The sequence below is a fragment of the Pantherophis guttatus genome, chromosome 4, assembly GCF_059756535.1.
Source record: "Pantherophis guttatus breed Tessera chromosome 4, ASM5975653v1, whole genome shotgun sequence".
Taxonomy (NCBI): Eukaryota; Metazoa; Chordata; class Lepidosauria; order Squamata; family Colubridae; genus Pantherophis; species Pantherophis guttatus.
This window is the reverse complement of record NC_142066.1, coordinates 23169410-23230357: the sequence shown is the minus strand read 5'-3', so window position 1 is coordinate 23230357 and position 60948 is coordinate 23169410. Positions and strand designations below refer to the sequence as shown.

Sequence of the window (60948 nt, the reverse complement as noted above, 5' to 3'; positions counted from 1 at the left end):
AGAAGCTACTTCAGTTTTGACTGGATGGTGGGAAATGGAAGGATTTATACTCCTTTGCAATACAAATGACCAGCTGTCTCCAAGGAGTATAAATGCTTCCATTCTCCATCATCCAGTCAGAGTTGAAGAAGCTTCTTGGATGAGAAGCAGGGGTGAAATCCAGCAGGTTCTGACAGGTTCTGGAGAACTGGTAGCGGAAATTTTGAATAGTTCGGATAACCAGCAAATACCACCTCTGCTGGCCCCAGAGTAGGGTGGGAATGGAGATTTTGCAATATCCTTCCCCCAGGAGTAGGATGGGAATGAGGCTTTTGCAGTATCCTTCCCCTGCCATGCCCACAAAGCCACGCCACGCCCACAAAGCCACGCCCACAGAACAGGTAGTAAAAAAATTAGGATTTCACCACTGATGAGAAGCGAAACACCTTCAAAAGAAAACTCAGAAAGTCCTCTTGCCACTTGAAAAAGCACCTTTGGGACATGGGTGACTTAGAAATGCTGGTAACTGAAGCCCATAGGTTACAAAGGGGCCATAGTTGTCCACCTCTGCCTTAAAGGCTTAACTCTGCCTTCTTGCCTTTGTCACTCGAGAGTTGCACCCGCTAAAGGTTTGCATCATGTTGAGCTTTGCTAGAAAAGGAACCCCAAAAGCAGAGGAGGAAGTACGACGCTACGAAGAACAAGGTAGGAGACACACCAGGGTTATTAAATAACAATATTCAAAAAAATATCACTATTTACAGAGTACGGAGACACAACACATTCAGAATCGGTCCTCTGCGTTCAAACTCAACAAGCAGGGATTTTTTTAAAAAAAAAAAGTCGGCAAAATCCCGTCGTTGTGCGTGGATGGTCCCGGCCTCCTGGTGATGCTGACACACTCAATGGCAATGCCCATCTGCTTTCCATTTGGGGGAGGGGGACTGTCAGACTTTGGAGTCTTCTGCCCCCCCTTGTAGCTGGGCTGGCATAACAGGCAGCCTCTTATAGCCTGTTTGCGCAAGGCTTCTTTGGGATCCTGCTACCCCCTATTGGCAGTAGAGGGTGAGTGCATCCTCTTGATTGCCGCGGATGAAGACAATTGGTGGATATAAGTCCTTGCAGACTGTCTCAAGCCAGGCCATGTAGAGGGAGCTGGGACAGGCTCCTTTCCGTACCACCGGAAGGCTTCTAGAGAATTAAGGAAAGGCAGAGAAGAAGTTAGGGATCTGCTTGTAAGGAACAGAGAGGCCCCACATTACAAAATCTGTGTGTACCCTACATCTAGGATGGGCATTGTGTACAGTAGACGTGACCTTCCTGAAAAAGACAGGGCAGACAATTTCTGCCATTACCTGATTAACTTGGCCTCCTGCATTAAATCAGCGTTTGAACAAGCTCTGATATAAGGCCATTTAGCAAGCAACAATCTCACAACAAAAATTATAACTTAGAAAGACCTTTCCATGTACTAAGGTTGGACACAGCATCTTCTAAGACTCCTCATTTGTATGGGTCATCGTTAGATCTTTGCACAACAACACAATACATAGCAATACTTTATCCCCGCTCAGAGAAAAAGCCACTAATTCAGACCATTAATTGCTGAAGATTTATTAACCTGAGGATCCACTAATATCTTTAAATCAATTGCCTTTTTCATTTGGCAGGAAACCAGTCAAGGAGAACTGACGAGGTGGCTCAAGTGGCTAAGACACTGAGCTTGTCGATCAGAAAGGTTGGCAGTTCGGCGGTTCGAATCCCTAATACAGGTCTCCTGTGTGAGCAGGTGGTTGGGCTAGATGACCTCCGAGGTCCCTTCCAACTCTGTTACTGTTAAACTTTGGGGTGGCCTGTAGACTATTTTCATTGTAACTACTGAATGCCAAGTGATTATTTGATTGCCTCGTCTTAGACTTAAATAGTATTTTATAAATTCTTTTGAGTGGGCTGGTTATTAATTATAGTTTCATTTTGGACTGCTTACTGTTTAACTATCTATAATGTTTGCTACTGATAGAAGCAACACTGGGAGTTTGGGCTGTGTTTGGTACAGCCTATTTTTTAAAAAATTAGTTTGGTGGATTTTGTTTTCCTACAGTTAAAAAACAGCCATTTTTGTCTAGTGATTAAAGGATCAGGCTAAAAAGCTGGAGACCATGAGTTCTAGTCCTGCCTTAGGCATGAAAGTTGGCTGGGTGACCTTGGGCCAGTCACTCTCTCTCTCAGCCCAGCTTACCTCACAGGGATGTCGTTATGAGGAAAATAGGAGGAGGAAGATGCGTTGGATATATCCACTGCCTTTATTTATTTGTAAAAATAATTAAGGCGAGATGCAAAGAAATAAAAATAAAATATTTTGCTTATTTTCCCCAAACCTGCTGTCAATTTTTTTTGGGTGGGGAGGAGTGATTATTTATTTTTCTAGCAGATGAAGGTATATGTCCAGGAGGAATTGTTTAATAGGTATACAACTTTCTAAATTAAAATTAAAATGAATTTGGTCTAGTGGTTCAGATACCAGGCTAGAAACTAGAAGACGGCAAGTTCTAGTCCCACCTTAGCCATGAAAGTCAGCTGGCTGACCTTGGGCCAGTCCTTCCCATTCTCCCTCCCTCCCTCCCTCCCTCTCTCTCTCTCTCTCTCTCTCTGCCAAGCCACCTCACAAGATTGTTGTTGTGGGGAAAATAGGAGGAGAAAGGCGTATATTTGCTGCCTTCCACTCTGTTTCCGTGAAAATAAGACTCAACCGGAAAATAAGTCCTAGCATGATTTTTCAGGATGCTCGTAATATGAGCCCTACCCCCAAAATAAGCCCCAGTTATGATTGTCAGCTAGATGGATGCATTTAGTACCATATTTCCCCCAAAATAAGACCTAACCAGAAAATAAGCCCTAATGCGTCTTTTGGAGCAAAAATTAATCTAAGATATAATCTTATTTTTGGGGAAACAGGGTATTATTTATTATTTATAGAAATAATAAAAGTGGGATTAAAAATTTAAAAAGTTAATCAGGTCTGTTTTCATAGCTAGGCATGTAGTATATTTTTTCTTGCCTAAAGAATTTTAATTGTCTAGCAAAAAAAAAAAAAATAGGACACTAAGATCCGAAACATCGTACTTTGGAACTATTAATGACACACAATGAGCTCTGGAGATTTCCTGTTCCCAAGCTTGCCGAGGGCGGCCACAGGGATTAAAAATATATCCTCAGAAAGCTGAATTTTCTGAGTCTTGAACTTTCCATCCAATATTCTTGTGTGTAAAACTGGAATGCAGGTGATCTTGTAGCTAAACGTATACATGCATCTCCTGCCTTTACCTCAGGAACTTATGCTAATGCAGCTTATATTCCTTCCTCAACTTTTCCTCCACAACAGCCCTGTAAGGTAGGACGAAAGTTAGGAACTGTCCCAAAGCCCCTCAGGATGCTTCTGGGTCTGAAGATAGATTAGAACATAAATCTCTTTGCTCCTAGACTAGTACCTTAACACTAAACCACGCTGGCACTCAAATCACACCACGTTCCCTCATGCGTACTTGTCAAATTAATAGGGATCAACAAGGCAAAGCTTTCATAACTGCTGTTTTGTGACCCATCCACTACCACAAACTTAATTCCCAAAGGAAGGGGTGCATCGTTGCCCCAGGTAAGAACGCTATAACCATTAGGAATACTGGCCGTTCTGAGAAAGAGGACGCAACTCACATGACGATGAGGGCTGCATTGCGGGAGTGATCTTGTAGAACCTCATGAAGACGCATGTGCTGTTCAGACTAGACAAATGACATCGGGGAGGATGGGAAAAAAAAAGTTTTTAGTCAGGTTTTGTTTTTGTTTTGCTTCTTCCCTTTTCTATCCCTTTAACCCTCTTAATCCCAGCTCGAGTGAAAGTGTTTAGCTGACCTTGGCTGATCTTGGGGGAGAAAAAAGAGATTTGTTAACATGTGGATTGGAGGCCACAAGGAGATCACAGAGACAGAAATTAAAGGGGGAAGAGGAAATAACCATCCTGAGGGGGGGAGGGGAACATCTAGGAAATCACCAGGAACTGAGGCTCACTTAAGGGATCTTTTATTTCTGTTGCTTCTCATTGATTCTGGCAGGATGGTGGGGCTATGGAAGGATTAGTTCTGACAGGATGGTGAGTGAGGGGAGGTAGTGGAAGGATCATATTTATTTGCAGTCATCTGATCATTAGTGCTCTCCCTGAGAGCTCTTGGGACTACTTGGGGGGTTTATCTGTGCCCTAGGGGTCACCTGAGTGCAAATGGAGGTGGAATTTCCTTGGAATAGTTTTAAGGGCTGTGTTGTAGACAGGAGACCGGAAGTTTGCTATCCTTCCCCCTCTATTGAGAGAGGGCTGCTCAATGTTAACATAAATGACCTCTTTTTCCCCTCTTTCAAACTAATGGTCCTTTCGATCTAAAATGTAGACTTTTTCTTCCTCAGGGGAAAAAACAAACAAACCTGTCTTTTGAAAAAGCACCTTTGGGACAACTATGACCTGGATCAGGGGTCTCCAACCTTGGCAACTTTTAAGACTTGTGGACTTCAACTCCCAGCTTTGTTGGCTGAGGAATTCTGGGAGTTGAAGTCCACAAGTCTTAAAGTTGCCAAGGTTGGAAACCCCTGACCTGGATGAGTGAGACTCTCCACAGACATTTGCTGAGAAGCGAGTTTATAATTAAGAAGACCCACAAAAAACAGCCAGCAGTGAATTCTCCCGGTTTCTCAGCTTCCCAGGGGAAACTTAAAAATGGTACATAAAATTGTCAACCTTCCCCCCATTGCTAAACTCAATGGGTACCTGCTGGATCCATCTTTATAAAAGTAAAAGTAAGTTATTAATAATGGCAGCCATTTTTTTATTCTGTCTTGCAAAACTTTTAGGTTACAAATAAAAGAATAATAGAGCTGGAAAGGGCCTTATAGGACTTTTAGTCCTACCTTCTGCTCAAACAGGGGATCTATACAATTCCAAATAGCTTTCCAATCTCTTCTTAAAATCCTCCCATGATAGAGCACCCACAACTTCTGGAGAAAAGCATCTCATCAGAATGATAAAATGACTTCCTGACTTGGAGTGCGTATGAATATATGTGTGTGTTTGAGATCTGTTTGTTTCAAACTGATTTTTCCTGCGCGAGCCATTTTTTTTTTTGGTCTTCCCCTGGAAAAGTTCTATTGAAAACATATTGAACCGAATAAAAACATATTGGGGGAAAAAACCATTCAACTTTGCTATAGTTAGAAGAACTGTGCCCTTCTCCTGTGCTAGATGCCTTTCGCAGGTTTTATATGTCGTTATAAATATCTTGGAAAATAATCTTTTAATTTAGAAGCAACATTGAGAAAATCTGTCTTAATTAATCAGGGCACCTTTCTAAAATCAATCAACAAACTGTTAGAGATCATCCATTTTCACGTTCAGCAATGGTACTTTTGTTTTTTTTTAAAAAAAATCAATTGCATGATAGGCAGGATGAAAAAAAAGAACCTTTCCTTCTTTTAAAAATCTTCATTCAAATATTCTCTTTACTTGTCTCTTTGATCCTGGACATCCTCACCTTTTTCTTGTAGATTCTCAGGTCTTCACCGGTGATTTTCCATGGCATCTCCTTCTTCATTGCTTCTATGGTTTCGGCATCTTTTTGGCCCTCGTTCAGCCGATATGGAGCTATCAGGTCCTCGAATTCTTTGCAACTGTCATTGGGAAGGAAAGAAGAGAAGTTGTATGAAAAGCAAGGAAGGGAATAACAGAAAATTTGAATGACAGGAGCCTCGCTGTTTAGGGAACGGGGCAGTGGTGATATTCAGCCGGTTCTATCCGGTTCGAGCAAATGGCTGTGGGAGGCTCCGTCCACCCGCCTGGACATCATCATGTCCTGTTTTTACGAACTGGTAGCGAAGGTAAGTGAATACCATCCTTGAACAGGGGCATCAGACAACAAAGGACAATCATCACACATCCCTCAAGAAACGATACAGGTAGTCCTTGGCTTACGACCCCAATTGATCCCAAACTTTCCATTTCTAAACAAGATGGTTGTTAAGTGGGTTTTGCCCCATTTTATGCCCTTTCTTACCACAGTTGTTAAATGAAACATGCAGTTCAGTGGTGGGTTGCCCCCGGTTCGCACCGGTTCTATAGAACCAGCAGTAAAACCAGTGGGAGGCTCCGCCCACCGACCCCGATGTCATCAGAATGCTTCTGCGCATGTGCGGCCCCGTTGCGAACCGGTAGTAAAGGTAAGTAGAACCCACCCCTGATGCAGTTGCTATTAACATGGTTGTGAAGTGAATATTGCTTTCCCATTGATTTCGCTTGTCAGAAGGCCGCAAAAGAGTGATCACATGATCCGGGATACCGCAACCATCATAAATACATACCAGTTGCCAAGCAACCAAATTTTGATCACCTGATCCTGGGGATGCAGCAATGGAAGTAAGTGGAAAAACAGTCACAAGATACTTTTCCTGGTGCCATAACTTTTAACGGTCACTAAACAAATGGTTGTAAGTCAAGGACTAACTGTCATTGGCTTCAAACTCATGCCCGACTGCGCCCTTTTCGAAAGGAGAGATTTGTGAAGAGGTTACTAGATTTTAAACTTTTTTTTTTTACACTTTTAGCTTTTTCTCTTTCTTTTACACTAGTCCTTGACTTACAACCATTCGTTTAGTAACCATTCAAAGTTACAACAGCACTGAAAAAAGTGACGCACGGCCGTTTTCACATGACTGTTGCAGCATGGCCAGGTGATCAAGATTCAGACACTTGGCAACTGACTCACATTTATGACGGTCGCAATGTCCTGGGGTCATGGGATCCCCTTTTGAGACCACCTGACAAGAAAAATCAATGGGGAATCCCGATTCACTTAACAACCATGTTACTGACTTAACAACTGCAGTAATACACTTAACAACAGCGGCAGCTGTCATAAAATGGGGCAAAACTCAATTGTCTTGCTTAGCAACAGAAATTTTGAACTCAATTGTGGCCGTAAATTGAGGACTATCTGTATTGGTTTGAGACAAGGGATCTGGATTAGGAAGCCAAGGCTCAAGAACAATAATTGAGGACAAATCACAGGATATTTACCTGTTCTCCTCAGGTTTCCACATTATTTCAGGCAGCACCACAACCTCGCTGAAGCCCAGACGGAATTTGTCCAACAGAAACTGGATCCTGTGGAACAGAAAGTGTTAGACAAGAAAAATCTTTTAATCTCCTGGTTATATGGTTGTCAGGCCCGATGCTTTGCTTTGGATATCTACTCAAATTAGACATTTTAATGTTCTTTGGTGTTTTAATGGTTTTTATTGTTTTAAAATGGAATGGAATGGAATGGAATGGAGTGGAGTGGAGTGGAGTGGAGTGGAGTGGAGTGGAGTGGAGTGGAGTAGAGTAGAGTAGAGTAGAGTAGAGTAGAGTAGAGTAGAGTAGAGTAGAGTAGAGTAGAGTAGAGTAGAGTAGAATAGAATCATGGAATGGAATGGAATGGAATGGAATGGAATGGAATGGAATAGAAAATATGGAGTGGAATGGAGTAGAGTAGAGTAGAGTAGAGTAGAGTAGAGTAGAGTAGAGTAGAGTAGAGTAGAGTAGAGTAGAATCATGGAATGGAATGGAATGGAATGGAATGGAATGGAATGGAATGGAAGGGAATGGAATGGAATGGAATAGAAAATATGGAGTGGGATGGGATGGGATGGGATGGGATGGGATGGGATGGGATGGGATGGGATGGGATAGAATAGAATAGAATAGAATAGAATAGAACAGAACAGAACAGAACAGAACAGAATAGAATAGAATACACAAGGAATTTGTCTCTGCTGCATAAGATCTCAAGTATACATACAAAAGTGCAAACAACAGACTGAATAATTCCTCTGTAGAGCTGTAGTAGCAGCTATTGGGCAGTCTGAGCTTTCTGAATTGATGCAGGGAGAACATTCTTTGTTGTGCTGTTTTTGGAAGGGACCTTGGGGGTCTTCTAGTCCAACCCCCTGCTCAGGCAGGAAACCATATACCATTTCAGACAAATGATTGTCCAATCTTTTCTTTAAAAAACTTCCAATGTTGGAGCATTTGCAACTTCTGGAGGTGAGTTGTTACACTAATTAACTGTTCTAACTCTCAGAAAAGTTCTCCTTAGTTCTAAGTTGCTTCTCTCCTTGATTAGTTTCCACCCATTGCTTCTTGTCCTGCCCTCAGGTGCTTTGGAGAATAGCTTGACTCCCTCTTCTTTTTGACAACCCCTGAGATATTGGAACACTGCTATCATGTCTCCCCTTGTCCTTCTTTTCATTAAACTAGACATACCCAGTTCCAGCAACTGTTCTTTATATGTTTTCGCCTCCAGTACCCTAATAATCTTTGCTGCTCTTCTCTGCACTCTTTCTAGAGTCTCTACCTACCTTTCTACCTATCTACCTATCTACCTACCTTTCTACTTATCTACCTACCTACCTATCTGTCTGTCTGTCTGTCTGTCTACCTGTCTACCTACCTACCTGTCTACCTATCTACCTTTCTACCTACCTGTCTACCTACCTATCTTTCTACCTACCTACCTACAAATATAAATTATATAAATATATAAATATAAATATATAATAAAATAGCACTTAGCAATAGCACTTAGACTTATATACCGCTTCACAGTGCTTTTACAGCCCTCTCTAAGCGGTTTTCAGAGTTATCCTATTGCCCCCAACAATCTGCGTCCCCATTTTACCGACCTCGGAAGGATGGAAGGCTGAGTCAACCTTGAGCCTGTGAGAATCGAATTGCTGAACTGCTTGCAGTGAGCAGGCAGCAGAATTAGCCTGCATTATTGCATTCTAATCCTGCGCCACCATGGTTTAAATGGCTTTTAGGATTTTAATTGTAATTATATGTTTTTGAACTGTGAGCTGCCCAAAGGTGGGGTGGCTATAGAAATCAAATCAAATCAAATCAAATCAATCGATCAATAAAATACAGGTGCTACTTGGCATATCCATGACTGAAGAGGCCATAAACAAAAAGAATAGGACAAGCCTTTCAAAGCAATGTCAACACTTCACTGCAGACTTTGGGGACAATCTAAAGACAAAGTGTGAGTGCTATCTTTCAGGACAGAGTGTCTCCCTCGCATTTACGATCTCCCTGAGCAAACTCTGGTTAGCCGCCAAAGATACATCGGCAGCCCCTTCCTGGAACTGCTTAGCTTTGGATTTTAATCTCCCCATCCTCCCTGCCCTTTCTCCCTTACTCTTCTCTGTGTTCCTCGGCATTAGAGATCTGCCCACTGATGAAGACTCGGACTTTGCACTGGCTCCAGCGTTTCCGGCGAGTCAGAAGATAGGGGATGAGGAGGGTCAGCCCTGCAGAGCAAGGAGGGGGGAAAAAAAAGTCCAGAGACCAGCTACACAACATGGTGGCACAACCACATTGCCAGAAATAACATCCTGTCTTGAAAGCAGAGCCCTAGCTGTACTGGGAACGCAGTGGTGGGATTTAAATAATTTAACAACCTGTTCGGCCAGGGTCAGATTGGCTGTCGTGAGAGGGGTGGCCCATCCCCAACCTCCAGCTCCGCCACACATGTGGGAAAAAGCCTTCCGCAACAGCCAACTTGACCCTGGGTGAACTGGTTGTTAAATTCTTCCCCGCAGCCAGCTATCAAAGTGGATTCTGGGTGCTGCGCTGCAGTGGAGAAATGAGAAATAGAGTGGCCGACACAATAGAAGGAGGAAAGGGCCTTCTCCTTCCCTCGTGCCAACCATTCTGTTGCCCGTTTCTCCATTGCAGCGCAGAGCCCAGGATTCACTTTGATAGCGGGGTAGGGATAATTTAACAACCGGTTCGCTTGAACCAGTGTGAACCGGCTCAATCCAACCACTCCTGGGATACACCTGGTTAATTAGGAAGGGGTGCTTCTACATTTCTTCCTGTGACCATTAATATCTTGGGGGCACCTACACCTGTTGTCTAATTTTAGTTTCCTGCTTTCCCTCATCCCCCAAGGCCATTCACACATTCCATTACATCTGGAAATAACCTTTTTACATGGATGGAGGGTTTGTCCATGAGAACCAATGACGAGATGGAAGGAAAAGATTATTTCCTAAATGTGCTTTCTCACAATTGCAAAGGAACAGCCTGTGAATCCTAGATATATCATTTATATATATGTATATCATTTATATATATGTATATATAATAAACATTTTATATAATGATAAAGTGTTTATGTATGTATGTGTGTGTATACATACATACATACATACATATATATATGCACACACATATGTATGTATATATATGTGTGTGTGTATGTATACACACACACACACACACACACACAGACACACATACACACACAAAGTAGACCTCAACTTACAGTAGTTCATTTAGTGACCATTCAAAGTTAAAATGACACTGAAAAAAGTGACCATTTTTCACACTTATGACCCAAGGGTGGGTTCTACTTACTTTTACTACCGATTGACAACAGGGCCGCGTGCACTCGCTTCGCTTGCACATGGCACGCTCTTCTGCGCAACTGCAGAAGCTTCTGCACATGCGCAGAAGCATTTTGATAATGTCAGGCTCAGTGGGCGGAGCCTCCTGCCGGTTTTACTACCAGTTCTATAGAACCGGTGTGAACCAGGGGCAACCCATCACTGTTACGACCGTTGCAGCATCCTTATGGTCAGTTGATTTACATTCAGATGCTTGACAACTGCCTCACATTTATGATGGTTGCTATGTCCCGGAGTTGTCTGATCCCCTTTTGCGACCTTTTGTCAAGCAAAGTCCATGGGGAAGCCAGATTCACTTAACAACCGGGTTACTGATTTAACAATTGCAGTGATTCACTCAACAACTGTGGCAAAAAGATCGTAAAATGGGGCAAAACTCACTTAACAAATTTCTCACTTAGCAATATAAATTTTGGGCTCAATTGTGGTTGTAAGTTGAGGACTACTTGTACATACAGATTTATATACTGTATATGTGGGAGTATACATTTATATATAATTACAAAATATCTATATCTGCGCAAAGCTAGACACACAGAGATATGGATACAACATCCCCATGGTCACGTGATCAAAATTTTGATGCTTTGCAACTGGTTCATATTTATGACGATTGCAGGGATCATGTAATCAGCTTTTGAGACATTCAGATAAGCAAAGTCAATGGGGAAGCCAGATTTACTTAACAAGTGCAGTGATTCACTTAACAACTGTGGCAAGCAAGGTTGTTAAATGGGGCAAAATTCACTTAAACAAATGTCTCATTTAGTAACATAAATTCTGGGCTCAATTGTAGTAGTAAGTCAGGGATTACCTGTATTCATTCATCTAGAGAAGGTCTATCTGAGATAGTTGGCTTAACACCAACTTGATGGCACATTAGCTATCATTTATGAAATTATATATAGCTAAATATTTTATACATTATACATCTATCACTGTTAATAATTTTTGTAATAAGAGGGCAATGAACGAGCCATAAAGAACCATGAAAAAAAACCCCTCTCTTTATGGCTTTCCCATCTGTATCTGAACTTTTCCCTATTTGTAGACACGCACGCTTGCTATAAATGTGTCCTTCCAGTTTTGCAAGGCAAAAAAAGGTCGCAGTTTTATCATAATATCATGATACCAGTTGTATCTCCAGGTTATTAGACAGGGATTCTTTTTGGCCATAAACAATAGCAATAAAAACAAGAATTATTATTTCCAGGGCAATTCACGTACCACCATCATCAAACAACCAATAGATATCGATATTTTTCTTCTTCTGCTTGCTCTGGAAGACGGTCTCGAAGCTGGCATCGGCGCCAACTTTAAACACGCCACCTGTAGTGAAACATAAACATAAAGAGATGTTCCACATAATTCACAATCTCCTGCTTTCTAGCAGGTGCCTTAACCAATAGACCAGGGGTATCAAACTCTCAGTGTCATGTCATCACGTGACATATTGCAACTTTTTTCCTCTTTGCTAAACCGGGGGGGAATGACCAGTGCGTGACACATCCAGCCTACGGGCCGCGAGTTTGACACCCTGCAGTAGACCAAACTGGCTTTATGAACAGCTACGGAATATCCTTCATCCAATTCTCTCCAAACTCCAAAGTTTTCCCAGCATTACCCGGGGCTTAGCATTAAAGCACCGGGCTCGAAACTAGGAGACGGTGAGTTCTAGTCTTCTCTTAGGCATGAAGGACAGCTGGGTGACTTCAGGCCAGTCACATGTAGTCAGTGATAAAATTCTAATTTTTTTACTACAGGTTCTGTGGGCATGGCTTGGTGGGCGTGGTGTGGCTTGGTGGGTGTGGCAGGGGAAGGATATTGCAAAATCTCCATTCCCTCCCCACTCCAGGGGAAGGATACTGCAAAAACCCCATTTCCTCCCCACTCCTGGAGGAAGAATATTGCAAAATCTGAGACCAGCCAGAGATGGTATTTGCCGGTTCTCCAAACTACTCAAAATTTCCGCTACCAGTTCTCCAGAACCTGCTGGATTTCAACCCTGCACGTAGTTCACAATATCAAACAATAAGTCGTTAAGTCAATTCTTGTTGCAGCCAAAAGATCAATGCTTGTTGATCTGAAAAAAGCAGACTCTGCACTTGTGAGAAAACGTTAGAAAGATAAAAAAATTCCATAGGACATTCAAGCTTCCAGTCCTCATTTTTTTTTGGAAGTTTTTTTGATGTGAATTTTGAACGGTCTGAAAAGAGGCCAATCTTAACAGGACATATTTCTTATTTTAGGCCAACTTACGTTTCTGTTTCTCCTTCCCCAAGGCGGCTTCTGTATCTTCAAAACCCAGGTTCACTGTCCCAGGAAACAGAGAAAAAAAACCATTAATCAAGGCTGCGTTTATTTATTTATTAGGTTTTTTTATACTGCCTTTATGACTTTATAATCCTCCTTCCCTCCTCTTATTATTGGTTTATTTAGAAATTAAATCAACCAATAAGCTATGTATATCCTGCCTTCTACCTAATTCAGTAATACAGGTAGCAAAGAGAAATTAAAATATAAACAGCAACATTAAACACTGTCCCAAAATGTGTACAGGCAGTCCTCAACTTATAACAGTTCATTTAGTGACCATTCAACGTTACAATGTTGAATGACCATTTTTCACATTTTCAAACATTGCAGCATCTCCAGGGTCACGTGATCAAAATTAAAATGCTTGGCAACCGACTCATATTTATGACGGTTGCAGTATCCCACGTTTTCCCCTTTTGCAACCTTCTGACAAGCAAAGCCAGTGGGGAAACCAGATTCACTTAACAACCAGGTTACTAACTTAACAACTGCAGTGATTCACTTAACAACCTTAACCAACTGTGGCAGAAAAGGTCGTAAAATGGGGCAAACCTCACTTAACAAATGTCTCGCTTAGCAACATAAATTTTGTCAATTGTGGTTGTAATTTGAGGATTACCTGTAGTTATTTTTTTTAAAGGAAGGCTTCACAGAAACTAAAGCAAGACAGATTGTTGCTTCCAAGTGCATTTTTTTGGGATTCACTCACCTTGGGCCTTCATCACCCGTGACATATCCAGTCCATCTCTCATCCGAAGCAGGCAGACCGCAGTGCCGAGGTCAAAGGAGTCACTGCAAGGGAATGAAGGTGGATGAGAAAATTTGAATAATTATCAACCAGTTTTTATACAGTGTCCCTATCATCTGCTTTTTTTAAAAAAAAAAACAGAATAAGCTAAGAGTAGTCTATTTATTATTTGTTGTTTTTCATTTGCTAAGTTGTGTCCGACTCCTTGCAGCCCCATGGATCACAACATGCCAGGCTACCCTGGCTTTCACTGTCTCCCAAAAATGTATTTGCATCCCTCTTCTATTAATTTTTACAGTTAACTCAAGGCCACGAACCTATCCAACATACTTTCCTCTCCCAATTTTCCCCACAACAAGAACAACCCTGTGAGGTGGGTTGGGCTGAGAGAGGACTGAGTTTTCATGGCTAAGGCAGCACTTGAACTCACAATCTCCTGCTTTCTAGCCTGGTGCCTTAACCTCAGGGGTGGATTCTAAATTTTTTTACTATCGGTTCTGTGGGCGTGGCTTATTTTGTGGGCGTGGTTTGATGGTCATGTGACAATTATTTAGGATTTACCAGAGATACTGGTCTACCAGGCTGTACCGATCCACCCATTTATTTTTGCAGGCACTGATCTACTCATGTATTTTTGCAGGCACTGATCTACTCATATATTTCTGCAGGCACTGGTCTACTCATTTGTTTTCTTTTAACACTGATCAGCTGTAGGGCAGCCCTTTGAAGCCCTGCGGCAAGAATTTAAATAGTTTTTTTCCCTCTAGCCATCAGCTGGGACTCAGGAGGCAGCAATAGATTGGGGGTGGGGCCAAATAAAAGGTAAGAATAACGCAGAGGGTGGGGGGGGCAGGGGTTGTCGGGGGTGGGGGGGCAGGACCGGTTTGGTCATGTCATATCGTCACCGCTACCGGCTCGGCGGAACCGGGAGGAACCCACCACTGGTTAACCTCTATACCAAACTGGCTTTACGAATAGCTACAGTTTTCCTGACATTAAGTGACACCTTGCTTATCAAACTCAGAAAAACAACAACAATATATTTATGACACTCACTGATTTTCCTCTGGAACTGATTTAAACTCGGGCAGTTTTACATACTAAAAGAATATATAAAGTTTAAAGGGCAAAGGTTCTTCTATAAAGTTTCTACCTTAGCCTGACTAGGTGGCTCAGTGGCTAAGACACTGAGCTTGTCAAGCTTGTCAAGCTTGGCAGTTTGGCGGTTCGAATCCCTAGTACAGGTCTCCTGCATGAGCAGGGGGTTGGACTAGATGATCTCCAAGGTACCTTCCAACTCTGTTACTGTTAAACTGTTAGGAGAGATCCAAACCCATCCTTTCACAAACTCACTGCACTTCTTATCCATCCCCTGTTTTCTTCATTCCTAACCCCACCCCTTTTTTATTTATTCTTCTTGAGAACATGATGTCCTTACTGTATTATGCCCACATAATTCTCCAGGTTTAGGGGAGAGTCGGTCTGCCAGTCATTTTTATAACCGAGAACTATGGTGTTGGGTTTTAGACGTCCGAGACCTGAGACCTGCAAGGAGAAAGTATAGTGAGTTTTTTTTTTATCAAAGGGAAAAGATACTATCCACATTTATATACTGTGCTAAACATGGTTTATTTTAACCACAGTCTGTTGAACAATTATGGTGGCCTGGTTTATATACATTGACCATAAACTAATACCTAGAAATCATCCATGGTTAGGTTCATCCAACATACTCAGCCAGGATGGTGTCAAAATTGCAGTCTAAGGGTATGTGTGTCTTGTAATGCTTTAAACACTAGAGATCACTATTTCAAAAATATATTGATAACCATGTCTGTCTGTCTATTAGTCCATCTGTCTGTCCATCCATCCATCCATCCATCCACCCACCCACCCATCCATCCATCCATCCATCCACCCACCCACCCATCCATTCAGATGGACTTAGAACTTAGAGCCAGAAATTTATTTTCAACTTGTTCTTAATGTCAAAGCATTCAGTGATAAGGTTATATAAATATAATCAATCAATCAATTAAGCGTAAAGATTATTTAGAGAATTATAGGTAATCCTCACAACCATTCATTCAGTGACTGTTTGAAGTTGCCACAGCACTGAAAAAAGTGACTTATGACCAATTTTCATACTTATGACCCTTGCAGCATCTCTATGACTTGCAGGATCTCTGTGGTCATGTGATCAAAATTCCATCAAAAATTCATATTTATGATGGTTGCAATGTCCTGAGATTGCTTTTTATTATTATATTATTGTTTTTAATCACTTCAATGTGTTTGGAATCAGGCATATTATAGAAATTATAAAGGATATACCCACTTTTTAATGTTGATTCTCTAAGCTATAACCCCTTTCCAAAGACACATAGAAGGCTTTTTCCTCATCATCTTGGCTACCAGAATGGGATCTCCAGGTTTTTTTAGCCTTTTTTAGCCTTTTAAATTGTCAAATGGGTTTTAGTTTGAATGTTTTAAATTTTGGGCCACAGGTATATAATTCTTTTAAAAATTTTAAATTTTGTATTGGTATGTGTTTTAGTTCTGGCTGTGCACCGCCCTGAGTCCACTAGGAGAAGGGCGGGATATAAATTGAATAAAATAAATAAAATAAATAAATAAATTTCACCCCTGCTTCACTCCCAAAACCTCAGTCGACTTTGCAAATGTGATACCTGCATAAGGCTTCTAGCTCCTGAACGTAAGTCTCCGAGGGTGATGAAGTTGTAGAACGCTTGGATTTTCCGCTTGCCGAGCCACTGGAGTTGCTCATCATAATCCTCAATGCAGGAGGAATCCTGTAGGTGATGGGAAAAAACAGAAAGGTTTGGGCTTAAAAGGGGCAGCAGATCTCCCATAAACCTCTTTATTCTTGCCCCACAGAGTGGAACGGGACAACTCGCTGCAGCCAACTTGCCATGGCCAAATTGCCGCAGGAAAATTCTATGTGGGATAACTCAATGTTACCCGCTACTATTTCTTCGATATTACCGTATTTTTCTGACTATAAGACGCACCAGAATATAAGACGCACAAAAATTTCAAAGAGGACGTTTTTGCCCTCTCTGGCCTCCAGGAACACTCTGCAGGCCTCCCAAACCCTCTGGGCATCCCATTTTTGTGAAAATGGGCCTCTTTTTGGAGAAAATGGGACACGCTGGGCAGCATTTTGGGAGGCCAAAAATGGCTGTATTCAGTGTATAAGATGCACCAACATTTCCACCTTCTTTTGGGGGTGGGGGGAAGTGCATTTTATGCTCCGAAAAGTATGGTGTTTCCACTTTTGTGGAAATGGACAAAATGAAAATAATGTATAAGAAACAGTAGTAGATAACATTTATTATCGCATTTTGAGTTACCCCATGTGGAATTGTCCTGTGGCGAGTTGACCTGCAGCAAGTGGGTCTCAACAAGATGGCCGCAGTGAGTTGTCCTAGACCACCCCCCCCAAAGTGCTGACTCCAACAAGGTCCACTAACCTCAGTCACGTTTCCGCATATCATGAGGCTGACGTTTTTAGTGAAGGCGCCAACAAAATCCACCAGGGATGGTCGGAAGTTGGGAGGACCTGACAGGACCAAACACTGAGGCCTGCAGATGGGAAAAGTAGCAACCGCAAGATGGTTAGTAAATATGTATCACACCACAAAATGGGTTCTCTGGTTCCCTAGAACAGGGGTCAGAAACCCGCGGCTCTGGAGCCACATGCGGCTCTTTCATCCCTCTGCTGCAGCTCCTTGTCACTGGTCGGTGCCACAATTTTGAGAGGAGCTTCCGGTGCCCAGGAGGAGACTCTATGGCAAGGGGCGGGTTTTCCACAATTGATAGGGCTTTCAGTTAGGACAGGTAGAAGAAAAAGAATACCGCAATAGGAGGAAACTCTATGGTGAGGGAACCGGACTTCCGGTAGGCTTCAGAATTGAACGGGGGGCTTCCAGTTAGGACCTTTGTGGCTCTTTGAGGGTTTAAGGTTGCTGACCCCTGCCCTAGAAGATCTGCATGAAGCCAGAGGCAATCGCCTGAAGAGCTGAATTGTACATCCAATTATGAGGCTATTGCCATACCCCCATATAAGTTTTACTTTACACTTTATATATGTTTACTTCTTTTCCATCATCTTCTCATCATACATTAAATTATAATAAATAACCACAAGATGACCTGGGCAGCAGGGACAGACAAGCTCCCTTTAACTCAGTTCAGCTGCAGATATGTTACATGTCTTTGGTGCAGGCGCATTAGGGAATATAATTCAATTAGGCAGCTAACATGGAGGGGAGCAACTGGCATAGCTAGGATATTCCTCAAAACACTATAGAGGTAGTCCTCGCCTTATGACCATAGTTGAACCCAACATTTCTGTCGCCAAGTGAGATATTTGTTAAGTGAGTTTTGCCCCATTTTACAACTTTTCTTGCCACAGTAGTTCCTGTAAGTCAGAGGTGTCAAACTCAAGGCCTGTGGACTGGATTCGGCCCCCAGGGTGCTTAGATCGGGCCTACGGGGCTGCCCTGGAAACAATGAAGGACCAGTCCGTGGTGTCTCTGCCAGTGAAAAGAGAGCTCTCCCCGAGCTCACAGAGGGCGGCAGGAGGCTGTCGTGGCCGAAAATGGAACACGGGAGCCAGTTTCCACTGGCAGAGCGCAAAGGCCACCACAAACGCCCCCGACAGGAGTGATGGCCACGCCCACCACGCCCACCCCAGCTCCCTCAGGTTAAATACAACCTGCTGCGGCCCTCAATGAAATCGAGTTTGACACCCCAAGCAAATCACCATTTGTTACTTCAGCAACAGGGTTGTTAAATGAATTGGGCTTCCCTATTGACTTTGTTTGCAAAAGGTGATTACGTGACCCCAGGACACTGCAGCTCTCATAAAAACGAATCATTTGCCAAACATCTGAGTTTTGATCACGGGATCAAAACGTGGGGATGCTGCTACGGATATATGCGTGAAAAGTGGTCATAACAGCCTTCTGTGCCATTGAGCTCTGAGCTGAGGAAGCTTCTTGGATGAGAAGCGACACGTTTTTCAAAAAGAGAAACCAGAAAGCCCAGTCACCTCTTGAAAAAAGCACCTTTGGGAAAACCACCGTTCAAAGCACCTTTGCAGCCCTTATTCCCTCCGTGAGGTGAACCCCAGAACCAAGGACACTTCTCTTCCACTCACCGGAAATTCTTGACATGGTCTTCCACATTGGTCAGGTTCATGGCATTCGAGAGAGCCATGTTGTAGGTCCCAGCTTGGACTGAGGAGCCCCAGTTTACCTCTGTGAAGAACAAGGAGGGATAGAGGGTTGGGAAGAGAAAAATGCGATATTCTGTCAGTCATTTCCTACTATCTCTATATAAGTTTAAGTTTATTAAAATTTATATGCCGCCCTTCTCCCGAGGGACTCGGGGCGGCTCACAGCAATAAAATCACAATAATAACAACAATAATAAATACGATTATAATTAACAATTAAAACTCAGTTTAAAACCCACAATTAAAATTAAAACTCCCAGAACAGACTCAGCCAGTTTGCTTAAAGAGCCATGTCTTCAGGTCCTTGCGGAAGGAACGGAGATCAGGGGCCGTCCGAGTTCGGTGTGTAACTCGTTCCAGAGGGTCGGTGCAGCCACAGAGAACGCCCTCATCCTGGGCACCGTCAGCCGACATTGTCTGGTCGACAGCACCCAAAGGAGGGCAGCTCTATGTGAGCGTACTAGGCGGTGGGAGGCCAGTAGAGCAGGGGTGAAATGCTACTGGTTCGCACCGGATCAGGTGAACCAGTAGTAATAAAAGCTACTGGTTCGTCTGGAGCGGTATTTCCAACAATCAGCTGTGCCGCGCAATTTATATTTAATTAATCTAAATCATGCGGCACAGCTGTTTCCCCCCCTCACTGTTCTACTTACCTTCAAAAGGCTCCTTTTTCCACGCAAAGCATGCATTTGGTACGTACTGCAAATGCGCATACATGCAGTGTACATTTGGCACACCATGCACAGGCAGCGAACCGGTGCCAGTCCACGGAGGATTTAACCACTGCGGTAGAGTGATTTCCCCCAAATCAAGTAGGACATGGAAATAAGATCCTTGGCTTGCTATAAACTCTTAGAATCTTTTTCTGTTAAATATGGAGCTAAACAGGATCACTCTCACAACATTTATAGTATGACCTCTTATGATCATAACTGAGCCCAAAATTTCTGTTACTGAGCAAGTCAGTCGTTAAGTGAGTTTTGCCTCATTTTACAACCTTTTCTGCCCCAGTTGTTATGTAAATCCCTGCTGTTCTTAAATTAGTAACATGGCTGTTTAGTGTTAATCTGGTTTCCCCGTTGCTTGTTGGAAGATCACAAAAGGGGATCATTAAACTAGACATACCCAGTTCCTGCAACTGTTCTTCATATGTTTTAGCCTCCAGTCCCCTAATCATCTTTGTGGCTCTTCTCTGCCCTCTTTCTAGAGTCTCTACATCTTTTTTTACATCGTGGCGACCAAAACAAATTTTGATATCAGGTTGTGGATGGTGGGCATTACAGTTTTCCAACTCTGGAGAACATCATGTGGGGATGGGCGGTACGTACTTTAGGAACTTCAATTTCAAGGTGTCCTCACCTGGTTTCTTGTAGGTGACATATGCCAAGCTCACAATGATGACCCCAACGACAATGAGAGCTGCCCACCAAGTCAGTAGGAACATGATGACCACGGAGATGATGGATCCAAAGAGCGCAGTCCATTTGCTGAAGTAGCGGAAGGAAGGCCTCCAGCCTAGAAGGGGTAAAAGGGAGATGGGGATGTCATTTATCCATCTCCAGAGCCCTCCCACCAGTTTAATCTAAAGCTTTAGCCACGCAAAAGATTTAATGTTTTTAATGTTGGCCATGCAAGGCTAGAAACTTAGGAGAGTTTCTGTGATGTGGTCATGTACTATAGAAGTATGCAGTAGTGGCCAAAATTGTGGAAACCTTTTGGAGAAAAGTGTATTTTCTAAAACTAGCTAATAACACCACTTTTTTTTTGGAGTAGTACCATAAAATTATATATCAATGGAAAGATAATTTAATCAAGAATGCAATGCAACAACTTTTATGAAGGATTTTCTATTAGAATAGCAGTTATAGTATAAAGAAGAAAAGTGAAACATGTAGAAAAAATGAGATATATATATATATAAATTATCACCATAGAAAAAATGAGATATACAAAAATTATCACGTCAGTTAATTGGGTAAACTTTAGCATGAATTACAGCCTTATGACGTCTTCCCATGGAGTGAACCAAGTCTTTTAGTTCTGCAATTGTTATAATGTGAAACCAAGATTGAATGATTGCTTCTATTAACTGGGTTTTATTGCTGGGTCACCTCTGACTAACAAGTTTCTTTAGTCTGCTCCATAGATTTTCAATTGGGTTAAGGTCTGGGTTATTCCCAGGCCATTCCAGCAGTGTAATATGATTATCTTGAAACTCCAAAAAAACAAAAGTGGTGTTATTAGCCATCAAACCTCAAAAATACACTTTTCCCAAAAGGTTTCCACAATTTTGGCCACTACTGTATATTAATCATGAAATCTACTATTATATACAGCATACATCATCACATAAGCTACTATTATACACTGCATATACGACTTTATATATGGGCATATATAATACATAATACAAAGTATTATGTTCTTAATATGTAGCATATTACAGCTTGCAATGTAATACAGTGTACCCTTTTCAGATTTCTCTACAACGACCACTAACTTTTATACAGTAAATGTGTGCGTGTATGACTTTTCTTGCCACATTCATTAAGTGAATTGCTGCAGCTGTTAAATTAATAATACGGTTGTTAAGTGAATCTGGTTTTCCCCATTGACTTTGCTTTTCAGAAGGTCACAAAAGGTGATTCCATGATCCTTGGACACTGCAACCACCATAAAACCCTGAGTCAATTGTCAAGCATCCAAATGTAAATCGCATGACCATGGGGATGCAGCAATGGTCGTAAGTGTGAAACGTGGTCCCGAGTCACTTTTTTCAGTGCCGTAGTAACTTCAGATGGTCACTAAGTGGACTCTTGTAAGTTGAGGACTACCTGTATGGCTACCATGAACTTCCTAGTCCTTCTTTTCTCTGGACCAGCCAAATCCCAAATCCTGCAGCCGTTCTTCATATGTTTTTGTGTGCAAGCCTTTAATCATCTTAGCTGCGTGTTCTTGGCACCTTTTCCCCAAAGTACCCGTCCCATCTTACCTGGGGAATTGGTGATGGTAGCATGGAAACAGCTGAAGTTGATCAGGGCGTACGAGCAGAGGAAAAAGTTGGAGATGATGGGAGCGATGGTATTCAGTTCAGCTGCAAAGGGAGAGGGATGTGACTGAGGAATACTGACAAGCCACTGCAGTACTCAGCAAGGATTCTCCTGTGTCGGGCACAGGTAAGTCCTTGACTTACGACCTCCGTTGAGCCCAAAATTTCCATGGCTAAGCAAAGCACTTAAATGAGCTGCACCTCATTTTAAGGTCTTTTTGTTAAGCAAATCGCTACAGTTCACCTTTTACAGTGCTGTTGTAACTTCGAATGGACACTAAACGAATGTAAGTCGAGAACTCCCTGTGACTAATCGTCTATCCCAGCAATGGGATTTCTTTTTAACAATTTTATTTTGTTAAACACTCTTGACCTCTCAGCTGAATTCACATCACACCTCAACGAATTAAGAAAACCCCATTGCTGTGTTCCCCAAATTTGCTGGGCTCAAACAAATCAGTTATGATTTAACCAAATAACAAAGTTGGAAAGGACCTTGGAGATCTTCTAGTCTGACCTCCTACTCAAGCAGGAACCCCTGTGCTATACCAGACAAATAGTTGTCCAATCTCTTCTTAAAAACCCCCAGTGACTTCTGAAGGCAAGTCGTTCCACTGATTAATCGTTCAGGAAATTTCTTCATTCTAGTTTGGTTCTCTCCTTGATTAGTTTCCATCTCTTGCTTCTTGTCCTGCCCTCAGGTGCTTTGGAGAACAGGCTGATCCCCTTTTAAAGGAAACCATATTGAAAACAGGACTTCCTACAACGCCCAGATCCAGAAAGCACCCAATCCATTTAATGTACTGTGTTTCCCCAAAAATAAGACCCTGTTTTATATTTTTTTGAACCCTGAAATAAGCGCTTGGCCTTATTGCCATGCGCTCAAAAGCCTGATTGGGCTTATTATCAAGAGGATGTCTTATTTTGGGGGAAACAGGGTACTTAATGGGTTGTGTGAATTTGTTCATTACAACTGGCTCCTCAATCCATGGTAAGATTCATCTTCTACTTCAAAGCAACTCCAACCTATTCATCTCACTTTGCCCTCGACTTCCAGCCCTTGGTATTTTCATTCACATTTTGGGCTAGAGAAATTAAGATGACCAATGTATAAGCTTACCTATGAGGATGAAGGCAATGGCCAGGATAAAGGTTAGAGCATAAGCCCTCAGTGGCTCCTTATTCTTTCCATAACCCTTGGCGAAAAAGCCGATCAGAGGGTAGAGATTGTCCTGACAGAGGCACTAGAAGGAAGAGGGACATACATAAACTTGGAAGCAAGAGTCTCAAAACTCATTAGGGACAATCATGGCTGGTGGCCACAGCGATGTTTAAAGGCTTCTTGCCATAACCAGATGTTGGGCAGGTTGGAGCAAGTCAAAAAGATTTGATTTGGCATTAGTCCCATCTCAATCCATATGAACACGGGCAGAGGTGGGCTGCTGCTGGTTTGGGGCTGGCTCAGGCCGGTTCAGGCGAATTGTTAGTTGCAACCTGCAGGTGGGCCGGCCCACCTGCCCCGGCACTATGCAGTCTTATTTAGTCATGTTTTTAAGCCATGCGCATGCATGCAAGCCATGCGCACGAACAAAACACATGCGCGGAAGGCTGCATGCATGTGCAGTAGATGCGTGCTCATCTTTTTGGTACTGGGCAAACCGGTTGTTAATTCATGTGCCGCCCACCTCTGAACATGGGGCTCGATTCACCGCTCCCATTAATTTACCTGCGATAACATCTCTATCTTTTGGCTATGGAGATTCTCAATCACCACCAGGTCATGGTTGTCCCAAAGTTAATTTTCAAAAGGCAACTGGACTTTCTTGGGGTTTTTTTTCGTAAAAAATGTTTCTGAAGAACTGAAGAAACCCAGATGTTTCTTCAGTTCTGACAACGGTGAGGAATAGAAGGATTTATATTCTTTACGATTGCGAAGAATATAAATCCTTCCATTCCCCACCATCTGGTCAGAACTGAAGAAGCTTCTTGGATGAGAAGCGAAGTGTTTTCAAGAAGAATGTCCAGTTGTAAAAATCACTTTTGGGACATCTCTATCTACTTTTCTCTGATAAACAGCCCCGAAGTGAAGAACAAGAAAGCAATTTACAAGGCTGTTACAGCTTTTAATTAACTATCTCTATTCTTCCTCACCTCCGAGCTTTAAAACTGAATGATAATATTCAAACTCAGCACATTCAGAAAGAACTGAACTGGCGAAGTTCAGTCCAGACAGGTGAGAAAGAACTTGTTCCTTTCTTAAAGTTAAAGGCTAACCCATGAAATTGACCTGGTGATAGATTTGGGGAGAGATAAAACCAAACTTTATCACAACATAAGGAGATTACAGAGTTTGCTGCCAAGAGACTTGTGGAAAGTCATCCTCACAGTAGGATTTCTGCAACCCTAAGCTTCTCCAGATGTATTCAAACAACCAGAATTCACAGCCAACATCAATTTGAAGGATATTCTTGGGGGAAACCCCAACATGGTATCCAGTGGTGAAATTCAATTTTTTAAAACTATCAGTTCTGTAGGCGTGGCTTGGTGGGCGTGGTGTGACTTGGTGAGCGTGATAGGGAAATGATACTGCAAAATCTCCATTCCTACCCCACTCCAGGGGAAGGATACTGCAAAATCCCATTCCCTCCCCACTCCTGGGGAAAGGATACTGCAAAATCTCCATTCCTACCCCACTCCAGGGGAAGGATACCGCAAAATCCCATTCCCACCCCACTCCTGGGGGAAGGATTCTGCAAAATCTCCATTCCCACCCCACTCTGGGATCAGCCAGAGGTGGTATTTGCCAGTTCTCCAAACTACTCAAAATTTCCGCTACCGGTTCTCCAGAACCTGCTGGATTTCACTCCTGATGGTATTCCTATTTCATAGAATCATAGGGCTGGTAGGGATCTCGGAGGTCTTCTAATCTAACCCCCTGCTCAAGGTAGGAGCCTTGTACCATTTCAGTCAAATGGTTGTCCAGTCTATTTCTGAAAACCTCCAGTAATGACCCAAAGGTGCTTTTTCAAGAGGCAACTGGACTTTCTGGTTTTTCTTTGAAGACGTTTCACTTCTCATCCAAGAAGCTTCTTCTGAAGAGCTAAAGAAGTTTCTTGGACGTTTCGAAGTTTCTTAGAAGCAAAACATCTTCAAAGACAGTCCAGTTGCCTCTTGAAAAAGTACCTTTGGGACAACCATGACCTGGATGACTAAGAATCTCCACAGAGCTCCAGCAATGAGCACCCACAACTCTGGGAGGCAAGTTAATTCATTGATTACATCACACTCGTGTCGCAAGCACTGAGATGCTTCTGGGTTTAAAGGATTAACTGGGACATCACCATTGCCCCAGGGATGCCCAGTTGGAGGCTCCATTCAAGTCCCTGGCAGGACCTGGAGCGAAGGACGAAATCTCACCCCACCCCATGGCAGCACTCAGGTCTTGAATGTGGGCTTGCTATCTCCAACCCAGTGTCCTAAGCAGTGGTAAAATGCTCTGAAGTCTGCTACTGGTTTCCTGCATGCACACATGCACAGTGCACCAAACACGTTTGTGCACAGCAGGAGCTATTGCACAGCGCTGAGGAAGGAGGCTTAAGCCTTTTCTAAGGTAAGTAGAACAGCGAAGGAGGGAAACAGCTGTGCTGCATGATTTAGATTTGCTAGAAAGCAGGATTTCCTGCTTTCTAGCGAATATAAATCGCGCAGCACAGCTGAGCGTCAGAAATACCAGTTTGTTCAAACCGGCAGGGTTTTTTTACTATCGGTTCAGGTGAACCGGTCTGAACCGGTAGCATTTCATCCCTGGTAAGTATGTGAGTCACTGTGCTACCGTATTCTATTAATTAATTGATACTGTTTCTTGCCCCATAATTTTTTCCCCAATCTACCTGGAAGACCTTGGGGGCTGACACAAGGCAAGCCAAAGCAGAGGAGAGTGTGGCAGCGAAGATTCCCGCAGTGATCAGGGGGCTGAATGCCGACACCATACTCATTGTCTGGAAAAGAAGGAAGGGAGGGGGACAGTTTTGAAGAGAGAAAAGTCCAAGTCACACATCCCAAATCTCTCTTCTACTCTCAAAGAGCAGGGGGGAGGGGGGGAGTCCAGTAGCTTACCTGGTAATCATTGGCAAGCCCATATTCACAGGTCTGTGTCGTAGTACATTCGGTGAAGTTCCAGCCGTACCCACAGCCCAGGCCAACACAGTCTCCGCCGGTGAAGTTGGAAACCAAAGTGTCATTGAGACTTCCAGAGGCATCACGGATGACGCAAGCTCCTGTAGAAGATGAAGAAGAAAAAAGGTCTCACAGGATGGGACCCTGGCATGGCTGTCAGGCGCCTGTGGTCCCAAAATGGAATCTTAGTTACCTATGGTGGCAGCAATGGCCAAATAGCTGATGGTGGTCAGGAAGATAGCCATTAGTGTTCCTTGGGGGATGGCCACTGCTGGGTCCTGCAAAAGGAAGACCGTGGTGAGCAAAAATGGGTAAGAAGCTGGTGGAAGAAGAAGAAGAGACACAGGAGAAAGCAAGGGTGCATTCAGCTAAAACCATGAACAATATGATTCTTCACTTCCTAGAACTGCCTCCAACCCTGCACTCTCTTTCTAGCACCATCTTCTTGGCAGCTGGATGAAACCACCAGAAGATCTTTCTCAGTTCAGCTGGAATGAAGAACAGTGTTATAAAATTCTGATTATATGTAGCACCACAGAGCAAGCAAAGAGTACAGTCACCATGTGCTTTACTGCTCAACTGTTTTAACTGTGGTGCTATATATAAGCAGAATTTCTAACAGGTCATGGATTCAGAGATCCAAGCATGTTGCAGCAGCATAAACAGCCCAGTCATAACCAACTACAGAAAATAAGCGCAAGATACAGCAACAGAAAGAAGACTGCCACAGAATAAAAGAAAATGGCTAATAACACAGTAGCAACAAAGATTTCATTTGCAAACCTGACAAACCAGAACTATCAGTTTTGGAAATTCAAGATGAAGATGCTGCTAATAAGAGAAGGTACACAGTGACTGTACTCTCTGTTTGCTCTGTGGTGCTATATCTAAACACATTTCTAACAAACAGTGTGGTTTTTCCTCCTACAGCGGCCCCATCTAATGACATTTGAGGGAAGGGAAGCCATCATCAATGATCTGGAAGCCAATTAGCTGCTCCCTTTAGGGGACTATCCGCTGCTCCAACACATAGGTCCAGCCTTCAGCTCAACTGGGGCCGGGGACAATGTAGTTCTTCTGTTCCTGGAATTGCCTCTATCTGCTATATCAAAGGGTGGTAAGATGTTTCACCAGCACTGAATGTACTTTTGGGGCAAGTGCCAGGGATCAGAAGATATGCATGGCACTGCCCCAACCTACAAAGGAATTGTTGGTTGCAACAGTTGCTGCAATATTACTGCAATATTACTGCAACCAGCCATATGTGCTGGAATTCATTGGCACCACTCTCTTGCTTACCGTGACATGTATATTAAATCCAACGGTGCTCTATCTGGTCTGTTGCATAATTAGAGATCAATACGGTTACCAAGGACATTACTCAGCTAGGTATGGTATCTCTACTTGCTTGTTCTTCTTTCCCAGCCTGTAAGGCCCTTCCCCCATTTCCTATAAGCCTGAAAGCCCTGGTACCCAGGTGTGTGTCCATTCTATGCTTATCTGATCCAGGTAAAGTAATTTCACAGGCAACGGGAATTATTTTGCAAGGTGCAAACAATTCAAATAACTGCTGTAGTCCCCTTCTGTGAACCACAGCAGAACATAACCCATAAATAAGTTACTCTGTGTGGAAGACGTACTTTGAAGTCCTTGATGCTTTCTGAGCTTGGTTATTTGCTTGCAGACATTTCATTGCCCAACTAGGTAATATCATCTCTACTAATAGTACATCGCTACTTATGTTACCTAGTTGGGTAATGAAATACCTGCAGGTCAACAACTCAAGCTCAGAGAACAACACCAAGGACTCCACAGTTCAACCCTGAGCTACAGATATTCTCTTCTGTAAAATATTATTTGATTTAGTTCCATTCCAAATCTTACTTTGTGGGTTGGTTTTATTGCAAAACCAGGACGCTTCTTGAAAAGTTGAATTACAGCTGCACAAACCCCAGGTAGAAGGGTTAAGTATCTTCCAATATGATTTCCTTGTGTGCCTCCCTCATCTGAAGTGATCCAGATAAACAATAAAGGGCCTTTTCTGTGTTGGCCCCAATTTGGTAGTTCCTTCCCAGAGGAAGGCCACTTGGTCTTCATCTTCTTCTCTAAGAAGATCTTGAGGCAAGATTCTTAGTCCTGATCTTGGCCTTCACCTTGGAAGATCTTGAATCAAAGATCTTGGCCCTGATCTTCTTTTCTGAGCTTCTAACAGATAGTGGTTTGGGATTGGTCTAAATTGGTGTTTTTCACACTTGGCTGCCGTGTGAAAAATGTGTAGACTTCACATCTCATGCTGGCTATGGAATTCTGGGAGGTGAAGTTCACATATTTTTTTTAAGTTACCAAGTTTGAAAAACATTGGTCTAAATTATCTTTCTGAACAAAGGGGGTAATCTTTTAAGCCTATACCCTCTGATTGTTGAGGAGTTTTAGTGGGATTCCTTTGTCTTCTATGGAATGTGGCTTGGCCAGATCTTGCTCACACATGTCTAAAGAGCAACCTGAATGGAAAATTACTCTCTCTTTTATCCAAGTATGAGATCACCCTTCCTTAATCAATATCATATACTGTAGGTATGCTGGGTCTGCAGTTCCCAGAAGTCAGTTTTAAAGGCACCAGGATGCAGAAGGGTGTGTATGTGTGTGTGTTTTAACTCACTGCAGAGGAGCCTGGGGAAAAAAAAAAGAATATACTAGTACACAGGATATTCTATTTGTTTTCTTCATAAGCTCAAACCATGAGCTTTGGTTGAAATTGCTGTAAACCCTCACTCCTCATCCTGTACTAATGGTGAAATGCAAATGTCTGCCTTTGAGTCAAGTGTTGACTCTTGGCGATAGATGGACAAGTCTATGCAGTCTTCTTGGCAAGAGTTTTTTTGGCGGGGGAAGTGGTCCTAGGGTTGAGAGAAAGGGACTGGTTCAAAGTCATCCATCTGGCTTTGTCCCTAAGGCAGGTCTACAACTAGTCTCTAAACTTCCCATCCTACGTCTCAGGCTTCCTTATGAAAATGTTCTGCTGGTGGGAAAAGATAAAGAAAATGCCATTGACTTTCCAGCTGTTCCCACAGAGAGCAGAAATCTTCAAGATTCCCCCTCCTGGGTGGGTTCACAGCATCCAAAAATCGCCTTGGGTCCTTCTTAAGTGTCCCCATTCAAATCCCGGGGGCAAGGCTGCCAAAGAACCAGCTCTGTCAGCAAATGCGGAACATCGTGGGCAGGAGAAGACATTCTGCCTACCCAGCCGCAGCCATCTTGGGGAGGAGCTCTCCCATCCTACATCTCGAACCAAGCTAGCTCAGTAATATTTTATTTGAAAAAACAACCTTTAGTCCCCAAAACGCTTTCAGTCTTCTCCTTTTCTGGAAGTGCAAGCAGAATTTCTATGAGGTTTTTGACTTTTGAAGTCAACATTTCATCCTTTTGCTACAAGTCTGTAGAGATTCTCAGTCATCCAGGTCATGGTTGTCCCAAAGGCGCTTTTTCAGGAGGTAACTGGACTTTCTTGTTTTTTTTCTTTTGAAGACATTTCGCTTCTCATCTAAGAAGCTTCTTCAGCTCCATTCCATTCCCCACTATCCTGTCAGAGCTGAAGAAACTTCTTGGATGAGAAGTGAAACGTCTTCAAAAGAAAAAAAACAAGAAAGTCCAGTTGCCTCCTGAAAAAGCGCCTTTGGGACATCCATTTGCTATGTTTTCTCCAGACCCTCCTATGTGAGCAGGGGGTTGGACTAGATGACCTCCAAGGTCCCTTCCAACTCTGTTCCTGTTAACCTGACTCTTGCTTTCAGTGAATTTGTTACCATTTTTTCTCTCTCTACTTTTAAATCCTTTAAGTAGAAGAAAAATAGATGAGGGAGTCAAGCTATTCTCCAAAGCACCTGTGGGTAGGACAAGAAGCAATGGGTGTGGAAACTAATCAAGGAGAGAAGCAATTTAGAACTAAGGAGAAATTTTCTGACAGTTAGAACAATTAATAAGTGGAACAACTTGCCTCCAGAAGTTGTGGATTCTCCAACACTGGAAGTTTTAAAGAAGAGATTGGACAACCATTTGGCTGAAGTGGTGTAGGGTTTCCTGCCTAAGCAGGGGGTTGGACTAGAAGACCTCCAAGGTCCCTTCCAACTCTGTTATTCTATTCTATTCCTCTGAAAAATGCCCTGGAAATATTTTACTGATAAGTGAATATGAATCTTTAAGGACGGCAGACAACCAAGAGAAGAAGTCTTACTGAGTTCCATTATGTATTGATGCAACCTGCAGCCAACAGTTTCATCTTTCTTGAAGGAAAGCTGCCAACCAACTTACCTTCAGATCTCCTGAAATATTGGCCCCGGCCAGGATCCCAGTGGCTGAAGGGAAGAAGATAGAGAACATGCCAAAAAAACTTCCTGATTCTCCTCGCCATTCAGGCCCGAGGTTCTGCAAGAAGATGTCACCTTGAAGAAGGAAAGGAATTTAAAAAAAAAAAAAAAAAATCAAGTACCCCAAAAGCCATTGAACTTTTTTTATTTTAAAGGCATTTGGCTTTTCAAGAATCCAGACTATAGAGCTTCCTTAGACAGAATCAAGCTATTTGCTTATCTGCTTTAATGTGGTTTGCTTTAATTAGCAGCAGCTCCTTAAGATCTGTCTTTATTATTCTACTTGATGACTCAGAAGACGGAAACCTGGAGCTTCAGTAGGCACAATAAATACTTGAACTCTTTCCTTTGTCCCCCCGAAATAAAGGCTCTAGTCCTCCTCCTCATCTCCTTTTAAGGACCCAATAATCCCTTGCAGGGTGGAATTTGGGCAACTGAATGGCGCTATCAGAGTATTTACTGGCCAGATGCCCTTCCTGTTGCCAATACAGAGTTTTGTTCAGCAGATATATTCTCATTGTGCCCAGAGAGAGAAATATCTTCCTCTACCCAGGATCGAACTCACAGCCTCCTGATTGTGAGGCGAGAGCTCCACCTCTAGGACACCACACCACTCAGGCTCTAGTCCTCATGATTCCAAATAAAGGACACTCTGAATATGAACACTGGAAGCTGCTTTACCGCGTCACAATACTCAAGTCTGGTTAACTGTAATGTACTGAACAAACTAGAGTTGCCTGTATTGACAAACCAAACGATGACTATGTGAAGAGTATGTGGTAGCCCGGTGGAACCCATTACATAGTGCAATGTGTGAACCCCAGGCAGAGGGCAGAAAACTGATCTGTCTTTGGCCAGGGATGGCCAGTATTGTTTTAGGCAAAAATTGTTCTTCGTCTGGGTCCATTGGAAGTCTCATGGACAGAACTTGTGACCTTCACTGGGCCTGTTGGGGACAGAACTTGTGACCTTCGCTGGGCCTGTGAAATTCAGTTCTTCCTGAATATGGCCTGCTCTATAATGTTATTGAACTATACCACATGTTTGGAATCATTAGGAAAATAATGCTGCAGAGTGTGCAGGAGTATAAATGTTGCATCTGCTACAACTCTTTAAAGCAGCTGTGTCTCAGAAGATACAGTTGCTTTAAAGAGGAAGACAGTATTTGTATTGCTACCTAAACTGGGAAGCCATGCAATCTGTATTATATAACTATGGTTCTGTCCAGAAGATCAAGAATTGCAGAGAAAGAGTCTTACTACGGTAGCTGAAGTAGCCTGTGGACATTCTCTCTGGTGAGGCAGGGATTAAGGTCCCGACGAAATAGTTGATGAAGGATATCATGATGACAAAGAAGAAAACAACTTGAGCCTGGAAATAGAAACAACAAGAGAAAAGATATAAAGGCTTCATTCCCAGCTGGATCAGCTTCCTGATCCTGGATTTCATGGGAGACTTATTCAATATATATGGATTTTACCTGAATTTGATTAGTTATTTTCATTCACTGGTTAGATACAGGTAGTCCTTGACCTACAATCACAACTGAGCCCAAAATTTACATTGCTATGTGAGACCTTTGCTCCATTTTACGACCTTTTTTGCCACAGCTCTTAAATGAATCACTGCAGTAGAAAACACGGTTTTTAAGCGAATCTGGCTTCCCCCATTGACTTTGCTTGTCGGAAGGTCGCAAAAGCTGATCACAGGACAAACACACACACACACACCTGGGACACTGCAGCCGTCATAAATATGAACCAGCTGCTGTGCATCTGAATTTTAACCACATGACGGTGGGATTGCTGAAATGGCCATGAAAAACCGTCATAAAGCACCTTTTTTTGTAACTTTGAACAGTCACTAAATGAACTGTTATAAGTCAAGGACTACCTGTATATCCTTTGTGCAATTAAAATCTACAAGGTTCCCTGGGTAGACAGTGTAGCTTTGCAGTATCCAGAACTAAGATTAATCCTGAAGTTTTATCCCCCTTCCTAAACTGAGGACAGTTTGATTATTTCTATGGAGATCTACCACCTTTGCATAACTGGTTTAATTTGTTGTTTTCTCCCTCACTTCCTCAAGGGTTTTTGCCTAACAGTCCATACCACAATGCTGCTCGGCTCCCTTTTAAAGATTTCAACAGCTAACGGCACTGCCAAAAATTGTTAGCAGCCTCTTCTCCTGTGCTGTTAATAACTTCAGCCAGTTGCTGCTACCAGATAATGATATGATAGCAATTGTATAATAAGGTGTATATTCCACGTCATGAACAGCTTTGCCAGATAATCATCTGTAGCTCAGTGTTTAATATTCAGAAACAAGTCTGACTGGTTTTCCTCCTGATAATCGTTTGGAAAACCTTCCCAGAATTGCCCACACATTGTATCTGTCCTCCAGATATCTGAAGATTGTTCCTTCTGAAATTGTCAGATGACACATAGACCCAAAGTGGAGACATCCACCCCCCCAACCCACATTCCTTGGATTTCCTCAATCATCTTCTCTAACCGCTAAGATCTACTCTCTCCTTTGGACTGGCCACCCATCCCAATGTCAACAGGTCTGTGCCATTACTTTCGCTTCCCATTCCATGCCAGCCAAAGCGATTCCAAGGAGGACGGTGACAGTGATCACACCCACGATGCGGATATCGTTCACTGGATCGGTCATCACGGCATCAGACTCCTGTGGAAAGATGCAGAGGGTGAACATTTCCTTCCTATCAGCTTCCTCCTCTAAGCAGCCTCCCAGAGGCAAGCTCGTTGCTGCTACCATCCTGAGATGGTTAGATTGACCTGATTAGCCCAACAATGTCATATAGTCTTAAATGGTGGGGAGCAGCACTGGGGGAAGGAAGGAAGGAAGGAAGGAAGGAAGGAAGGAAGGAAGGAAGGAAGGAAGGAAGGAGGGAAGGAAGGAAGGAAGAGAAGGCAGGGAGGGAGGGAGAGAGAAGGAAGGAAAAGAAGATAGGGAGGGAGGGAAGGAAGGAAGGAAGGAAGGAAGGAAGGAAGGAAGGAAGGAAGGAAGGAAAAGAAGAAAGAGGGAGGGAAGGAAGAGAAGGCAGGGAGGGAGAGAGAGAGAAGGAAGGGAAAGAAGAAAGAGGGAGGGAAGGGAGGAAAGGAAGGAAGAGGGAAGGAAGGAAGAGAAGGCAGGGAGGGAGAGAGAGAGAAGGAAGGGAAAGAAGATAGGGAGGGAGGGAGGGAGGGAGGGAAGGAAGGAAGGAAGGAAGGAAGGAAGGAAGGAAGGAAAAGAGGAAAGAGGGAGGGAAGGAAGAGAAGGCAGGGAGGGAGAGAGAGAGAAGGAAGGGAAAGAAGAAAGAGAGGGAGGGAAGGGAGGAAGGGAGGGAAGGAAGGAAGAGGGAAGGAAGGAAGAGAAGGCAGGGAGGGAGAGAGAGAGAAGGAAGGGAAAGAAGAAAGAGAGGGAGGGAAGGGAGGAAGGGAGGGAAGGAAGGAAGAGGGAAGGAAGGAAGAGAAGGCAGGGAGGGAGAGAGAGAGAGAAGGAAGGGAAAGAAGAAAGGGAGGGAAGGAAGGAAAGAAGGAAGGAAGGAAGGAAGGTAGGTAAGAGAAGGATGGAGGCAGGGGTGAAATGCTACCGGTTCACTCCAGTTCATGTGAAATGGTAGTGATAAAAACTACCTATTCGCCAGAAACGGTAGTAAAAAAAATGCTTTAAAAATTTTTAAAAAAGGCTCCGAGAATTGCGCGGCACAGTTGATTGTCAATCAGCTCTGCCGTGCGATCGTCGGAACCTTTTTTTAAAACATAGTTTTTATTAAACATTTTCCAACTTTAAAAACCACACATAACAAATACAAATAGAAACAAAGAAAAAGAAAAAGACAAGCAACACAACAGTATAATACAATTTTACAGCTAACAGTTCCAGCGAATAGGTAGTAAAAATGCTTTTAAAAAGGTTCTGACAATCACAGCTTGTGCTGCGCGATCATCAGAACCTTTTTTTTTATTATTTTTTTTAAAGCATTTGTTACTACTATTGGTTCCAACGAATAGGTAGTAAAAAGATACTTTAAAAAAGTAAAAAAATAAAGGATCCGATGATCGCGCAGCACAGCTGTGATAGTTGGAACCTTTTTTTTTTTTACTTTTTTAAAGCTTTTTTTTTTTTACTACCTACTCGCCCAAACCGGTAGTAAAAAAATGCTTTAAAAACGTTTTTTTAAAAATGGCCACGCCCACTGTCACATGACACCCTACCAAGCCACGCTCACAGAACCGTAAGCAACAAATTTTACATTTCACCACTGGATGGAAAAGACATAGAGGTAGAGGTAGAGGTTGAGGGACGGAGGGAGGAAATGAAGGAAGAAAGGAAACAAAAGAAAGGAAGCAAGGGAAGAGAGGGAGGGAAGGGGGGAGGCGGGAGAGAGTGGGAGTTGGACTGGGAGTGGAAGACGGAAAGGAAAGGAAAGGAAAGGAAAGGAAAGGAAAGGAAAGGAAAGGAAAGGAAAGGAAAGGAAAGGAAAAAAGGAAAGGAAAGGAAAGGAAAGGAAAGGAAAGGGCAAATCTGCTTTAGATACTGTAGAAGTATGAGATCTGTAAATTGGAAGGTAAAAATGGCTTTATCAGGAATCCAAGGACTCACCCCATAATTTGCACAGCTAACTTGCTATTCAGCAAAACAGTGAGAACAGTATTTCTTAATCTTGCCAACTTTAAGATATGTGGACTTCAACTTCCAGAATTCCCCAGCCAGCATGCATCCATTGCTGCAGCATGCTTCCCATGCTAGCTGAGGGATTCTGGGAGTTGAAGTCCACACATCTTAAAGATGGCAAGGTTGGGAAACCCTGAGCTAGAAGAACAGAGGAAAGAAAAGTGTTTTTTTCACACGTACCACCAGCAGGTCCTTCACGGTTTCGGAGAAACCCACCACATGCATGGCTACAGCCACAGCATTGGCAAAGGAGAAGAGAAGACCAATGGATCCACCAAGTTCTGGGCCCAAGCTGCGAGAGATCAGGAAGTAGGTTCCCCCTACACCCAACATAAGGAAAGTGAAGTCAGTTCTATTTTCCCTATCACCTGACCAGCCCTACCTGTGGAAAAAGTCACTTATTTTAAAGTATTTTAAAATAAGAAGTAGAAGGCTTTTGCACACTGGAGAAGCAGCATATAAAAACTTTAATGCAAGCAACATTTTTGTTGAATATTAACAAGGCTAAAATATATGAAGAATGGTTGCAGGAATTGGGTACGTCTACTCTAGTGGAAAGAAGGATAGGGATGACATGATAGCAGTATTCCAATATTTCAGGGGCTGCCACAAGGAAGAGGCATCAGCCGATTCTCCAAAGCACCTGAGGGCAGGACAAGAAGCAACAGATGGAAACTAATCAAGGAGAGAAGCAACCTAGAACTAAGGAGAAATTTCCTCATAGTTAGAACAATTAATCAGTGGAACAACTTGGCTCCAGAAATTGTAAATGCTCCAACACTGGAAGTTTTTAAAAAGAGTTTAGACAGCCCCTTGTGTGGAATGGTACAGGGTCTCCTGTTTGAGCAGGGGGTTGGACTAGAAGACCTCCAAGGTCCCTTCCAACTTTGTTATTCTGTTATTTATTGTGGGCAGTTGCTAGATGTTCAGTGTGTGCAATCTTGGCAATCCTTACAACACTTCTATAAAACCAGTCTGTATTATTGTGATGCCTTAATCTGGAGATGATAGCAACCAGACTCTGGCAAACTGGTTTTCGAAAGGCTGCCTGGTAAATTCATAAATGAAGTGAAACTCTTCCAGTTTCTAGAAAGAGTCTGTATAGCTGTGAATGTGTGAGCTGCAGAAGGCAAATTGAACTGGGGCTACAACAGACAGTGGACATTCACCTTTGCTTCAGACCTAAACTGGAAGAGAGACAGGAGGAAGGATCCTACTATCCCAGAGAAAACTACATCAGCCAAAGCATCAGAAAGCAAGACAAAACACAATGGACAGAAACTAAACAAGGAGGGAACCAACCTAGAACTAAGAAGAAATTTCCTAACAGAGAGAACAATGAATCAGTGGAACGGTTTGCCTTCAGAAATTGTGGTGCTCCATCACTGGAGGCTTTTAAGAAGAAAATGGACAGACATTTTTTTTGAAATGGTATAGCTGCTGGAGCAGGGAGTTGGGTTAGAACAGTGTTTCTCAACCTTGGCAACTTGAAGATGAGTGGACTTCAATTCCCAGAATTCCCCAGCCAGCATAGGTGGCTGGGGAATTCTGGGAGTTGAAGTCCACTCATCTTCAAGTTGCCAAGGTTGAGAAACACTGGGTTAGAAGATCTCCAACTCCAACTCTGTTATTCTGTCTGTCTGTTTGTTTGATCCTCACCTCCCAGAGTATCATGCTGGATTTTATTCTTAAATAACATGTCCTTTTCTTAAATTCACATTTTATGAGGCTTTCCCTCTTGGCTGCACTGTAAAACTCAGCAGGGCTTGGATAGCCCTTGAAAAGGGACACTTCCAGAGTCTGGAAGCTAGATTGGAAAGTCTAACAAGCATGCAGGAAGAGCTCAAGGCCAAACCAAGGGAATATTTTCCCAAAGTGAAATCCAGCTACGTAGGAAGATCTGGCAGGCTCTAGCTGATTTTGAACAACTAAGCAGGGTTGGGTATGATTAGTACGTGGATGGTAAAATTGATCTACCCTAGGGCCATTGTCTAGACTGGTAAATCTGTTTCACCAGCAGGTTGGGAGAAAAATCTGTTTCACCGGTAGGTTGAAAAACATTTCAGAGGAAGACAGTGCCTAACATCAGCCCCTATCTACATGCCTATGAAGTCACTGTGAGTCAAGCAGCACTTAAAAGAGATATCAGCTACCTTGTCATTGATGCTGCCCAGGGATAACAGATTAACAGAGTTGGAAGGGACGTTATAGGTCATCTAGTCCAACCCCCCCCCCATTCAAGCAGGAGACCCTATACCCGTGATGGCGAACCTATGGCACGCGTGCCACAGGTGGCACACGGAGCCATTTCTGTGGGCATGCGAGCTGTCGCTGTAGATCAGCTCTATTGTGCATGCGTGCGCGCACCTCCCATCAGCCAGTTGATTTTTGGGTCTCTGCCGCGCATGTGGGAGATGCACGTCCATGCCCATGTCACCCCACCTCTCCCAGGAATCTCCACGTAGCCTGTTTTGGATGCCAGGTAATTACAGGGCTTGCTCGGAGGCTCTGAGAGGGTGAAAAAAAGCCTACCGGAAGTCTGGAAACAAGCTGTTTCCAGCCTCCAGAGGCTTCAGGGAAGCATGCTAGGCCCAAAATGGGGTGTGGGGGGTCACGCACGCATGCATGGGGTGGGGTGGGGCAGCGTGGGGGTGTTGCACATGCCTGCACAGGGGGTCATGGCGTGCATGGGGGCATTGGATTATGGTGTGGGCACATGCCCACGTGCTATCTCGCACACACATGCACTTTTGGCCCCCGAAGAAAAAAAGGTTAGCCATCACTGCCCTATACCATTTCTGACAAATGGCAGTCCAATCTTTTCTTGAAAATCTCAAGTGACGAAACTCTCACAACTTCCGAAGGCAACTTCTGTTCCATTGGTTGATTGTTCTCACCGTCAGAAAGTTCCTCCTCATTTCTAGGTTGAATCTCTCCTTGGTCAGTTTCCATCCATTATTCCTTGTCTGGCCCCCGGGTGCTTTGGAGAACAGCTTGACCCCTTCCTCTCTATGGCAGCCCCTCAAATATTGAAACATTGTTATCATGTCTCTCCTGGTCCTTCTCTTCACTAGATTCTGTAACTGTTCTTCATATGTTTTAGTCTCCAGTCCACTAATCATCCTGGTTGCTCTCCTCTGCACTTTTTCTAGAGTCTCAACAACCTTTTTATAATGTGGTGGTGATATAAGGAAAGTGAAACAAATCAATGCTATGGGCTGGAAAAAAAAATAGCATGGAAGAAAATGGGGATGAGGGACCAGAATTGGACCTTAAATAATAATGAGGCAGAACACAGAATAGTCTTCTAGTCCAACCCTCTGTTCAAGCAGAAAACCCTATTCCAATTCTGGACAAATGGCTGACCAATCTCTTCTTAAAAACCTCCAATAATGGAGCATCTACAACTTCTGGAAGAAAGTTGTTCCTTTGATTAATTGTTCTCAGTGTCAGGAAATTTGTCCTTAGTTCTAGGATGGATCTTTCCTTGATAAGTTTCCATCCATTATTTCTTCCCCTGCTCAGAGTGCATGAATAAATACCCATGGTGCTGAGCCTAGGCCCCTTTCCATCATATCTCCTGGGCTCTTCAAACCTTCTTCCTACCACCATGTTCAGCCATCTTCCTTCCAAATGCAAAGAAATACCACCCAGCCATCCTTCCTCCTCAATCTTGATAGTTTCTTTATCTGATGTCTATTCAGCTTCCACCTGATTTTTCCTGCACCAATAACTTTATAAGTCACTCAGGGAGCCCTACAGTAAAGACGAGCAGGAGTAGCCATGGCTCTTATGGAAAACTCATTTTAGAAAGGTGAAGAAGTGTTGAGGGAAGACATTGAAGCATGAAGTGGCCAGAAGAAAGCACGGGTTGTAACCCACATCTTAATTTGATCTGAATTCTTTGGAATGTCCTCCTCTAGAGCAATGACATTGAGAGGTACAAAGACTGGGCAAGGAAATGTTCTCTAGACTTAGATGTCTAGTCCTCAGCCAGCTGGCTGGGGAATTCAGGGAGTTGAAGTCCGTAAGTCTAAAAGTTGCCAAGTTTGGAGACTTCCGGTCTAAGTCAATTGCTCCCACAATATACTCTGAATTCTGTTTGACCGGAAAATGGGCAACTATGGTGATTTTAGGACCTGGGAATTCTGGGAGTTGAAGTCCACAGGTCCTAAAGTTGCCTTAATTGTCCACCCCTGCAGTAGACTTATGCCAGCTGTGCTGAAGATGGACAGTTTAAGTACCTTTAAAACTATGTTAAAAAACTAAAACTATGTTAAAAAGTTTAACTATATTTAACTATGTTAAACTGCCTGGATGTTCCTTTTTTTACCAGCTCCCCTGAACTCTGTTCAGGGCCCCTTGAATTGGCTTCTTGGACTCTGACCAGGTTTGTACTTTGACTTTTTTCCCTTTTTATGCCTCCTGACCTGGAACTCTGATTACTTGGTATATATACTGTTTGTAAGGATGGCTTTACCTGAACTGCAGAAACCTGAATGACCATTAGAGGGCAGCAAAGAGATACACAGACGGACAGACAGACAAAGTATACTGGGCCAGTAGCTGAGCCAGAAAAGGGTTTGTAAAATTGTAAAAGATGGTTTACCTGCTTTGACTTTGCCGTTGGTGGAAATTGCAGAGATGGAAAGACCAGTAATACTGGTCACCACAGAGGACATGAGAATGATCAACCAGGTTAACCCTGAAAGAACAAGGAACATAGTCTGGTACTTTTGGAAGTATGGCTGTCTAACATCCATGGCCTAATGTAGATATTTAATAAAGAGGTGATGAACCGTATTATGTTCTTTTTAATACAGGTAGTGCTAATTTAAGGACTGCCCTGTTTAACAATCGTTCAAAGCTATGATGAAGTTGAAAAAGTGACATTACGACCAGTCCTCACATTTATGTCCGTTGCAACGTTCCCGCGCTCACGAGATTGTCATTTGTGGGTGTCACAATCCTGGCATGTAGTGTCAGAGGAGAAGTCAGCGGTACAATTGCAATCACATGATGTCTGCTTAACAACCTGCCTGACTCATTTAATAACTGTGGAGGAAATGAGGTCATAAGTTCATAATTGTTGCATGATGTCTCCCTTAATGACAGTGTTGCTTAGCAACGGAGTTGCAGGCCCCAACTTTGGTTGTTAAGCAAGGATTATCTGTACCAGATTAAGATTTAGGAGCTTTCTGTCCAATCTTGTAATTATTAAACTGTAATTATTCAGCTAAGATTACTTATATTACATTATTACTGCCTTGCTTTCTCCTAATTTGAATGCAGCTTGATTAGCCTTTTAAAAAAAATAATTTTAAAAAATTAAAAAATTTAATTTAAAAAAATTAAACAATTTGTCCTTCTATTCTGAAGAGATATTTTCTGTGGACAAAACGCATTTGAAGGTACAAAAATATCAAGCAACATTAAAATATATGTTTTTTCCTCCTTGCATGTATAGGTAACTCTCGATTTATGACAACAATTGACCCCAAAACTATTGTTGCTAAATGAGACAGTTATTAAGTGAGTTTCGGTCATTATACAACCTTTCTTGCCACAGTTAATTAAGTGAATCACTGCAGTTGTTAAATTAGTAACACGGTTGCTAAGTGAATCTGGCTTCCCATAGACTTTGCGTCTCAGAAGGACGCAAAAGGGGATCACTTGACCCCAGGACACTGCAACCGTCATAAATATGAGTCAGTTGCCAAGTGCTGGAATTTTGATCACCCAAGCATAGGGATGCTGTGAAGGTCATAAGTGTGAAAAACGGTCATAAGTCACTTTTTCAGTGCCATTGTGAGTTTGAACGGTCACTAAACAAATGGTTGTAAGTCAAGGAGTATCTGTACATGATATAAAAGTAGTTACAAACTCATATGAAGACTGACTATATATGATTTAGGAACCTGTTTTGCAGTAGGGAGAAGGTGAAATCAAGAAAACAGTCCCTCTCAAAGGTGCTTTTTTCAAGAGGCTGCTGGACTTTCTGGTTTTTCTTTGAAGACGGTTTTGCTTCTCATCCAAGAAGCTTCCTCAGCTCTGATTGGATAGCGGGGAACATGACTCATTTAATAGTCAAGAGTTGAAGAAGCCTCTTGGATGAGAAGCAAAATGTCTTCAAAGAAAAACCAGAAAGTCCAGTTGCCTCTTGAAAAAACACCTTTGGGACAAATATGACCTGGATGACGGAGAATCTCCATAAAAATAGCCCCTCATTAATTCCACGAAGTTTCTTACCTATGCCAGCCTGGGCCGTTATCCAGGGCAAACGGAGATAAAGGATCACACCCCAAATATTGAGCATGCATCGGATCTTCGGAGGAAAAAAGACATGTGTGAAAATCTGAGAGTGTTCACAAAGTATCATTATTTTATTATTATTTGCATTTTTATCCTGACTTTATTAGTTTTATAAACCACTCAAGACTATGAAGATGCATCTAATCCTCCTCTTATTTTCCCCACAAAAACAGGTTGGGCTGACACAGAGAGTGATTAGCTCAAAATCACCAGCCAGCTTTCATTCCTAAGGCAGGACTAGAACTCACAGTCTCCTGATTTCTAGGCTGACACTGTAACCACTAGACCAAACTGGCTGTCATTGGCACATACTTTTACTTAAAATTGTTAAAGGTACAGGTTCCCCTCGCAGATAGGTGCTATTCATTCCCGACTCTAGGGGGCGGTGCTCATCTCCGTTTCAAAGCCAAAGAGCCAGCGCTGTCCGAAGACGTCTCCACGGTCATGTGGCCAGCATGACTAAACACCAAAGGCGCACAGAACGCTGTTACCTCCCCACCAAAGGTGGTCCCTATTTTTCTACTTGCATTTTTTACGTGCTTTCGAACTGCTAGGTTGGCAGAAGCTGGGACAAGTAACGGGAGCTCACCTCCGTTACGCGGCACTTAGAGATTTGAACCGCTGAACTGCGGTTTTGATCGATAAGCTCAGCATCTTAGCCACTGAGCCATCGCATCCCTTAAAATTTTTAAAAAGTTTAAAAATTTAAAAAATTGTTAAGAAACCACTAAATTAAGGATCCAACGCAGTCAGTGGCAGTCTCAGGCTTTCTTTCTTTTCAATTATGGTTCCTACTTTTGGGACTATTAGGATCCCAAACCAGTGGTGAATTTTTTTACTACTGGTTCTGTGGGCGTGGCTTGGTGGGCGTGGCAGGGGAAGGATACTGCAAAATCTCCATTCTCTCCCCAGTCCTGGGGGAAGGATACTGCAAAATCTCCATTCCCATCCCACTCTGGGACCAACCAGAGGTGGTATTTTCTGGTTCTCCAAACTGCTCAAAATTTCCGCTACCGGTTCTCCAGAACCTGCTGGATTTCAACCCTGTCCCAAACCCTCCTGGGTCAAATGAATTCACGCATTGCATTGTGAAGTTTACCATAACTCCCGTCACCCAGCCAAATCGAACGGGTTCTGCTTCCGGTTCGGGGTCTTCCACGTCCTTTTCCTCCCCATCTTTAGAACCAGATTCTAAATTGGGGTCAGCACAGTCTGGGCCCCCAGGATATGCTTGCCTTTTCCCCTATTTAAACAAAAACAAAGAAGAAAAAGAAGCTGAAATTAGATCCCATGTGAATCTCCTTACAGTTCTACGTCTTTATACATTTTTATAGCCGCTGTCCTCTCTGGTGCTCTCCAAATGCACTGGGGTTTTCCTCCATCTTTTCCCCCAAAATATGACTTTGTGGAAAAAGACTGGTGCTCTTTTTGTGACCCCGGAGATTCCACACACTGTGTTAAAATCATGATTTATTTCAATCATGCAGAACAAAATAATTGGGCTCCTATACTGTATAGAAAATAAGGGGTGACATGATAGAAGCGTTCCAATATCTCAGGGGTTGCCACAAAGAAGAGGGAATCAAAGTATTCTCCAAAGCACCTGAAGGCAGGACAAGAAGCAATGGGTGGAAACTAATCAAGGAGAGAAGCAACCTAGAACTAAGGAGAAATTTCCTGACAGTTAGAACAATGAATCAGTGGAACGACTTGCCTCCAAAAGTTGTAAAAATTCCAACAATGGAAGTTTTTAAGAAGATGTTGGCTAACCATTTGTCTGAAGTGGTGTAGGGTTTCCTGCCTAAGCAGGGGGTTGGACTAGAAGACCTCCAAGGTCCCTTCCAACTCTGTTATTCTATTCTATTCTATTCTATTCTATTCTATTCTATTCTATTCTATTCTATTCTATTCTATTCTATTCTATTCTATTCTATTGATTCAAGTTGGGGTTTGCTCGTCTGTGATTTAAATTTTTAAAAATCAGCCTAGCCTGCATGGCTTATAAAGCCACGGAGAATATGGCTTAGCATGTAGGGAGCAGCTAGCAAATTTTTATTCTGCATTCCACAATTTAGTGGACTGTATAAAAAAAATAATCCTGTTCACCTTTGATCAGAGGCCAAAATTGGTACTTTGAAAGCCACAATGATTTGCTTTACACTTTGCACAAAGTCATGGTTATTCTAAACACCAATTTATTAAAGAAAATGCAACTGGCGGAGATCCCGCAACAAATTAAGCTCTAATTAAGCATGAGTTATAAACCATGATGTTAGGATTCAGGCAGCTTGCTAAGTGTAAATCAATAAACCATGTTAAGGTTTAAGTCAATGGGTGAGCCAGTTTGAAATAGTAACAGAATAACAGAGTTGGAAGGGACCTTGGAGGTCTTCTAGTCCAGGGATGGGCAAATGTGGCTCTTTTACAACCTGTGGACTTCAACTCCCAGAATTCCTGGTTCAGGAATTCTGGGAGTTGAAGTCCACAGGTTGTAAAAGAGCCACATTTGCCCAACCCTGTTCTAGTCCAACGCCCTGCTCAAGCAGAAGACCGTTCCAGACAAGGGGTTGTCCAATCTCTTCTTAATTTGGCAATTTTCTTAATAATTTGGCAATTTTCTTAATAATTTGGCAATTTTCTTAATAATTTGGCAATTTTCTTAATAATTTGGCAATTTTAAGCCAGTTTGTAACTTAACATTTCATGTGAGCCCAGTCAACTGCGGTTTATTAAACCACAATGCAAGAGATCACAGTTAGGTGCGATATGTTAAAAGTATCCCTAGACCATGCTGTCATGGTGAAGAAAACCAACTTATTCTCCCTGATCATCATGGAACAGGGCCCTCTTACCGGTTCTGCATTCCTCAACATGTCCAAAGTGGGTCGGATCTTCCGACGTCCAGGTGGTGCGGAGAGCGCATAAAACTCATAGCGGGGACAAGCATCAATTGAAGTCTCGTAATCGGGGGGAGCTGAAAGAGACCCGTTTTCTTCTGCTTGCGTGGAAGAAGGAAGATCCGATTTAGGAGTGTGGTTGACTTGCTCCGAACAGGGGCCATTTTGTAATTTTCGAACTTTGAAACGTCCAAAAGAAAGGACAGTCTTATAGGATGAGGAATCTTCTTCCATGGCCTTCTTAGAATTGTTCCCACCTGCTGGGAAGAGAAAGAACAGATGCTTATTGATTTCAATCTATTTTGATTATATTCTTCAAGGCTGCCTACCCTATTTTAATTTTATCCCCACTTTAACAAGCCAGGGCAGAGATTTATGATTTGCCCCATCCTGGTTGAATGTCTATGGAGATTCTCAGTCATCCAGGTCATGTTTGTCCCAAAGTTGCTTTTCAAGAGGCAACTGGACTTTCTTGGTTTTTTTTTAAGATGTTTTGCTTCTCATCTAAGAAGCTTCTTCAGCTCGGTTTTCAGAGCAGAAGAAGCTTCTCAGATGAGAAGTGAAACGTCTTCAAGGAAAAACAAGAAAGTCCAATTGCTTCTTGAAAAGCATCTTTGAGACCCCATCCTGGTCCATCTCCTTCAAGCCAGCACTTTAACCATCTCTCTCACTGAGCTAAGGCCACAACTCCTTAAGTTTAGTCCTGGTTGAACAGTTCCTGGGCCCAGAAATGTATTCACATGATAATCCTTCATCCCCAAATTTTAAACCACACAAAATGGCCCCGAACATTTAGAACATTTATCTTCATAGACATCCTTGTGCACACATAATATGTTTCTGAGCAAGACAAAAGGCTCCTGGCAGTAACTATGCAGACTTTTCTTATTATAAGTCACCTACCCAATAACTGAACTTCTCTGGCAAATTAACCATGTGATTTAAAATACTGCAAAAAATTAGAATTTAGAATTAAAATAATTTATTCCATAACATAAAACAGATTAAAAGCCATTTTTACAACACTCTTGTGATTTAGAATTTGATATCTTGGATAAAGAGATGTATAAAATAAGAACAAACCCACAGAATATTTACAAGTATATTTGGTTCTGTTAGTCCTGGGAAAGGAAAAGTTATATATTCTTTCTGTTTATCTGATCCTGAAAAGCAGAAATGTGTGTTTTCAGATCAAAAGCTGAAGAGTTCCATTCCAAAACACCCAGTTCAAAGTAACACCAAAATGATTTAAGTTTTCAAGATTGTTTTTCCGAGTTTAGTTGAACTATATTCATCACAAAGCTTTCTCTACTTTCCTCTTCATTTTTACAGCTGAAAACTAAGATATCACAACTACTGACTTTAAACTCAAATCTTGTTTCCATATAGCCTTGAAATACATATCATGTTTTCTAATCCATTAAATAAAGACAGAGTGGTAATAGATGACCATCCATAATCAATCAAGTTTTATCTAGGTCATTGACCTGCATAAAATACTATTACAGGATGGCACAATCCTGTAATCTCTACACAAATGTAGAGCACAATCTCTACACAAACAACCTAGACAATGTGCAGTGGAAAATAAATTTTAAGATTACTGCCACAACTATAAAACAACCTCACAAATATAAAATCGTTAAGACAACAGTGCAATATAGTACAGTTTAAAATAATGTGATATAATATTAATATAAATTATAAAAACCTACGGAAAAAATTGCAAAACATCACAAATATTAGCCAAAGAGTATACAAATATTGTATTGCTAAAATCTCCTGCTAAAAATGTAATAGGTACTGATATTAACACTATATAAGATATGATGAAACGGCAGTAGAAAACGGCAGTATGCACTTTATAAGAAATAAAATGGTCATGTTAAACAATTAGAAATACAACCAATTACACAATAAAGTCATTACAGAATTAAAAGCACGGTCTTCATGTATGTCTTTCCAAGGACATAATGAAAGTACCGTATTTTTCAATTTAGCTATCAAATTTCCATCTTGTGAACTTTTCTAGGAGAAAGAAAAGAAGAGGTGCACTATCTAGGTCGAGCCAATTCATTTTAGTTCAGGAAGGAACTACAGCAGTTTCCCCTATAAGACCACATACAAATATATCAAATCAGAGGTAAATCCCATTGAATTCAATGGATTTTCTTCCAGGAAAAAAGAAAAGCTGGGGAAAAAAAACCCTCCTCCAATGTTCAAAACATTTGATTTAAGTCTGTTCCCGTTATTTAACTGTATTAGTCCATGGGGAATATACCTCATCAGAAAAAGATGAAATTAATCCATTCAGGTTAACTAAAGAACAACTAAGAATTTTGTGGCACTTTAAGGATGAATCTGATTTGTTGTGGTAGAACTAAGACCTTAAGAGTCACACTATAATAAATTAACAAGTTCTTTAAGAGCCACAAGGTTGGTTTTGGTCTACTTTAGGCTGCAAGAGTAGTACAATTGTTCTCTTATTTAAGAATCAAAACTCCCATTTAAGGGGCAATACAATTTCCTAATAATTAAATATATTTATTTATTAAATATAAAATTAATTATATTTATATATTTAATATATTTATAAAATATATTTTAATATATTTACATATTAAAATATATTTATTATTAGGATAATTATACCAACCTTGGTCTCATCCAGCAGTATTTTTTTTCTTCCAAAAGGCTACACTGGAACAAGATACAGGAATTATTTTCCTTCGGGATTAAGTTAATTATATATACTATGAGAGAGAGACAGACAGACAGACAGACACAGCAAAAGTCTATTTTCTCACATTTTGTATCTGAGTATTTCCAAGAACTGCCCTGAAAATAGATACCTGAAAGTTTTACAATTCGTTTCCCTACAGGTACGAAATTTGGCTTTCACTCCTCAAAGTCAAAATGGAAAGAACCACTCCAGCCTAGAATTGATGAATTGCGCTGAATTGTTTAAAACTGATGATCAAGAGGAATAAAGGCAGAAAGCATGAGATAGCAGGGAGCAGGCAAAGAACAGCCCAACTGCAGAGACCCAGGAACCAGGAATGAGAGCAGAAAGAAGCCCCAGAAACCAGAAGATGAGATGGAGGCTCAAGTCTCTAGCTTCATCCCCTGCCTTTCTGTACCTGCTCCTTCAGCTGTCTCCACGGGCAGCCCTTGATATCTTATCTCCACACCAGCAACAGGTTGACCTGCTATCTCTCCTGACTTATAAAGGCTCCTGATAAAGGCAGGTCCAGCTCTTCTAAACTGGACCCAACAGCTCCTGGCTGCCTTGATCCCTCCTATCCATCATCCACACCTCCACCCACCCCCCCTCTCCAAATAGACAAACTTTCCAAATGCAAGAAGGAGGGGGGACCGGGGTGGGGGGGGAAGGTTAGGGGTGGAATTGAAAGGACATCCTCCCCCTTTCTTGCACATAACATAAGAAGTTAAGGGCCCTGTTTGCTCGCCTTATCTCCTGCCCCTGCAGCGTTCTTTCCACTAGCCCATTTGTACAAGGCAATGGAAACTTAGAAAGACAATGGAAGGCTGAAGGAAACCTGGAGCCTGGGGGATCTGTCTGGCTGGGTGTGTGGCTGGCCCATGGGCAGAGGATGGACACCAGGGCGAAGACCAGCAGGATACAAGAATGCAGGCTTCAGACTGAGCCTTGCAGGCAAGCTTAACAGAGGTCTTCTAGTCCAACCCACTACTCAAGCAGCAAACCCTTGCATTTGAGACAAATGGCTGTCCAGTATCTTTTTAAAAGCCTCCAGTGATGGAGCACCCAGTTTCTGGAGGCAGGCTGTTCCACTGGTTAATTGTCCTCATTGTTAGGAAGTTTCTCCTTAATTCCAGGTTTGCTTCTCTCCTCGATTAGTTTCCATCCATTGTTTCTTGTCTCGCATTCTGGTGCTTTGAAAAATAAGTTGACCCCCCCTCCTCTTTGTGGGAGCCCCTCAAATACTGGAATACGGCTATCATGTCCCTCCTAGTCCTTCTTTTCTCTAGACTAGCTAAACCCAAATCCTGCAACCGTTCTTCATATGTTTTAGTCTCCAGGCCTTTAATCTTCTTAGTTGCTCTTCTTTGCACTTTTTCCAAAGTCTTAACATCTCATGAACTTTGGGATAGGATAGATGATGTACTTTGGAGCAAGCACTACTCAAGCAGGAGACCCTTGCATTTCAGACATGGCTGCCCGGTCTCTTTTTAATGATGGAACTTCTGGAGACAAACCATTTCACTGGTTAATAGTTCTCACTGTCAGGAAATTTCTCCTTAGTTCTAGGTTGCTCCTCTCCTTAATTAGTTTCCAGCCATTCTTTCCTTCCGGTGCTTTGGAAAATAGGCTGAGCCCCCCTTCTTCTTCTTTGTTGCAGCCCCTCAAATATTGGAACACTGCTATCATGTCCACCCCTAGTTCTTTTCACTACACTAGACATACCCGATTTCTGTAACTCGTATGTTTTAGCCTTCACCCACTAATCATCTTTGTTGCTCTTCTCTGCACTCTTTCCAGAGTCCCAATATATATATATTTTAATATTGTGCTTTAGGGTAAGCCCTGCTTCTGAACATTGCAAGCTCAGAGACTTGAATCATCTGTTAAAGCATGGAGTAGAAAAGAACAACAAGACTAGGGTTTTGCTTAATTGATTTGTGTTCCAGCTTTGGATCCAAGTAGGACAATCTAGATGGCTTCCACAAGGCACAAAGAACATGAGAGAAAGACCTGAATGTCCTGAAGTATTATTAAAAAGAAAGACAGCGACCCCCAACTAAGGCATTCTTTCAAATAAATAAATAAAACAAGGTGCATGATGGAACAGAGACTTTGAAGTTAATTCAGGAAACTAAAGTGAAGATTGCACATCAACATGCACAGACGTGTTTGCCCTGATCTTACAAAAGTGTTTCTCAACTCATTGTACACAAACCACAGCTGGATATATAGGCAGCTCAGCTGGGACAGTAAATCCTTGAAACCATAGCTTTTTCAAAGTCGCCCCAATTGATAAACGCAATAACACGACACTTATAGAAATAAACATACAGAACTAATGTTAAGTGAAATATTGGTTAAGTGAATTTTATGACCTTTCTCGCCACAGTCGTTAAACGAATCACTGGCGTGGATAAGTTAGTCACCCGGTTGTTAAGTGAATCTGGCTTCCCCATTGACTTTGCTTGTGGGAAGGTCGCAAAAGGGGATCCCGTGACCTTGGGACACAGCAACGGCCATAAATATGAACCACTGGCCAAACCTCTGGATTTTGATCACGTGATCGTGGGGATGCTACAAAGATTGTGACTGTGAAAAAAACGGTCATAAATCACACTTTTCAGTGCCGTGGTAATGTTGAATGGTCACTAAATGGAGTGTTGTAAGCTGAGGACTACCTGTAATGTGGAGGGAGAAAAGTTTTACTTCTCACTCACTGCAGAAAACAAGATCCTGAACTGAAACTTAAAAGCCACTCACCATATAAATACCACACACAGAATAACCCAAAGCACACAGTCTGCTAGGGAGAAGTTATCTGAGGATGGGCTCCATCACAAGTTCAAAAAGCTCTGAAGACAAAACCTCTAGCCTAGGAGTCAGCAACCTGCAGCTCTGGAGCCGCATGTGGCTCTTTCATCCCTCTGCTACGGCTCCCTGTTATCAGTCAGCTCCACAATTGATAGGGCTTTCAGTTAGGATAGGTAGAGGAAAAAGGAAGCCGTGCTAGGAGGAGACTCTATGGTGGGGGGAAACTGGACTTCTGGTTGGCTCCAGAATTGAGCAGGGGGCTTCCAATTAGGGCCTTTGTGGCTCTTTGAGTGTTTAAGGTTGCTGACCCCTGCTCTAGTCCCAGTGACCGGCCCAGATTGGATCCTGCAACATTATCCTGGGACATATATATTCAACTTCGTTCGTGAAATTTAAAAGCAAGGAGATTCATGGCAAAACTTTTTTAACCTGCTTATAGTAAAAACTCTGCCAGCACATGGGATAACCAGAGACCTGGTTTTTAAAGTCGAGCAGACGAGTTCTTGAAGATTTTTAGGCTGTTTCTTAACTTCAGCAACTTTAAGAGGGATGTCTCAAAGGTGTTTTTTATTTTTATTTTTTTCAAAAGGCAACTGGATTGTTTATTTTTTAAAAAATATATATATATAGTCCAGTTGCCTTTTTTTTTTAAAGCACCTTTGAGACAATTATGACCTGGATAACTGAGAATATCCATAGACATTTTAAGAGGGGTGGTCTTCAGCTCCCAGAATTGACATGCAAACCTGATTTGTGGCCGGCTTTGCAAATCATGCTAAATCGGGATAGGATTGGGTGAGACTTTTTTTTTTTTTTAATTTGATTTATATGCCGCCCTTCTCCGGAGACTCAGGGCAGCTTACAGTGCTTTAAGCAATAGCCTTCATACTTTTGTATATTTTATACAAAGTCAGCTTATTGCCCCCACAAACTGGGTCCTCAATTTACCTACCTTAGAAACGATGGAAGGCTGAGTCAACCTTGAGCCTGGCAAGATTCAAACTTACTTTAATTGCAGACAGCTGGTGTTAAATTACAGTGCTTAGTCTGCAGAGCTATCCAGGCTCCTAGACTTAACTTAGAAGATTATACCAACTGGGACAATATGATTTAAACCTCCCCTTCCCCAAATGTAATTATTACCAAACCTTGACTTAGCAAATATGTTAACCTAGGCAACCCTTCAGACCCATTCCCCTCAGAGGATTCTTAGGAAGATAAAATTAAAGGTGTGTATATGGATGTATTGTTTTCAGCCATGAATACCTTGAAAGAAAGGTGAAAAGTATCTCTTATCCATGGAAGAGACAATTGCCTTAGTTGAGAATTTCTTCTCTCCTTATCAGTCCTAGCACCCTGGGCTCCAGGTATAGAAATTCAGAATTACATAATCATTAAGCATCACAATAGTCTCTCATGTAAGTTCAGGGTATGTCCAAGATAACCATTTACTAGTTAGTTCCTTTCCCCAAAATACTTTTAAGTTTCAAAAGAAGCTAAAATGCAAGGAAATATAAAATAAAAGGAGGGTGTCAAGAAGCTAACATTGGGAATGCAAGGGGGAAAAAAGGAGAAAAAAAGTGTAGAAAAGAATAACTTCCAACTTTCTTTGGTATCGGTACAAGAATAACATTTTTTTTGCTCTAAAATGAACTATAGCACACAGTATTTCTACAATTACAAACAATTCTAACCACCCAATCTCAGAGTTAAAAGTTTCATTTCTTTCACCTTCAAGCAAAAGTCCAAAATTTGTTTCCAAGCAGGAACACAGCTAGACAGTCTTCTGTTTAATCAAAATAGTGTTGTCATCTCTGCCAACTCCATGAACTGCATCATCCATTCTTCACTTGTGGGAATGTGTGAGTCCTTCCGTCTCTATATGTATGAAAATCTTGTGCTATTTGCTTTCATTTTCAACACCTCAATTCCTCTCCCTTCCCTGCTCTTCAAGGAAGTTGATAAAAATCCTTGATTTTTAATCATTCAGAAGTCAATTTACATTCACCTGTTGGGTTTATTCCAATTTAAGGTGACAATTCCTGAAAATTCCTGACCTTCACCTCTGAGTATTTTTCAGATGGCTCAATGAAATGAGCATCAAGGTTTTGGGGAGGGCAGGAGAGGAAGGGAGAAAGTCCCTACTAAAGGATTTCCTAAGTTCTGTTAGCATCTTTCGTTGACATTTCCCCTACATTGTTCCACTAGAGCAGATTGTATGGTAGTGGGTCTCAGTTTTACTTTCCTTGGGATCCACTAATTATTCCAAAACCTTCACCCCACCAAGGCAAAAAGGAGTCCATAAGAACAACTGAATGGTTGTTGGATACGGATAATTGTCATGCTGGATAAGGGTATTGGTCACATAGACCAACATTCTGGGTCTAACTATGGCCTGTTGGATGTACAGACCTGGAACAAGAGTGCAGAGAAAGAGTGCAGAGTAGAGCAACCAAGATGATTAGGGGACTGGAGGCTAAAACATACTATGAACGGTTGCAGGAACTGGGCATGGCTAGTCTAGTGAAGAGAAGGACCAGGGGAGATATCATAGCAGTGTTCCAATATTTGAGGGGTTGCCACAGAGAAGAGGAGGTCAAGCTATTTTCCAAAACACCTGAAAGCCGGACAAGGAATAATGGATGGAAACTGAACAAGGAGAGATTCAACCTGGAAATAAGGAGAAATTTTCTGACAGTGAGAGCAATCAACCAATTCAAAAGTTGTGACAGCTTCATCACTGGAAGCTTTGAAGAAGAGACTGGACTGCCATCTGTCAGAAATGGTGTAGGGTCTCCTGCTTGGATGTGGGGGGGGGGGTTGGATTAGATGACCTACAAGGTCCCTTCCAACTCTGTTAATCTGTTAAAAAGAGTCCCTTTTCCCACATTGAAATCCACTTAGAACATGGTCAACGGTCATTATCAGTAGCTATGACAGCCTAAAGCAGTATTTCTCAACTTCAGCAACTTTAAAATGGGAGGACATCAACTCCCAGAATTTCCCAGCCTGCATGGTTTATGGAGTACTCATCAGGTAATAAGGATTGCAGAACCATCATGGGCAGCTTTTAAAAAGAGACTGGATAGCCATTTGTCTGGAATGGTAGGATCTTCTGTTTGAGGGGGTTGGACTAGAAGATCTCCAACTCTGTTATTTTGTTTTAAATTATGGATTCCATATTATAACAGCTGAATCTACACGGTACACTTAGCCAAAATCAGATTTAGTCTGGGTTAGTGAGATGTATAAACAAGTCCAATAACCTATTCCACGGTTACCTATCTATCTTTCTGAATGAACATGGAGTTGAACCTGGGTATGTCATCCAATAATCTTAAATGCTGCACAATATTGGCTGGGTGAGATCGGTTTGCCAAATAGCTAGTAAGCCAAACTCTAAATAAACCAATTGAAATTTACGGTAAGTAAATATTCCAGCCTGCTCTTTTCTTTACCACACCTTTAACAACAATATGAAAAAAATAATAATATTCAAATTAAACTTTGCATAAAGCAAGACAAAACACCGACTTGATTGTTCTGTTGCCAAAGGCTCCCGTTTAAGGCAGAAACACCGGTGCAATAGGACTGGGAGATTTGTTAATAGGATTTATTGGGGTAGGGATTTTCTGTCTTCACTGTGAGTTGTATTGTGTTCGGGGGGGGGTGCACTGAGGGAGCTCAACCAATCTCACTGTACATATGTTGTGCACTGACAATATAGATTTGAATTGAATTGAAGAGCAGGAGAGGGGAAAGCAATGGGCAACTCTTAAGAAGGCCTACAGTAGGGGTGACAAACTCGATTTCATTGAGGGTTATTTTTTTTACCTCAGGGGGGCCATGGGGCCAAGGCCAGGGGGACCATGTCACAGCGACTGATAACACAGCTCAACGAGCTCTGTTTTTGGCTGCCACAGCCTACTGCAACCCTCTGCCAGTGAAAATGGAGCTTGGGAGCCCATTTTCACTGGTAGAAGTACCACAGCCCAGTCCTTCACTGTTTCCAGGCTGGCCCTGCAGGCCAAATCTAAGTACCCCACGGCCAGATTCGGCCCCTGATCCTTGAGTTTGACACCTCTGGCCTACAGCACTGGAGAGCGCATGGTGAGAAAATGCGAAATAGCTAAATTCTAAAGGACAGATTTAAATTTAACTTTATTTACAGTGGATATAAAGCAACCGTTACTTTGAAACAAATGCAGCTTTAATAAATACATTATTTTAAACCCATATTTTATTCTATTGCTACAGCTTGTAAGGTGATTCTTCCATTGAGAAGAAACAATTTGATTGATTGATTGATTGATTGATTGATTGATTGATTGATTGATTAAAACAATTTATATAGTCACCTATCTCAACAAGATGATCCTGGGTGGTGGACAAGTTTAAAACCAAAAAAATTTGTAGCATAAATAATATTTATTGATGCATAGATAATTGTTATTTCTACACAGGAGAGCCTAGACTAGGTCCTGGCCTAGAAACCAGGAGACTGTGACTTCTAGTCATGTCTTAGATTTGAAAGCCAGCTGGGCTAGCCGCTCTCTCTCAGCCCAATCCACCTCGCAAGATTGTTGTTGTGGGGAAAATAGGAGGAGGAATGAGTATTAGGTATTAGGTTCACTGCCTTGAGCTACATATCAAGTAATAAAAGTGGGATAAAAATCAAATCAAATAAAACACTTTTTAAAAATATCACATGGAGCTCAATAACCATTACCATTTCAAATTACTAAGGTAATAATAAAACACTTAATCAATCCTCAGTCCAAATCCCTGAGCAGTAATGGAGCAGTGGAGCATGGATCTTGCCCATTCCTGAACTTGGGGTTGTGCATCTGTGTGTGTATAAAAATTCCCTCATGCTTGGGACACTGAAATAAACCAGATCCCAGATGAAAATCTACTTGTGCTCCATCTTTTAAAGTCTTTAACACAAAAGTGGAGAACTTATAACCCTCCAGGCTTGATTAGTCTCCAGGTGGAAACTAACCAAAGAGAGAAGCAGCCTGGAATTAAGGCAAAACTTCCAAACAGTGAGGACAATTAACCAGTGGAACAGCTGGCCTCCAGAAGTTGTGGGTGCTCCAACAATGGAGGTTTTTAAGAAAAGACTGGAGAGTAATTTGTCTGAAATGGTATAGGAAGGTGATGGCGAACCTTGTAGACACTGAGTGCCCAAACTGTGTGTGCGCGCATGCCCAAACTGAAAAGTGCAAGCGCACACGTGCTTGTGCGAACAGGCACATGTGCGGAAATGCACACAGACATGTATGGACATGCGCACATGCGCAGCAGATACCCAAAGACCAGCTAGCCGGTGGGAGACAGGGCATCCCAACACTGGCAGCGCGGCAAGAGGTAAGATCTTTTTCTTTCGTGAGCTTCTGTTTCGTCGTTTGCAGGGAAACAGAAGGTCACGAAAGAAACGCCACAGAGATCTGACCTGGGGCAACAGTGCGCGTGCCAGCAGAGAGGGCTCCACATGCCACCTCTGGCACGTGTGCCATAGGTTTGCCATCCCGGGTATAGAATCTCCTACTAAGCAGAGGGCTGGACTAGAAGACCTCCAAGGTCCTTTCCAGATTCTGACAAGGCACTGCTCAAACTCTCAGCCAAGGCAGATCCTTCTCCTTCTGGTTTCCGCCTCCCCACCCCCCCATACCATTATTTTTGAATACCCTGTGGGCATGGGTGATTATTTCTTTTTATTATTTGTTTTGGATGATTAGGAAACTCTTTATCTCTTTACATCAGGACTGAAGGCTGGGTTTCATCTTTCTGCATATCTCTTCTGAAGTTCACAGAGAACAGAGTGAATCTCTGAAAGGAAGTATTTCATGTCATGCTTTGCTCTTTTGTCTATATTCCTGGCAATAAGGGGCTTGTCCTAAAGTGGGTGAGGCCGAGGGAAGGGGGAGGCGGTGCTTGCAATATATATTTTTATTTCTTCCTCTTCTTGAGCAACATCATTAATGTCTTTTTGGCAAGATAGCTGAGCTGGCATACCATCTCTACAAAGGACAAACCTAAGGAAGGTTCATCTGATATAATTCACCAATTCTAATGAGCTTTCCAATTAATATATTATTCCTCCACCTTGGAAATAAGAATCCTGGAGTATTTAAATCAGAAATACAATAACAAACATAAACAAAGCCAAGTGAATGTCCAATATAGATTTAGAAATGGGAAATTGACGATTCATTTTTTATTATTTGTGTCTTTCCCACCTTCATTATTTTTCAAATACCTCAAGGAGGTGACCATATCCAACACACCTCCCTCCTCCTTCTGCCCCCCAATAACCACCCTATGAGGTGGGTTGGGTTGAGAGAAAGGGATTGTCCCAAAGTCACACAGCTGGCGTTCATAGCTAAGATGGGACTTGAACTCACAGTCTCCTGCTCTTTAGTCTGGTGCCTTTTAATCATCATGCCAAACTGGGTCTCTTAAGTCAAGATGGCAAACATGTCCAATATACCTTCTTCCTCCTATTTTCCTCACAACAATCATGTGAGGTGGATTGGGCTGAAAGAGAGTGATTTACCCGAAGTAACCCAGCTGGCTTTCATAGCTGAGATGGGAATTGAACTCACAATTTACTGGCTTCTCATGTCTTAATCACTAGATCAAATTGGCTCTTTTCATACAAGGAAAAAATGCAGAATAAAATGAAGATAAAGAATCTGGATGAAATAAGACACCGAAGAATTGCATACATACACTTCCTTTCTCGAAAAACCATTCCCTAAAGAAATGTTTTGCTAAGTCATTGTTTGCCATAGGTTAGCTTTACACAACATACAGCGAGGTAAACTGTGATTTGCAAACCATAACCAGGTGACATGCACCTGGATCTGCATGTCAAAATTAAGTCCAAACCAAACAACCATATTTATGACCTAGAATCATCTCAGCCAATGGATCTCCATATCAAAACACTCAAATTTAATTGTAATAGATTGTATATACACACTTCCATGGTAAATCAGTAATATGCTGGATATACAATTGTACTACATTGAATATACCACATTTGTATGGTAAATCAGTATTTAATTCAAAAGGTTTAGTTGTTAGCAAAACAGCAAATCATCCCACAGTGATATGGGCAAAACAATATAACCGTGTGGCAGAACGAAATGGAATCTCTGGCCATATTATGACACATATAATGTTGCCAGAGTTGGCATCCAGCTGTGCCACAAAGTTGTACCATTTTATCGATATCACTGTGGGGTGATGTCACTTTGCTGTTGCTGATTAACAACTACCATATTTAAAACATAACCTGAACTAAAAATTGATTACCAATGGAATGTGAGTCAGTGGTGTCAAATAGCTACAAAAAAAGGCAGATGCATTTCCATAACACAAGTATTGTTTCCCAATCATGGGAAGTCACAATTCCACTTTTTCTCACACTGCTAGAATCCTTCCTGGAGTATTGCACCTATTCCTGGGAACGCTATTTTAAGAAAGGTTGATAGAAATTGCAACAGAATCTGAGGATCTGAAACTATATTCTGTGAATAACTTTCAACAGACAGAGAATGTTTGGTTTTCAAAAAATACTACATCTGGAATACTAGATCCATTGCAAAGAAGATTTTGAGACTTTGGAAAAAGTGCAGAGAAGTGCAACTAAAATGATTAAAAGCCTGGAGACTAAAAAGAACGTTTGCAGGATTTGGGTATGGCTAGTTTAGAGAAAATAAGGTCTATGGGTGACATGATGGCACCATTCCAGGTATTTGAGAGGTTGCCACAAAGAGGAGAGAGTTAGCTTATTTAGCAAAGCACCAGATCTATTCTGAATTGAAAAATGTGAAACGTGAGATGGGATATGGTAGCATTCTTCAAATATTTGGATAATGGCCTACAGAAAGTGGTTCAGTTCCATTCTATCCTTTTTCAGAATGCAGGGTTGGAAGTTACAAGAATTGAATATTGCCCCTCTCAAAAAAATATTTTTTTAAAACAAATTTCAGCAATTGAACCAATAACCCAGAATGGGCATTTGTTTGTGTTCAGATGGAAGATGGTCATGTTTTGGAGATGCTTCTCAAGGTACAGAGAGTTGGAAAGGACCTTGGAGGTCTTCTAATCCAGTGCTTCTCAACTGGGCAACTTTAAGAACAGAACAGAACAGAACAGAACAGAACAGAACAGAAAAGAAAAGAAAAGAAAAGAAAAGAAAAGAAAAGAAAAGAAAAGAAAAGAAAAGAATAGAATTTTTTATTGGCCAAGTGTGATTGGACACACAAGGAATTTGTTTTGGTGCATATGCTCTCAGTGTACATAAAAGCTACTATGAACTATGTACACAAAAGAAAAGATGCATGGATTTCAATTCTCAGAATTCCCCAGCTGGCCCATGCTCCATCACTGGAGGTTTTTAAGAAGAGATGGGAAAGCCATTTGTCTGAAATGGCATAGGGTCTCCTGCTTGAGAAAGGGGTTGGACTAGAAGACCTTCAAGATCCCTTCCAACTCTTGTCATTCTGACCTCAAACATGGCACTTTTAAAAAAAAAAAAAACTTTGGTGCAGAAATATTTCAGTGGTGCAGGTCCATCTGCCTTTGAACTGAAAGTTGTGGTCATGTGCAAAGCCTTTTTTTTTTAATCAGAGCACATGGAGGAGTTGGAATTCATTAAAGGATACAGCATTTTTTCTAAATTAAAAAGAGGGAGAGGATTCTTATCACTTTGCATTATGTACATTACCCATCAGCACAAGAATGTCTGGTTGACACCCAGGCTTTGATGTGTTAATGGACCACATAATCTTTGGCAATTCCTCCCTATCTGAGCTACTTCTTTTTTTTGTTTTTGTTTATAAGTCCCCCATGGGACTGTGGCCATCATAAATGATGGTCTTTATAATGCCACAAACTCTGGTTAAGCCTACTGGGAATTGCGCTTTGCAGACGAAACCCAGTTACTTTATTTCGCACAGCTCTCTGAACCGCCAAAATCACCGTACACAAATCCGGAAGCACAGAAGGCAACTGTCAATTATGCCAACCACAACTGCTGTGTGGCAGAGAAGGGGAAATCAATGTCTTCGCTCTTTTCATTGCAGCACGTTCAATAAGAAGTTGCTTTCTGAGCAACCCACAATTTTGTTGGGGATATCTTGCATTATGTGTAGTGGAAGTGGGACAAAGTTTTTTTTTTTAATCCTGGGGATCACATTGGTTGGAGGAAGAGGAGGGGAAGGTATTGCAAGACAGTGGGGACATGGTAATATTGTGATAAATAAATTAATAATAAACTAGCACACCTTCTAAACAGGGACATCTATGCCCACCCCTTTCCTGAGATTGCTAGAATAAAAAAGGAAGCAATTTGACTCTGTCCTCAGAAAACCAGAAGTGTCTTGACAACTTCCTTCCCATTTCTGGGTTCATAGATCATTTTGAGGTCCTCTCTGTGTGTTCCTTGTTTAAGCAATTATCTGACTGTTGGCAGCGAAGTCTATGCAAACTGGCGCAGGGACTTTCTAATGGCAGATGACAACAGACAGATCTTGTGGGATCTATCTTTGATCACGCCCCACTGACTTTGCTGAAGAGGCTGTAAACATCTACAGCCTCCAATCTTCCTGTAAAAGAGCTAATTGAGAGAACTGTATATTAGGATTTATAAGGGCTTCTGAAAAAAAATTGCCGTGTAGTCCACATAGGCATCAGGAAGGCCAGTAAATGCTCACCTCCGTTCAGTCGCCCTGACTCTACCCTGAATAGGTACTACAGTGTCGTAAAAAAGGAGGTATTGCATAGGGACTATATATAAAGACTGCAAAAATTAGATGAGATTCTGAAAACTAACTTTTTTTTTTGCTATCTGGTGAGCATCTAGACTTTTGCAACTGAGAAATGGTAGTCCTGTGTTACACTGCGTTGATTAATTGGTTAAATTAATGGATTAACAGGGAAACATTTTTATCCATCAAATAGACTTATCTGAATGGGGCTATTTATTTGTTTGTTTGTTTATCATTTTTATCCTGCCTCTTATTATTTTATAAGTAACTCAAGGGGACAAAACATATCTAATACTCCTTTCTCCTTCTATTTTGCCCACAACAATCCGGTGAGGTGGGTTGGACTGGCTCAGGGTCTCTCAGCTGGCTTTCATGGCTGAGGCGGGACTAGAACTCACGGTCTCCTAGTGATTGGCCCAAATTCATCCAGCCGTTTTTCATGTTTAACACAGGCCTAGAACTCACAGTCTTCTGATTTGTAGGCCAGCACCTTAACCACTACACCAAACTAACTTTCTACTTGTTTCTACTCTCTAGTTCTCCTATAGATTTAATGGTTTTGTACTATTAAAGTATCATGGTTAGTCAAGATGCCCTTCTAGGATTTTGTGCTGCAATTCTGGAAATGTTAAGGTGTTTTTCAGTCACTTGTGACTGTCCTGAGGCAAAGCCTCAAGATAGGACAAAACATAGTGGCTTTTATTTTACAGAAATATTTCAGAATGAACAGGAAACTGATGCACAGACCATATAGGGAAATCTTTGACTCTTCCACAAGATCTGATGTGGGTGTACAACATGACATTTGTCTCATCTATGTGCTAAGATAGATAGATTTCATTTTTTTTTATAGAAATCTTTGTTTCCTAAGAATCCTGATGGGGAACAAGGATATGATCTGATGTTAACATTGGACATTCACATTTTATATTCAGAATCACAATCATCTGCAATGACGTCACACTATTATTATCATGCAACCTCATTTTGAAGGTATCATGGCTTCTACCAGATGACAATAGTCTGACTATTCCTTACGGCAGTGTTTCCCAATTTTGGAAATTTTAAGATGTGTGGATTTCAACTCCCAAAATTCTGGCACTCAAAGTCCTCATATCTTCTGGCTGGAAAATTCTGGAAGTCCACAATCTTAAACTTGCCAAGGTTGAGAAACACTGCTTTAAGGAGTGTTGTTTTATTAATTTACACTTTTATACAGATAACAATCATTCATTATATTAAAAGAAATCTTACAAGGTGAACTCCTGAATGTTTAAATCCTCTTCCAGCCCATAAAA

General features: G+C 41.9%; 1 protein-coding gene across 1 annotated transcript; it reads right to left on the bottom strand.

Moving 5' to 3' along the window:
- Positions 1-700: 700 nt before the first annotated feature.
- LOC117662186 (solute carrier family 12 member 3-like) lies at positions 701-44586 on the bottom strand. The gene is made up of 26 exons (XM_034411500.3): positions 44288-44586; positions 42535-42678; positions 41373-41448; positions 39733-39828; positions 35304-35443; positions 33021-33131; positions 31700-31811; positions 30385-30515; positions 26270-26354; positions 26017-26177; positions 25791-25898; positions 23021-23144; positions 21844-21945; positions 20211-20366; positions 18774-18873; positions 17083-17194; positions 16279-16401; positions 15027-15133; positions 13550-13632; positions 12784-12837; positions 11752-11853; positions 9252-9363; positions 7091-7177; positions 5553-5688; positions 3691-3758; positions 701-1170 (listed from the first exon to the last, which is right to left on the bottom strand). The coding sequence occupies exons 1-26, from the start codon at positions 44564-44566 to the stop codon at positions 1029-1031; spliced, it is 3051 nt and encodes a 1016-aa protein (XP_034267391.2). The 5' UTR covers positions 44567-44586; the 3' UTR covers positions 701-1028.
- Positions 44587-60948: the final 16362 nt, after the last annotated feature.

Coding starts and splice junctions, on each gene's coding strand:
- LOC117662186 (XM_034411500.3), bottom strand. CDS start 44,566: ATGGAAGAAGATTCCTCATCCTATAAGACTGTCCTTTCTTTTGGACGT. Junction 39,829..41,372: donor AACGGCCCAGGCTGGCATAG/GTAAGAAACTTC, acceptor TTGTTCTTTCAG/GGTTAACCTGGTTGATCATT. Junction 11,854..12,783: donor GGGGAAGGAGAAACAGAAAC/GTAAGTTGGCCT, acceptor GTTTCACTACAG/GTGGCGTGTTTAAAGTTGGC.